Source organism: Antechinus flavipes, chromosome 4, assembly GCF_016432865.1.
Source record: "Antechinus flavipes isolate AdamAnt ecotype Samford, QLD, Australia chromosome 4, AdamAnt_v2, whole genome shotgun sequence".
Classification (NCBI taxonomy): Eukaryota; Metazoa; Chordata; class Mammalia; order Dasyuromorphia; family Dasyuridae; genus Antechinus; species Antechinus flavipes.
The window spans coordinates 115,473,763-115,545,851 of record NC_067401.1 but is presented as its reverse complement, the minus strand read 5'-3'; the positions used below and the strand labels follow the sequence as shown (position 1 = coordinate 115,545,851).

At 34.7% G+C, this 72,089-nt stretch overlaps 2 protein-coding genes across 9 annotated transcripts in view; both read right to left on the bottom strand.

Moving 5' to 3' along the window:
- The window catches only part of BCAS3 (BCAS3 microtubule associated cell migration factor), a 787,317-nt gene extending 776,186 nt beyond the window's left edge, over positions 1–11,131 (bottom strand). For 5 of the 6 annotated variants that reach the window (XM_051994105.1, XM_051994107.1, XM_051994109.1 and 2 more), the window contains exons 1-3: positions 9,729–9,762; positions 8,025–8,112; positions 4,327–4,381 (exon numbers count right to left, since the gene is read on the bottom strand). In XM_051994105.1, coding sequence (XP_051850065.1) covers positions 4,327–4,381; positions 8,025–8,112; positions 9,729–9,747 — 162 coding nt within the window. In that variant the 5' untranslated portion in view covers positions 9,748–9,762. Of the gene's footprint in view, positions 1–4,326; positions 4,382–8,024; positions 8,113–9,728; positions 9,763–11,026 lie in introns of those variants that run through there. The other variant, XM_051994106.1, reaches the window with a different exon arrangement.
- Positions 11,132–24,094: 12,963 nt separating this feature from the next.
- PPM1D (protein phosphatase, Mg2+/Mn2+ dependent 1D) lies at positions 24,095–71,759 on the bottom strand. Of its 3 annotated transcripts, none has more exons than XM_051994103.1 (6): positions 71,023–71,759; positions 66,001–66,226; positions 50,164–50,288; positions 39,288–39,478; positions 31,630–31,872; positions 24,095–25,529 (listed from the first exon to the last, which is right to left on the bottom strand). In XM_051994103.1, exons 1-6 carry the CDS (start codon positions 71,489–71,491, stop codon positions 24,963–24,965), a joined length of 1,821 nt encoding a protein of 606 aa, XP_051850063.1. In that variant the 5' UTR covers positions 71,492–71,759; the 3' UTR covers positions 24,095–24,962. The 3 variants fall into 3 exon arrangements, with proteins under 3 accessions (XP_051850063.1, XP_051850062.1, XP_051850064.1); XM_051994102.1 differs by having other exon boundaries at positions 66,001–66,229; positions 71,023–71,758; XM_051994104.1 differs by lacking the exon at positions 31,630–31,872 and having other exon boundaries at positions 66,001–66,229.
- Between the last annotated feature and the right edge of the window lie 330 nt (positions 71,760–72,089).

Below are 72,089 nucleotides of genomic sequence, written 5' to 3'. Positions count from 1 at the left end.
TTTTATAAGATCCACCAAATGTGCAATATGCTTCTTCTAGTTCTTCGAGATTTTATGAATACCAGTGCAACACCCAGATTGTCCATATGTTTTCCCTCACTGTTACTATAGCTGGCTCCCCTTTGGTTCTGGTCAGACCTGTCCTATTTGATTCATTCTACATTCCAGACATACTAATCTACTTGCTGTTTGTTCCTTCTATAAAATATTCTATCTCCTTCCTATGTGCTCAAAATGAGATTCATAATGGTCAAAGGATAGCAACACAGTTTTCAGAAGAAGAAATAAAAGCTATCTATATTTATATTAAAAACTGCTCTAAATCACTATTGATTATAGAAATGCAAGTTAACATGTCAAATCTGTCAAATTGCTTAATACGATGGAAAAGGAAAATGACAAAAACTTCAGAGAAATAGTGATACTAATGTACTGCTGGTGAAGCTGAAAACAGATTCAATCATCCTGGAGAGCAATCTGGAACTATGCCCAAAGGGCTATAAAATTGCACATACTCTTTGATCCCAAAATAGGTTTGTATCCCAAAAAGAAAAAAACAAAAAAAGGAAAAGAACTCATATGTACAAAAATATTTATAACAGCTCTTTTTCTGGTGGCAAAGAATTAGAAACTCAAGAGGATGCTTATCAGCTAGAAATGGCTGAAGAAGTTGTAACATATGAGAGTGAGGGAACACTATTGTGCCGTAAGAAATACTGAAGTGGGATGGTTTCAGAAAACCTGGGAAGACTTATAAAGACTGATACAAAGTTAAATAAACAGAACCAAGAGAACACTGTATATAGAAAAAATATATTATAACTATGATCAACTGTGAAAGACTTAGCTACTCTGATCAAGATAATAATAAAAAATAATTCTAAAGGACTCATGATGGAAAATGCTATTTACCTCCAAAGAAAGAACTGATGATTGAGTTTAAACTCAAGTATAATTTTTTTAAACTTCTTTATTTTTCTTCCCTTTTTTGGTAACATGGCTAATATGGAAATATATTTTGCTTGATTTCTTATGTATAATCAATATGATATTGCTTGCCTTCTCATTGAGTAGGGAATGGAAAGAAGAAAGGGAAAAATTAGGAACTCAAATTTTTTTTTAAAAGAATGTTAAATATAAATTTTTGAAAAAAAAATTTTTTTAAGTAATAAAAGGCTGTAATGCAACATATTCTTTCCTTTGCTCTAGGAATCTGTAGTTTCCTTAAAAGCTCGGCTCCATCAGTTCAAATGTTACTCCATTTGTTAGTGTTCTCCCCCTGAAAGTTCAAGAAATTATTCTGCATTTACTCTGTATAAAATGTGTTTACTTATCTGTATTCTTATAGTATCCTCCCAAAAGAACATATGCTTTTTGAAGGCAGAAGCTGTTTATTTTTTTATTGTGTAACCACAGTACAAAATATAGTAACTGGCACACAGAAAAAAACTAAAAATTTACTAAACGGAGATGAATTTAGTTTTGTTTACCTTTATATTTCCAACTCAAGTACATTGTATGTTACAACCTAATTACAGCCACTGTAAACTTTTCCACTGACATTTGGATTACCTCAAATTCTGATTCTCAGTTCATGATTTGTAGCCATATTCACATGCTCTTTAGAAATACCTGTGTTTAGAATATAGGTTTTCTATGTGGAAAAGAATAGATAGGAAAAACAAAAGTACTGCACAATTTCCCAAATACAACCCAGTGTCTTCTATTTTACTTCTATCTCCAGGACCTATTTAAGATATATGAACTGATAGCATAACATTTAATGAGCTGGTCATTAAACAACGTACCAACATCCAGACAATACACATTTTTCATCCACTTTTTTTTTCTCCTGAACGTATTATTACTTCTGATTGGTCAAGAATCTTGTTGAGGATACTTAGCGCATTAACTCTAAATTCCACTACCTAATACAAGTTTTTCTGGAACTTGTCCTCCCTTCAATGTCTCTTATTATATTATCTACACAATTTCTATACTCTAACCAAAGGAATCTCCCTGCTACCCCTAATATATAATTTGGTAAATTCTGCTTCTAATTTCAAGATGCTTTTTCCCCTTGTTACATACTTTTGCCCAGATTTGTATTCCATTTTTCCTTCAAAAGTCAAACTTATTTTTCCACCAGAATCTACCTCTCTTCTTTCAGTATCCCCTTTTTTGTTATTGTCACCATCACTCAGGCTCAAAATCTTGTAGTCAATTTTATCTCTTCTGTCTCCCTTACCGGCTATCATGGACAATAAAGTCCCACTAGTTCTACCTCTATAATCACTTATTCCATGACTTCCACTTTCCATTACTATGGTAATCCCTATAGTTCAAGCCAATATCACATCTTGCCTAGACTATTTTCATAACTTCTTAATACTTCTTCCTATATCCAGTCCTTCAATTAATTCCTATCTCAAATTATATAGAGTCCAATCAGAGAGAAGACTGAAACAAGACAAAGCAAAAAATAATTTTTTATTTTCTTTGTAATTTCATCAGTGTAGAGAAATCTTCATTGATAAAGTTTTAACAATCTATAATTATAAGATGCTTACTGGAGATTAATTAAAATATTATATAATTATAAACTTTCCCCCCCAAAACCATGAATTCAGCAATATGGGCTCTCTCATTTCAGAAACTCCTTCTACCAATTCAAATCAACAACTTATATATAACTTGTCTAGGAGGAAGGTTAAGTGACTTAGCCTCGATCACACAGCTAGTATATAATTTATTCTAAAACATTTTGTAATCATTCACTTAGAGCTGCTAATATTGTCCTGTTATTTTATATATTTAGTCTCCTTAACTAAACTGTTAGTTTCTTCTGTTCTAATATAGAACTAACTTTTCACATAGCAAATGTAACCCACAAATAGTATATATTTAATTAAGATTGCTAACAATGAAAAATAAATGAGAAACATTTTCTGAATATGTAAGTTCTGTCTTCATTCTTATTTTTCTTACTGTCATCTATTGCTATTTTTCCTTATATGATGACTGTGGTTTACTTGAAGCAATCATAAACCATGTTTTAGAACTATTTAGAAGTTTCTCAAAGTTTGTATGACACTAATGACCTTTTTCAACACAAGATTCATGATGGCATGGGGAAAGATAAAAAACGTCACTGTCATGAAGCCTCCTCCCTTAATTCAATAGTTCCAATAAAAAGATAATTCTGGTATATATTCTAGATCAAGGGCCCTCAAACTTTTTAAATAGGGGGCCAGTTCACTGTCGCTCAGGCTGCTGGAGGGCCAGACTATAGTAAAAACAAAAACTTTTGTTTTGTGGGCCTTTTAATAAACTTCATAGCCCTGGGTGAGGGGGATAAACGTCCTCAGCTGCCACATCTGGCCCGTGGGCTGTAGTTTGAGGACACCTGTTCTAGATTATTCCAAGGTCAGGTTAAACAATGAATAGTCAGGTCTGGAGTTCAATATGTTTCCAGACCCCTGGGCAAGTCATTTAAAGAGTGTCTGCCTCAGTTTTCCATCTGCAAAGTAGCACCTTTCAGGCTTATGGTGAGGATCAAATAAGAGATAATAATCATCAGTTCAGTTTAGTGCCTGATATATAGTTAGAACCATATAAATGTTAGCTAGGATGGCTACTTTTTTTTCTCTTTCCTCTGCATCAGAAGGACAAGACCCAGGAGTACTATCTCTCCAAGGTACTGTCAGAAATGACAAGGAGAGTAAAAACAAAGTTGAAACACAACTTATGTATCAGAAAATCCTAACCATATTCTACAAAGAAAATCCACTAGCATAATATAACTATGGGGAAGGAACATGTGATATATAAAAGCTTAACTAGGTAGGGGGGGGAAACAGTTGAGGATAACTAGGTTTTTGTATGTAAAGCTTTAAAACACTATTCAAGAAAATAGATGAAGCTTTGTGTTTAAGTCTGATTTACAGTTCACCAAATTCCTAACAAATTACCTATTACATTCTACAAACACAGAACATAAATATGGGGAAGGAAAAGTTTAAGGCAGTTAAAGTGGAAAAAAAGATCCAATGCCAAGTCCTCTCATTCCCTCAGCTCAACTAACCCCTAAAGCAGAGTTGTCCCAGGAGGCAGTAACTGGTTCTTCTAAATCAACAAAAATATAAAAACAAAACCCTCTTCTCAAGACAAGCCAAACTCTGCACAATCACCAATATAGTCTTTCAATTGAAACTCTGGAGGGGATAAGAGCAAAAGCCTACTGGGACATGGGCTCAAGTAACTGAAGTAAAATGTTTCCCATTTACACGAGGCAAAAAATATTTCCAGAGCCACAGAGTCACTTACCTGTGGCACAACATCCTGAAGGAAAGTCACAACACTCTCCATATAAGACTGCTCCCTGGAAAAAAAAAAAAAGAATAAAATGGAGAAAAATCACCATGGAAGTTTAAGGCAATAGAAAACAGTGTAAATAATGGGAAAAGATCAGTTTAAAAATTCTGAGTGAGTCTCCCCTCTGAGTGCATCAATATAATGGGAATTCAAGGGCAGCTAGGTAGCGCAGTGCTTAGAGCACCAGTCCTAAAGTCAGGAGGACCTGAGTTCAAATCTGGCCTCAGACACTTAACACTTCCTACTTGTGTGACCCTGGGCAAGTCACCTAACTTCAACTGCCTCACCCAAAAATAAATAAATGTATTATATTTATATATATATATATATACATATATATATATACATATATATATATGTAATAGGAGTTCAACTTCCGTTGCAATTTTCTTCATCTTATCCTGTTGAAGAAATCATAAGCTTTTTTGATAACATTAAAAAAAAAACTTAAGTGTAATTTAGTTTGAAACTTAAAAAATATTTTTATTAGGAATAAAATTTAACAAACAATATAATACAATACAATATTTAGAAATCTTTCCTAGAATATCTATAGCCTCTTCTTAATAAGGTCATTTTTTTCATATAAAAGCCTACAGATCCTATTTTTAAAAATTATGAAGAAGGAACTCTGTATTGATGGAAATTCTAATGATTTATCTAAGCTTTGAATTTACTTCTGAGTTAGGGCAAAACAATGTATTAATGATGCCTAAGACAAATAACAGTGATACTAAGTATTCTTCCCTCCAAATTTGAAACAATATTTTGTTTCAGGTACAGAGTGTAAAGATGTAAAACTATAGTCATTAAGGTTCCATGGCTCTATGGCAAGGTTAAAAGGTGTGAAAGATATGTCTAAAAGGACACATGTAACTTGCCAATGATGCTTAAAATGAGAATGGGAATATCAGCATTCAGATAAAAGGACAAACAGTAAAAATTTGTTTTAAAAAGATAAGTAATACTAAATCTTAAAAATAACCCAAAAATCTACAAGTGTTGGACTACTGACTGTAGACAAAAATAATCAAAGAAAATGACCAAAGCTATTATTAATTGTACATAAAGCACAATGTTGTATTTTTTCCAGGATCATAATACATATCAATTGATTTCATTAAATTCACTTGTTTCTAAGGAGAAACTGCAAAACTGAGGAGTATAAGAGTATTTCATTAAAATCTGTCACAAGCAAGAAGGAAAAAAGCATGCATGGGACTGGAAAACATAGACTCTTGAAAAAGCAAGAACAGAAAGACTAAACTAAGATAAAAATCAACAAAGATTAATATTTTCTTGAATAAGAGCAAAAGAGGATGTTATGTTTTCAAAATAAGACAATGTTTTTATTTTAAATGTTAAATGCCTAGTGTAAATTTATAAGAGCATTGATTTTTGAGCTGGAAGAGTTAATATAGATAGAGTCCAACTTCCACCCTTTTACAGAAGAAACTGAGTTCTAGAGATGGGGAACTTGCCCTCTGATGAAATAATAGAGGGAATAAAAGCTACCAATGTTTTAAAGTAGTATCAGCAGTTAACAAATTCATTCCACAAAGTATTTATTAAATGCCCTCTTTGTACCAAGCGCAGTATGAAACATGGGAATGTTTTTTTAAAGTACTGCCCTCAAGTTTACATTAAGAGAAAAGTAACATGAATAAAGACATGTAAATACAAATGTATACAATATAAATCTGAAGTGATTTTTGAGGAGAGAATATTAACAATAAAAGAAGACTCAGGATAGAACTTGTACTTCAACTGAACCTTGAAAGAAACAGGGATTCTATGGGTGAATAGGAGGAGAGAATACACTTCAGCCCATGAGAGAGAAAGGAGAAAAGAAACAATGTCATATATGGGAAGAGCAAATAGAGGAATTTGGTTGGGCTGTAGCCTAAGATAGGATAATGAGCCAGGAAAAGTAGGTTAGACCATGACTATAAAGGCTGTAAGTCACAAAATGAAGAGACAGTATTTTTTCCTGGGAATTTCTTGAATAGGGGAATGAGATTATTAGACCAGTGATAAAAGAATTATAAGATTAACAATTGGTAGCTATTTGGAAGTCAGATTGGACAGGTGTAAGACTGAAAACACAGAAACCAATAAAGATAAAACTGTAATAATCTAAAGAAGAGTTAAGGAAAATCTAAACTAAAGCGATGGCTGTGTAAGTGAAAAAAGAATATACATACATTGTGAAGGTAACATGTTGTGAAAGTAGCATCATAAAGACTTGATAACTAATGATATATGAGTAATGAGGGAAAGACAAGAATCAAGGAGAATACCCAGGTTTTGAACTGACACAAGAAACATGACACTTAATACTCATAACTGGGCCAGGGAAGTTAAGGATGATATAGGGGGAATTGAGAGAAGTAAAATGATCTGTTTTGGTTATGAACTTAAGATTCCTACAGGCCATCCAGTTGGTGATGAATATTTGGGCCTTTGGAGAAAGGCTAAGGCTAGATATATAGAATAAATAATCAATGGCATGAATGCTATTTGAACCCCTTGGGAATCATGACAGAATCTCAAAGAAAGAATATAAAGAGAAAAAAGATCCAAAAACAGAACATTGGACTATACCTAAACATAATAGTTAAGCACTGGCCAGGCATGAGAAGTAATAGAACAGGAGCATTAAAGGTTAGAGAACAGCACATACAGTGCAACTAGTAAACTGAAAAAAGTTTGAGCCAATATAACAAACAATCTGGGGATATACTAACGTACGACAGATTTTTGGGGGGTAACCTTGAGAACAAAGAAGAGATTTAGGATGATTGAAATACAGGAAAAGTTGGAAGCACAGGAAGTTTGTGGCTAGAGAACATTCAGAAATCTTGATCATAGTCTCAAGATGCTTTCTCAAGAAGTTAGGATACTGTGAGCAAGAACTAGCAAGAAGTTAGTGAGAGGAGAGAAAAGGCACCTAATAAAGATGGCTTTCTCAAGAGTTTGAAAGAGGAGTGAGGAAATATAGGATGATATCTAGCCAGCAGACAAAGTAAAAACAAGTTAGGATTTTTTAAGAATAGGGATGGCATAGGCTTATTAATTAGTAGGAAGGGAAGAGTCAAAAGATAGTAAGATATTAACAATTAGAAAAAGTGTGGATTATAATGAGATCAAGAATATATGCTGAGGGATTAGCCTTTGAACTTTATTACTGAATTGAAGAAAGACATATTGGGAATATAGTCAAGAAGGTAAAGAGGAGCTCTCAATAAATGGCCTCCGTTTTCCTCAGTAAAGTATGAAGTGAGATAACCAGCTAAAATGGTGGGGAAAGGAGTGATATAAAAGACTTGAAGAAAAAGTTCAAAATGAGATAACTGATTAGGAAAGGGGGAAAAAAGGATTGCTTTATTGCACTGTTCCTGATGAGAGAAAACATTAATTTGTATTGGGCTCAATCTATGACTAAAATAGAATAAATAGTGGTCAATACCTCTCTTTCAAGGAAGCTACTTACAAAAAAGGTCAAATTAAAACAAACCAAAAACACCTTCCAAAACTACTTAAGCAATACCTCTGAAAATGAGAAACCACTTTGATCATTAGTCATGCTAGAGGTACAAATGAATCTTAAGTTTTCTTTAGTTGATAAGATTATTCTGAAAATTTCTTACGTGACAGCCTGAGGACGAACCACAACTCCCCCTGTACATCGGCTGGGCCTTCGTGGAGATTCTGTAGCCATGGCTGTTTTCACAATACCTATTTCCAGAATAAAGGAAAAAACAAAATCACTGAGAAAATTTATGCTTACTTACTCAATTCTTGGAACTTTATAGGACTGCCTGCTTTTTTCTGATATTTCTTGTGATTATTGTCCAGAGAAAGACTAGAGAAAAGTATCTAAATTTATGCTTTCTTCACACAAAAAAAAACTTATAGTAGCTAAGTATTAAAATCACCATTTTATATATGTATAAAATGAGGAAAAGAAAAATTAAATGACTGGTCAAGGATCACTTAGCTAGTACCTACATTTAGAATCAAGCTCAAGCCCTTTTAACTCATTCAACTCTTTCCACTATCCAACACTCCCTTTCTTGTGTTTTATGTACCTTCATTTCTCAGATTCATTCATTCCCAGGAAGAAAGGGAAAAAAAAAAAAAAAAAAAGAATGCAGAGAGGCTTATCAGTAAAATGTGCGTCAATGAATTCAAACCATCACTACAAATCTGAGTTCAAAAATATTTTCATTACACCATTTCTACACTATTTTCAAATCAATCCTAAGTAGTTTTATTTTTTTTTTTATACTGGAGATCAGTTTTATAAATTGAATATGGTATTGCTATTAGTCCATAATAAGTGAATTAAGAACAGTTTTCCCACAGGTTAAATGACATGAATATATATTTCACTGCTAAGCAACTTCTCAACAACCCTACTGGTAATCTGTATGCAAAGGATTGGTCTGGATCAATTCAAAGTTAATATAGGGTCCTAGAATTAGTTGATTAGTTGTGTGATTCAGGGCAAGTCATTTAACCTCTGAGCTTCAGTTCTGTAAAATAGAAAGAACAGCACTGCCAACAGTGAGGCTTGCTGTGGGAATCAAACATGTATAGCATTTTGTAAACCTTAAAGTGCTTATAAATACTATTACAAATGGTAGTTTATAAGTATTTCAATGTAATTGGTTTACTTTGTAATTCTAAGCAATTTATTTTATGTATTTAAAAATATTAGGAAGGGATTCATAAGCTTCAAAATACAAATCCATCTATGACACCACTCCCCCAAAAAAGTCTAAGAATTCCTGTATCAAAAAGTGTCTGGGACAGTTAGGTAATACAGTAAATAGAGCTCAGGAAAACTTGAACTGCTTCCAAAAAGTTTTGTTTTGTTTTTTTAAGAGTGTTGAATTTTTGTTTAGGATTTTATCTTCCTGTGGAGAATGTGGAATATCCAGAAGTAGGAGCATACAAGTAGGAAATACACTCAGTATCTAGTAAAGCATACTCAAATACTGGAGATGATATGGTTGGTGCTACTGTGGAACTGAGCCACCCTCTCTGCTAGGCCTGTACTATAACCAGCTCACATACATACACAAGTTTTTCCAGGCCTTCCACCAAAATTCTTAAATCTTAAAGAGTTTCTGATCCTATCCATGTTGTAACTTTGCAGTCTTTCAGCTCAAGCCTTAGAGAAATGAACCATGTAACTAACAAGTAGAAGTCCCTAAACCCTACAATCCTGGTGGAGTGGGAAAAGTTCCTAGAACTAAGAATCTATTAAATGGCCGTAGGGTTGTAGAAACAGTAAGAGACTGAGGCAAAGATATGGCAAAATGAAGGATTAAAAAAAAAAAACAAACCTTTAACTTTGGCCTCCATTGGTTGTTTCTGAGACAGGTATTATACGAAAACTAAAAGAAAATCATGCAGTTGGAGACGGCTAGGTGGCGCAGTGGGTAAAGTACCGCGGCAGAGTCAAGAGGACCTGAATTCAAATTTGACCTCAGCCACTTGACATTTACTAGCTGTGTGACCCTGGATAAGTCACTTGAACCCAATAACGCCTTCAAAAAGGAAAGAAATAATAATTTTTAAAAATCATAAGGCTGGAGAACTGATAAGGAAAGGAATTAGCTCTCTTGCAAACCCAAATTAGTTTCCTTTTGAAGTACAAACAATCACATTTATAGGTCCATCAGGCTGGAGCCTTTCATTGGGTCCCATCTTCAAAGGAAGACATAGTTCCAAATAAAAGGTTGTCTCCACTTAGCTAATCATAGGACTCCTCTGATCAACCCCTCATAAAGTAAAGAATGAATTCTAAGACAAGTAAACACAACTTCATTCAGCAAACTTTTCTCTCACCTTCTCTCCACATGCTTCCAGATGACAAGTTTTTTTCTAACCTCTGATCCCTACAAATCATTTTGGGACCAAAGGGGAAATTGCGGGATACTTTAAATAAGTCTGGAGATCATGGAGATCCGAAGATCTCCCCTCCAAGCTGAGAGGAGAGGATGAACGGAATGGGGGGGGAGGGGAGATCGGGTGAAGAAAGCTACCATGGACTGACTACCCGCAGGAAAGATAGCACAGAACCTCGAAAGTCTCTACAAGGACCCTATATATGGCGCTAAAAGAGTTAGCTCCCAAGACCATGCATTCGGAGCCATGGGGGAAGGAATCTGTCAATTGAGCCTAGAAAGAACAATAAAGTGGGGTCACTCGCGAGAGAAGGGGAAGGAAGCACCCTTTCCTCTAGCAACAAAAGCGACCCTTTTTCACTTGACCCCAGTCAGAGATTATAGGCGCGGCAGGGAATCCCCACTTTCCTTCGGAGAAGGGCAGTGGTCCTCTCGGGCCCCAGAGTCCTCCCTCCCAGACCCAGTTCAGAGGTACTCCAATGCTGCCTTGGGGTGGGGTGGGTCGGGTCCTTGGCCTCGGACTCGCTAGTTCCGGGGGCCCCTTCCCAGATCAGACCTTAGCACCGGCGGCCACGACTACCCTCCCTGCCCCCGGGCATAACCTCTTACCACTAACCTGACACCCACCGCCAAGCGCGCGCCCCTCCTCCCTCCGCTTCGCGTCCCGCCCCGGAAACCCGCCCGCCTCCGGCCCTTCAGTTTCTGCAGCCCTTCGGATCCCGCTGCCCCCTCACCGGCTGCCCCGCCGGTTACCGGGCTCTCAGTCTGCCTTGCTCACTGTTTAGAGTCCCCCTTCGATGAGTGACAGGCTGCGCCTCCTACCTACGCCACGGCGGAACTCGCCGACTGGCCAATCCCAGAGGCGTTTCGGCCACAAGCGGGCACCGCCCCCGGGGGTCGGCAGAGCCAATCGACAATAAAAAGTCTTAGCCAATCGGAAGGGGTTCGGAAGAAAACAGCACTTGGGGTAAGTTCGACTCAGATTCGGTAGTGAAAACAACCAGGATAAAGACAACGACAAATAAGCTCGTTTTTCCTAAAGACCTTGGCTCAATGGCCGTGGAAAGAAACCCACTTGCTGTAAGGTCTCTTTGGCGTTCCTTTTCTGTACCCGAGTAGGTCAGGGGGACTGGTGTGTGTGTTTACATCAAATTATCGCGACAGCTGATTCGAAACTCAGAGCACGTGGACATAGCAGCTGCCAATCATAGACAGTGGCCATTCATCAGCGCCAAATCTGCTCTTATGCCCCGCCTCTTTTTGCCATGTTTACCTTCCGGCTCCTAGGTGCCAGCCACTGCAAGGAGAGATTACGGAGGTGCTGGCGGGAACCATCCTTCGTCTGCATGCACTGAGAACCTCTTGGGGAAGAGCGAAGCCTCCGGAGCTCCAAGAGGTGGGAGCGGGACCAGGATATGGGCTAGGCTGAGGGATCCCTTCAAAGCCTCGGGTTTCATCACCCCAATTTTGGGGCCGGGAGCACTCCAGCCCCATTGATGGAAAAGGGAGACGTCCTTGAACGATGAAGCCTATTTTGGTTCTTTTGCAAGAACTGCTACAAAGTAACCCTCTTGCAGCGAGAAGCCGTCACTATGAAATACCTGGAAAGCTGGAGAACCAGTCATTCATTCTTTCAATTAGCGTTTATTAAGCATCTGCTACTAGTTAGCATTTATATAGCACTTTTAAGATTTGCAAAGTGTTTTGCAAAATTTCTCATTTTGCTCTTCCCTGGGAGTTACGTGCTATTATTATCCTCATTTTACAGTTAAGGAAATTAAGTCTTGTTGACTTGCCCAGGTTACTAAATTAATAAACATTTGGGGCTGGATTTGAATTCGGGGTTTCCTGACTCCAGTTCCTGCATCTATGTGCCAGGCTTTGTGTTAGGCTGTGGGGGTACAAAAACAAAACTGGACTAATACCTCGCTCGTAGAAAGCTCATATTCCTGTATTGGGACAATGAGAAAAAGTACGTTTAGTAGAGACAAAGTTGTTCAAAAAGAACTAATGACATTAGAATAATGTAAATTTGATTTGTCAGCCTTACTCTTCTTGAGTAATTGAAGTCCAATGGCAAGACAAAAATTTAGATGCCCAGTGATAGCCCCGATGCAGTTGATGATCTTGATCTTGCAGTCTTAAGCTTGACCAAGCTCCACACCTGCTGCTTCCATGGCCATTGGAATCAATTCTTCTTATTCATTCATTTCCATTAGGAGAAGTCTTCTCATGTCTTTGGGGAGATATTCCCCTATCAATGGGTTTCAGACATATTAGTTACCTCAACCTGGTTTAAGTCCCTATGCCAACATATTTAACATATATAGGACTGCTTGCCATCTTGGGGGGGGGGGGGGAGGGAGGAGGGAGGGAGGAGAAAAAATGAAACATAAGTGATTGCAAGGGATAATGTCGTGTAAAAATTATCCTGGCATGGATTCTGTCAATACAAAGTTATTACTAAATAAAATAAAATTTAAAAAATAAATAAATAAATAAAGCCCCTATGCCAGATGATTTAACTAGAATGTGGCTATTAGGTGAGCTACATTTTCTTGGGGCCACGGGGACAAAATAAATATTAGGCAATTGGGGGGGGAGGATTCTAGCCATTGAGATTTGGTGTGGAAGATAGCATTTGAGGAGAGGAAGCATCGAGCATATAAAGTTTAAAAGAAGGTGATGAGAGCTGCATTCCAGAAATAGGTTAAAACCTGTATAAAGGCACAGAAAACAAGGTGGGGACTATTAGAGTCAGGGACAATTGCATTGTAGATGTGGATCAATCAGTGGAAATTGTGACTATGTAGGAGTTGCCTTGGGTCTTAAAATGTCTTATGTTCAATTCTACACTTCCCCTTCAAAAACCAAAAGTAACTTGGTTTCCTCAGTGAAGCCATCCATTTCATCAGATGTACAGATGGAAAGGACCTTAGAGACTCTGGCACTGTGCTAAGCACTGAAAATACAAAGACAGGAGATCAATCCCTGCTTTCAAGTTCAATTTAATGGTGGCAGCAACGGAAAAATACTGTGTACAAACACGAAATATAAAAAATAAACTGAAAACAACCAATAGAGGGACAGCACTAGGCTTAAGCTTTGCACAGTACCTGGAACATAGCAGGTACTTAATAATGTCTGTTGATTAAATGACTGGTCATTGAGGCAGTAGAGTGAACTGAACATTGGAGTTGGAGGATTGAGTCTGGATTCTTGTGGAGCTAGACTTCTCTTCCTCCCCTTTCTCTATAAAATGGAAGAGGATTAGGACAGTATTTGTTTTCAGTTTATTCTTTATATTTCTTGTTTGTACATAGTATTTTTATGTTGCCTCCACCATTAAATTGAACTTGAAAGCAGGGACTGTTCTGCCAGTCTTTGTATCCTGATGTGTAGTAGGTAACTGGCTAATTATATCCCTCCTTAAAACTAAGACAAAAATGAAACAGTCCCTACTCTTAAAATAGCTTCGTTGTTAATGGAAGAAAACAACACACACATGTGCAAATAAATACAAAGTAGTTTAGGGAAAGCCTGCACTGGAGAGGACAAGCTTGTAGAAGATATTTGACTAAGGAAGTTTAAAAAAAAAAAAAACTACAAGTTAGAAGTGTGATGGACAATTAGCCATACAGAGCAAAATTGGAGATGAAGTATCCTGTGGAGGAATGGCAGAAAAGCTACTATGGACCAAAAAAATAAGGAAAGAGTAGTAGAAAAAAAGACTGGAAATTGAGTGGATGCTTATCAGTTAAGAACTGGCTGAATAAGTTATGGTATATGAATAAAATGGAATATTGTTTTATAAGAAATGATCAGGCTGACTTCAGAAAAGCCTGGAAAACCAGATTGTCATGGGTTGAGAAGTAATCCAGAAGAAAGGAAGTTAAGTACTGAACATAGATAATTTTTTTTTGAGATAGAGAGTCAAGGATAGCTTGTTGAATAGTTAGGATCTAGGGAAGATTTTTTCTTTAAGTTGAGGAAGACTTGGGCATATTTGAAGATATTAGATGAATAAGACAACAGGCATTAATTAATAAGCACTTCCTCTGTGCCAGTGTGTTCTGGGAGGGAGAGAGGAAGATGGCATCTAGCCAATTATGGGCCAATCCCTCGACCTTAAAAGAGCTCACATTCTGTTTAGGCAGAGGGAGAAACAACATGTACTCAGATGAGTCATTACTTTGTTGTTGTTCAGTCCCAACCACGTTTGGGGGTTTGTTGGCAAAGATAGTGGAATGATTTGCCATTCCCTTCTCTAGTTCATTTTACAGATGAGGAACTGAGGCAAACAAGGTTAAAGTGACTTACCCAGAAGTCACACAAGTTAAATATCTGAGGCCAAATTTGAACTCAGGAAGATGGCTTCAGGGTAAGTAGGTGGTATGGTGGATAGAGAGCCAGTCCTGGAATCAGATAGAATCATCTTCCTGAGACACAACTGAAAAACATGATAACTAAATGACAACAGGATGACTATACAACAGCAAGATGACTTCAGGCCCACCACTCTATCCACTGCAACACCTATCTAACCCATAAAGTCAAAATAAATATAATTGGTGGGGAGGGTACTAACCACTCAAGACATAGGAGACAGAGCTTTAGGAGGAACCTTTGAGAGTCTAAAGAGGAAAAAAAGATAAGGTAGGGCTTGTATTCCAGACTGAGTACTGTTGATAGGGTGAAATTAAAGTTTTCAGAGAGATGGAGTTCTAAGTTTGTAATTGACTAAAAAAGGATAGGAGAAAATGAGATCAAGGGATGTTGGTTTGGGTAAGAAGAATAACCTCAGTAACACTGAAGAACTAAAGAAAGAGAGATGTGGGGGAAGATAACTAGGAGACTTTTCTATATAATACTGGTGTGAGAAATTTGAGTAAGAGGTGTGAAATTGTAAGGGGAGAAGAATTAGATCCCTTCCAGCTCCTGTTAACTAACATTTGGAATTGTAGTGTAGCTCTTTTAAGAGGTAGGGTGTGATAAACTTCCTTCATAGATAGAGATCTTGTTCTCTCTCCCGCCTCCATCCCATCTATCTAGACTTTAACCTCCTTCAAATATTCTTATCCTAGGATATGGGAAAGAAGTAGTTTGAAACAGACCATCAATGTTTGTAAAGGCTAGAACTTCCAAAATATGTTTTTCTTCCTAAAAAAAAAATTTTTTTAAAGACTACTTCACAAAGTCTGAAATAAAAAATCCTGGCAGCCCATAAAATAATTATTTTGTTGTCTACATTTTACAATGGAAATTACCCATGTGACATGTTCTCTGTCCTCTTCTGAGACCTGAATATTCAGTAAATATCATCCTATCACAGTATCCCAGCCCAGTTTTGAGATGCTGGTTCAAAAAAAGAATTTGTTTTTTGCATATAAGTTATTCCAGCTGGAAATCTCATTTTCAGTGGAACATGTGATTTTATGGCCATACCTCTTTGTTCTTCTAGTTACTCCCATACACCCTATTATTATATTTAATAGTGACTCAAATTACTTTTCCTATGGGAGCAGAAACAAACCTAGAAAAGTACCAGACAAAAACTCCTTTGGGATTCCTTGAGAATACATTCAGGGAATTCTTTGTATGTCCCCTAGATTTCAAGGCCAGTCAGTTCTTGGCTGTGTTTTTGTTTTGGTAGGTTTGGACTGATCATTGCATCACTTGCCCCTGGCTCTGAACACTCTAGACAATCACTACATCAGGTGACTGTAGCTCTTATGAAATAACCATAGTGTCATCACAAAAAGGAACTACTGTATTTCTTTTACAACATAGATGGTAGAGGAAAAATCAACAATTCTTTACTTTTTTGTATGTCATAGACTGCTTTGCCAGTCTGGTGAAGCCTTTGGAACCTTTCTCAGAATGTTTTTAAAAGCATAAAAATCTAATGTGTAGAATTATAAAAGAAATCAGTCATACTGAGTAATTATCAAAATTTCTTTTAAACAAGTTCATAGACTCTGTTCCTTATGTTAAATTCTCCTGGACTAGGGTCTATAAAGCCCCTCTAGCTCTAGACTTCTGCTTCATGAAATCTCAATTGACATAAAACGTCAATTAGCAAAAGGCTGCTGCAGTAGTTCAGACTAAAGTAATGAGGACCTGTACCAGGGGGTAAATAGCATCCAGATGTCAGAGTCCTGAATCCCTACAACTAGAGAGGCCTAGCTAAAGGGGAGTGAGCCTCTTCCCTACTCATTCATTCTGTGTAATCATCACTAGATGAATCTTTTCTACTGATGCAAACTGTTCAGGGTGAATTCTGAAACTCTCCTCTGACAGAGACAGTGGGCAGTTAAGTGGTTTCATTCTGTTAGAAATCTTGGTGGTGTCTAGCTTAGCCCAGGGCCACACCCAGTAGCTCGATCGGAAGTGGTCCTATTCAGTTGGAGATCTCCACCTGATATTTCTATTGAGTGGCTTGAAACTCCAAAGATTAGTACTCTCTTTTCAAATGGAAATCTAGGCCTGGGGTCATTGAATAGAAGTCCCAGCCTCAGACTTATTATAAAAAGGCAATTTTGAACTCCAAATCTCTGCAAAAGTCCAAATTATGCCTTGCCAAGGAACCTCTCTTGGCACAGCTTCCTGCACGCTGTGAAGATACCCTCTTCTCAGTGATAACCTTTTGTCATTTCTCTGACAGGACCTTGCCACTGAGGAGTCTGTCTTCCTAGCAAAACTGGCTTCTCAGTGCCGATAAACTTCATTTTTCTGCCATTCAGATTTGGGGTTTTGTGAATTCTTTCACATTGGCCCTGCCAGAGGGGATTCCCCACCTCCACCTCACATCTTTAGAGACCACTAGCACCGCATCATTACAATATAATTTGCATCCTATTGATGAACATCTAATTATTTATAGGATCATAGATTCAAATTGGAAGAACACTTAGAAATCATCTAGTCAAACTGCCTTGTTTTTAAGAAAATTAAGACCCAAAACAAGTCATTCAATGAACATTAAGCACCTACTATATGTTGAATCAAAAGAAATGACTTGCCCAGAGGAACACAGATAGTAGAGCCATAATTTGAACCCAGATCCTTATTCCAATTACAGCAGTCTTTGTCATTATACTACTCTGCCTATTCATAGTTCCTAGCCTTTTAATGTTTTCTCTAACACCTTTACTTCCTATAAGGCTAAACTAACAAACTACATGTTTTTATTGTTTCTCTTTTTACCCATCTTTTCCCACTTAAAAACTATCTAATCCAAAGGCTACTTTTTTCCATGAATTTTTTTTTAATAACTTTTTATTGACAGAACATATGCCTGGGTAATTTTTTTACAACATTATCCCTTGCACTCACTTCTGTTCCGACTTTTCCCTTCCCTCCCTCCATCCCGTCCCCTAGATGGCAAGCAGTCCTATACATGTTAAATATGTTATAGTATATCCGAGATACAATATATTTGTGCAGAATGGAATAGTTCTCTTGTTGAACAGAAAGAATTGGATTCAGAAGGTAAAAATAACCCGGGAAGAAAAACAAAAATGCAAACAGTTTATACTTATTTCCCAGTGTTCCTTTTCTGGGTGTAGCTGCTTCTGTCCATCATTTATCTAAGTTAGATCTTCTCTTTGTCAAAGATATCCACTTCCATCAGAATACATCCTCATACAATATTGTTGTTGAAGTATATAATGATCTCCTGGTTCTGCTCATTTCACTCAGCATCAGTTCATGTAAGTCTCTCCAAGCCTCTCTGTATTCATCCTGCTGGTACATTCTTACTTCTAAAGAACAATAATATTCCATTAACATTCATATACTACAATTTACCCAACCATTCTCCAATTGATGGGCATCCATTCATTTTCCAGTTTCTAGCCACTACAAACAGGGCTGCCACAAACATTTTGGCACATACAGGTCCCTTTCCCTTCTTTAAGATCTCTTTGGGATATAATCCCAATAGAAACACTGCTGGATCAAAGGGTATGCACAGTTTAATAACTTTTGGGCATAATTCCAGATTGCTCTCCAGAATGGTTGGATTCGTTCACAACTCCACCAACAATGCATCAGTGTCCCAGTTTTCCCACATCCCCTCCAACATTCATCATTATTTTTTCCTGTCATCTTAGCCAATCTGACAGGTGTGTAGTGGTATCTCAGAGCTGTATTAATTTGCATTTCTCTGATCACTAGTGATCTGGAACACTTTTTCATATGAGTGGAAATAATTTCAATTTCATCATCTGAAAATTGTCTGTTCATATTCTTTGACCATTTATCAATTGAAGAATAGATTAGAGTCAATTCTTTATTTTTTTTTCCATGAAATCTTACCCTAATAACTAAATAATCATTTCCTTATCTTCTTTCAGCACTGACAGATTTTTAGGTTACACAGAAAGTAATTTTTGGCTCATACATTTAGAGATGTAAAAGTATCTCAGAGATCAAGTCCAACCAACTCATTTCATATAAAAATAAAACGAGATCTGAAGTTAACTGTCCAATATTCCAGAGGTCCAGTGAGCCCTCTCTGTCCATCCAGTTCCACTGTATTCTCAGCTATTAGATCTCTTACTTAAAACACTAGCTTCCTTAATGAATCTGAAGAGGGGACCCCGAAACTCTGAAAATCCTTTAAGGAGAAACTCTCCTTCAACTTTGCCTCAGTGAGGGACCCCTGCCTCAAGGACAAACAGTTTCATCTTTGTTATCTGGGTGGGGTCAGCTCAGTCCTGAGACTCACTGAATTCAATTCAAATTCTAGCCTTAGCTGAAATCCAGGGAGGAGCCAACTTGGAACTCCACCCACGGGCCCCCTTTAGTGAAATCTCTCATTATAAAAAGAGCCAAACTAAAATCCCCTCTTTGCAGACATTCCAAACATGCCAGCTTGGCATCCCAAGGAGCCTCTGTCCACTGGAGTATTCTTTCCAGTGTTTTCCTCTCTTTACCCTTGTCTATTTCCCTAACCAGACTTTACTTCCAATCCCTATAATAAACCTCTTATCAATCTAGGTTTTTGAGTCTGTAAATTCCTTTACAGAGAGCCTCTGTGCTGCCAGAAGGGAGTCCCCCAAACTCCCTACCCTTGCAACGAATCATAAGGAGTTGCAGGGGAGACAAACCCCTCCATTTGATTCCCTGAACCCTGAACCTGCCACTAGACCTTGTTGAAATTGAACTCTAATTTCATTTTAGTTCCCCAAATCTAAACCTCATCCAATCCACCAAATTAAGAGGAATAAAATGTTTTTCTCTTTCTAAACAAAGTTTGGTATCTTTTTTGGCTTTTTAAAGGACTTTTCACATAAGAGGTAATTGCTGAAATCAAATTATTTTGGTTGGTAATAAAATCTGAGGATAAAAGAAAAAAAATTTTCCAAATGGGCCTAATTTTTGAATTCAAGTCACTGACATAGATTACATGCAATTTGATAAATATAAGAATTCCTTCTATCAACATAGAATAAGACATAGTTAAATATCACTTTTGTTCACCAAATGCATTTCTCAACAACAGTGGGGAGTGGAGTTGGGTAAATAAGGCAACTCTAAGCCTTTTACAAAAAAGAAAATTGAGTCTTAAAGAGGTCCTGTAAGTTCCCAGAATCGTGCATCTAAATGTCCAGTGCTGATTTCAAATTTGATTATTACTTGAATAGCTCCTTGCAAGAGAACAAAGAGGAGAAAATTCCTATTCTGATTAGGATTACTGAGAATTTGGAAAGTCTGAGATAAATGTTAACTAAAGAGATGGTGATTAGTCTTAATGTGAATAATTATCCCAGGACTTAAAAGCACTACTTATAATATGTGAAGCTACCTCCAACTAGCACATAACAAGCACCTATTTATTGTATGCCAGAAACTATCATAAGCACTGGGCAAATAAAAGGCAAAAGACAGCCCCTATTTGAAAGTAACTCACAGATTAGAGGAGACAATATGCAAACAACTATGTATAAACAAGCTGTATGGAGGATAAATTGGAGGTATCCAAAAGGGGGATGAGAAAAGGCTTCTTGCAGTTGGTGGAACTTAAACTGATACCTGAAGTGTAATGCAGAGAAACAAAGGCAAGATAGAGATTAGAGTTTGAGAGGGAGAGATTGTGCTGGGACCAAATGGATCCATGTTTTGGTCCCAGGGCTGAATGAGACTATCATCTCCAAGAATCCAGCAGCTAATGTGTGTTTCCCATTAAATGTGTATACATACACACACACAAACACACACACACACACACACACACACACACACATACATACATACATGGCTCCAAGCCACTGAGGCAGGGGTGGAGTCAAAGCACTGAGAATGGGAAGGGACTATCAATCTGTTTCTGACCCGTTGAGGGGAAATACCAGACATTCTGATAAGTAGGGAAGGATTGGGGTCATGATGTCCAAGATGGACTTTCTCCTTATCTGGATCAAACATTTACAATTTATAATTTTAGCATAGCCCACCCTAAATTATATCAATTCTAATGATTAGGAGGTAAGGGTGATGTTGCAACTAGGAAGATTGAGGCAGAACAATTAAGGGAAACTGAGGCAGGACAATTAGAAGGGAACTGTGGCACAACAGAAGGAACCCAGAGAAGCTGAGAGGTAAATGTTGCAACCTGCTCTATTTATCTTTAGTTTAATTTCATACCTTTTTCATTTGACACCATTTGTCTTTCCATTGCCCAAGTAGGGATACTTACCTTTGAATTCTTTGGAGGAAGCAGTGGATTAGTACGACAGAAAAACCAACTAGCAGTCATACTGCTGATAGGCCTGAGCTGAAAAGGTCTACACTGGTGTGGTGGGGTATTATGAAAAGAGAGAATGTCTATTTCAGAGAAGTTAGCAAAATAGAAAAGCCAAGGAGGATGGCAGTCCCTTCAGTAGTGAATAGAGGAGTTAGGAAGAAGGACCTGGAGGAGATGATTTAGTTTGGGATGTTTAGTTTAAGAGGAAATGTTCCAGATGAGTTGTCTTTCATCACTCAACTGTCTTAAAAGTCCATCCATCCTTGAACTTTTTAGTGTTATTTCAATACAATTGTTTTCCTTTATACTCAATCCTATGTATTTTATGCATTTAAAAATGTTTTCTAATTGTCTAAAGGGGTTCATGACAAAAAAAAAAAGCTAAGAAATCTAACACGTATTCTAGAACTAAATCTGGAACCATTCACAGATAAAAATTTAATTCATCAGAAAGTATATTCCAATAGAATGTAAACTCCCTGGTAAGAACTATTCATTTATCTTTATATTTACAGCCTTCAGCACAATGCCTAAAATATTTAAATTTTGTTTTACTTAACAATTGTTCAGTAATTATGTATGCTTTAAAATCCCAAGGGGGGAAAAAAAAAAACTCCCCCTTTAAGTTTCATTTTTTAAGTTCTTTCCACTAGGATTATTCGTATTATTTTCAAAAGTCTAACTACAAACAACTGTGTTCCTAAAACATACATTGATCCATTTTCCACTTAGCCCTTCTAATTTAACAACTTTAAGGTAAAAATAAATCATGACTTAATCCATTGCTTAGCAGTGCCTTGGCACACTTGAGTAGGTGGGTGCATAATAAATTTATGTTGATTGGCTTAGTGGTAGTAATATTTTCTGGAAAGAAAAATCATACTATCTGGACTCATGTGGTTTCATATAACTAGCACTAGAATTGAGAAGACTTGGATTCAAATTTTTATTTTCTGATGCTAGGCCATCAATTAAAGCTTCATATGTAAATGAGGATAATACCATCTAACCTACACTCTATAGACCTCAAAAGGGAAAAAGTTTTTTTGAATTAAAAAAAAATGCTTTTAGTAACTGCTAAAATTAGTTTGACTCAGTTTTAGCTCTGCCAAATAACTAGATTTTAGACAAACTTGACATGTTATACTTGGGTCTGTATGAAAGCATCTCCAAAACCTTTTAGTAAAACTATTATTAATATTACTGTTTTCTTTTAAAAGTCTTTGGAAAAAACCCCAAGGTACCAGTGTTAAGTTTTGGTGGAAATGATTTTTAGGGAACTGGATTAAGGTACCAACCAAATCTTTTAACCAAACACAACTCATCTTACTTACATCATCTTGATCTCCACCCAGAAGCAATTTGGTCTTTAATGTATTCTTGCAAAAAATGGAGGAGAGGAGTTGCCTACAGTTAACTCCAGTGTGGGGAGTGATTCAAGAGGAATGGCTGTTTAATTCAGGAATGTTAAAGTAGGCCACATTTTAAGGTATCTTTTCCTTGTCCAAAATTACCATAAATGTTACCAAAAATCATCTTGAGGCTACTTTGGCCAGTTCTCTCCAAGCTAGAAATAATTTGGACTTAAGATAAACTGTTTCTGGAGATATCTTCCTGACACCAGACCTCAAATTTTAATCCTTCGTGCCACATAGTTGCCCTGAAACTGGTGGTAAATATTTATATGCTGTCGTCTTGCTCTCTCTCTCCTCTTCCAAAAAATTAGGACTAAGTTAAGATCGCTGAATAAATAAGTTAATGCTCATGGGCTGAAGCTTTGCTGCCTCTTAAAAAAAAAAAGTTCTATTTCAGATACTATTTTAAATAGTAGAATACCAGGACTAAAGCACAATTCAATCTTAATTTTATAAAGGATCTTTGAATCTTCCTAAAATGATAAAAATCATACATGCTAACATCTTAACTCTTGTTGTCATAATATTCTAATATAGTGATAACATATAAACAAACACTACATTCTATATTTTGCCAGACAAATTGCCTCTTTCAGAGAAAGAATTGGCTGCTATTGCATAAATCCTCCCTTAAGAGGCTGGGTGTGACTGTAGCCATGGTAACACATAGCTAAGATCTAATTTTAGCACTTTATTGTTCTTTGACTAAAAAAGAAGCTCCAAAAATAAGATGGCTCTGATTCAAATTAAATGAAATTATATCCAGGTACCTTTTAAATCAAGAGATCATGGCTAAACATTATTAAAAAATTCTTGAGAGTGACATTACTCCCACCTCTCAAAGCCTATTTATTTTTTTTTTCCTAAAAATGAGAAAGTCAGACTCAACTTCTAGATCCCTCTTCCAGTTCTGTAAACCTAAGAACAATTATGATCTTACTTAAAACATATTTGAAAGGTATTAAAAGATCTACTGTATCAAAAGGGGCAGTCAAAGGTAGTAGTAGAGTAGTGCTGAGCCTTTAGTCTGGAAGGCCTTTCCTGAGTTCAAATCAAGCTTCCAACTCTTCCTAGCTACAAGACCCCATGCAAGTCACTCAACCTTGTTTGCCTCATTTTCCTTATCTCTAAAAGGAGCTGAAGAAGGAAATGGCAAAAGAAAGACTTCAGTATCTCTATCAACCAAACCTCAAATGACATCACCAAGTATGGGATGCAACTAAAATGACTCAAAAATTAGAAGTGTATCAAAATTTCCTATAGAGAAATATAGGTATGATAGGCAGGTGGAAGTTCTTCAAACATTGCACTTAGAGATGATAATCCTTATTTTTTTTACCTTTCATTGAAAATATGTTCTACATATACTGTTCTACAAATGGAAGACAGTTCCTAAGTGACAAATGCTACTTCAGAAATAAATTAATGAAGCACAATTGAAGAATTAACCAAAATCACACACACAGAGACACACATATATACATATATCTTAATTTTAGAATTAAGGAATATTAAAAATTCTTATTATATATATCAATATTTTGGAAGATAAAGATATGCATTTTGAAATAGTGTCCCAAAATATAATTAAATATGCAAAATAATATATTCTTGTTAAAAATAAATTAAGAAACACCAAGAACAATACACTGGTTTATTAGATGAACAGTGTCCTCATAGCCAAAAAGTATGTTTAAATTTAGCAGCAGCAAAAGTTGTTTGGGAAAAGACTTAAAATGCCTTTTTAAGGTATAATGAAAAAAAGAATAACTACTTAAAACCTGATAATCATAGTGTTGAAAATTTGGATATTGGAGAAGTTAATTTCAACCCTGTCTCTCCTCCCCTCTTCGCCCCCCCCCCCCCCCCACAGTTCTTGATGATTTGCCGACTCATATGTCAAAAAAATTCAACAATGAGAAGAGATCCTGCATAGTATTTTAATTAGGAAAAACAACCTAGCATCAAGCTATTGCATGGCTCAACTGCTTCCACTAAATTTTAATTTTCACTTGTGAAATCTAAAAATCAAAAAATAAATTTTAAAGAGGAATTCTCTAAGAGATATTGTTTGAGTGGAACTTAAGTTGCTATGAAAATACATCACTTTTCCAGTTGCTGAATAATTTAGTTAAAAAGTCATGAAACTCTCATCACAAGTTAATTTATACAAATTTAGTTCATTAATAAGCTTTTTAAAAAGATTAAACAGATTTCTAAAATCTATTTTTTATTTTTATTTTTTAGAGACATTTAGCCCTGTTGTCACAATTACTTTATTTAAGGACTAAGTTTGTATGAAGGAAACAAATTTACACACATTTTACAGCAACTTATACCCTAACATCTACAAAATTCACAATTATAATACAAGCGAGTACAAGGCTGAGATATAAAGCTGTTTGAATACCAAGAAACAAAAGGCTCTCTCTAATTTCTTTTTTAAATGTTTGTCTTCTGTACCAATGTAAAAAAAAAAAAATCTCCGATTTAAAATGGGTGGCATCTTCAACAAACACAAACAGTTTTCCGGTGCTGGTGTAACAAAGGATTTCCAAGTTTCTTCTGGCCCCTAAGACTGCGACGCATGGCAAGCTTCACTGAGTTTTTACGTTGAGGGGTTGAAGAAAGACCCTCTGATGAAGAACTACTACTGTTCCTATTTAGGCCGCTTCGTCTCGGTTTCTTCATAGCCGGTCCAGAGTTGGATTCTTCCAGTGTCCTTTTAAAGTTAGCTGGAGGGGTTCTCTCAACTTCTTGAGCTTTCATTTGGCCAGGAGTTGATTTCTTTAAGTTTTTTTGGTCCGCATTGGGGTTTGCTGAATTAGTAGAGGAAAGACCAACTGTCAGGCCATTGCTGTTATTCAAAGAGTCATGTATCCTCAAAGTTAGGCCTTTAGAGTAGTTTTCCTCTAATGCCTCCGAGTCCTTTGAAGATATTGCTACAGACTGGCCACTACCCCGAGCTCTCTCAGTTGATAACTCTAAGTATTTCTCTGAGATGGTATTACTTCGAACTAGAGCAGGGATATGGTCCTTAGAGCTCAGTCGTGGCCATGCATCCTCTTCTAAAAACTGAAAAAGAAGGAGAAACATGTCAGAAATTACTTATGGTGTAGTTTAATGAATTCCTGGTTTGTGGCAGTAGAATCCTGTAGCTACTACAATAAAAAAAATAAAGACACATAAAACTTTCAAACTCTTTTACAACAAACCAAGTTTAACTTGTCAAACAGATGCTATGGCTGGTGATTAAGTCCTCCTAGACTCTCTTTGGAGATCTTGAATGTATACATTTCTTCAGACAAGTTTAAGATAGTCTTATTGTAGGATAGTTGTCTTCCAAGTCAGGGAGTGTTTACAGTGAGCCATTTCACTGATGGAGACAGTCTAATAATGTTTCATAGAAAGGAGAACATAATTAACAATCTTTCTAAAGCATGTCAGATGGTCACAACTATTTTGTGTTATTCTATAGTAAACTACAGAAAGACTAAGTTAAAAAACAAGCCTACAAATAGAACAAATAGAAATCCTATATGGAAGCAAACTTCTATTGGCCTCAATCTTAGTCACTGTTTCTGTAAATCAAGAAAATAAAGAGGACTAAATCGCTTTAACTTTTTACTCATTCATGCTAGAAACAGAGACTGATAAGCTTCCACAGTGAATCAATTTTAATTTTAAAATCTTCAAGAGTTACGGAAGGATATACACATAACGTATTTTTGGTTATGTTATAAAATGAAATGATATAACACATTTGAAAATAATTTGAAATTATGTAAATAAAGTGACTAAAATGTTCATACCCTTTGAATTAGAAACCCCATTACTGGGCTTATACCCCAAGGAAACTGATAAGAAAAATATCACCATATTTATAGTAGCACTGTTTGTGATAGCAAGAAAATTGAAAAATCAAAAGTAAATATAACAAAATTATAAAGAACAACCAGGACTCAGAAATATGAAAAAACACAACCTAACCCATCTTCATGGGAGATGGAAGTATCAATCAGCTGTGCTGATTTTTTTCCCCTCTCTAAAAAATACCATGTCATATGGAATGGCTCTTAGGGAAGGAGAAAGGAAGGGATACTTGGGATAATTAAGATAGACATTAAGAAAGAAAAACATCAATTAAAAACTCATTTTTTAAAGTCGTCTCAAAAGACCAAAAATCATACAAAAATTATAAAAAATCTTAAGGGAGTTAAAAGTCAACAACTGAATAATTTTCTAATAGTCAAAACAGATTTGTCTGCCAATACTAAAGGTATCAAATTCTGTTACCATAGAAGATTACAGAGTTCATGGAGGCTAGCAATTATAAGTTGCTACTTATAAAAAGAACAGGAAAACTTTTAGAATTGAAAGAGAACTTAAAAGATCATCTATAGCAAGACATTTTTTGAGGAAAAAATAATGTTAAATGACTTTGGGGGATTTTTGATTTTTGACTCATAAACATTTAATGAACCTTAAGCAACTGAAGTTCACTAAGTCCCATTACCTACTTTTTACCCTATAAATTATATAAAGTATATATAGAAATGGTGGGGTATCTGAAAGTGATATTTTGGGAACATACTAGAAAACTTAGATGAACTCAACAAATTATAAATTTCTGAAAACTTGGTGGGAAGAAAAACAGTTAACATTAACCTAATGTGTTATGAGAAATAAAAAAATAAAAAAAAAAAAGTTGAACACCACTGAAATTAGAGGGTAGATATAAGAGACAATGCTACCCAAAATCATGTTTGATCTGAAAGACCTTTGTGGTACAACTCTACAGTAAAATGGACCAAGAGAGCCTAATTTAGAAATATAACCTAAACTCTTCACTGTGTCTTCCCCATCTGTATTCCAACTTATACCAAGCACAGCCCTCCTAACTTCCAAAGATACTAAAAGGCAATGAATAACCCTGTCAAATCAATGAATAACAAAGCTATCTAAAAATCTCTTTTAAATAAATGTACACATACAAAAACTTGAATATAAATATATGACATTATTTTAAGGTTAAGTTCATTTGGCAACTTTCCCAAGGACAGAGGTGTCAAAGACAAGGAGCCTACAAAAACGCCGTGAGGCCTGGACAATATTAAAATAAAATTAGAAAACATTTTAAAACAAAATAAATAAAAATACACTGCCATAAAGATGAATATTTTTGGTCTCCAAGTGAAATATGTGGCCCACAGGAACCTGTTTTTATTTTAGTTTGATAGCAGTGCTACATGGCCATAGCCTTGTTCTAACAAAGCTAAATTCTAACAAAGGCTCACTTATTACTCAAGTCAAAGTTAGATATTATCTGGAGCTCTATAATTAGCAAATAGACTAATTTACTCCCTCTTCTATGTTAGTCATTATTTACAAAGATATCAGTTATTCTGAATTGCAGGCAGGAAAAAATTTGATCATATCTTTTGTCCTTATTAACAACATAAATAAGAAATTCACTGGAAATCATGACTTTAGAGGAAAATGATCTTTACTTGAGATGCTGCCAACTCCAGTCGCAAATAAATATTCATTCCTGATACAAAATTGCATACAATACATAGTTAGCTACCAGATTCTGATAGTGCTGTCTAAAAGACTATACTTTTATCTCTAAAACTTACATTTTAGAAGCTTACCTTTTTTGAGGCTAGAGTGAAAAAGCTAGAAAATTTTTAGTTTCTAAAATAAAATCCAGTTTCACATTCATAGACATCAAAGTGCTTTAGAAAATAAAATCATTGGCTCAGGATCCTATGTACTCAAGTAAAGGAATTGAGCACAAAAGTACATTGTCCTAATCTTGGTGTTCTATCCAGAATATACAGCTTTAACACATAATTTTCCTCTCTGGATCACTGGTTCATTTATTTTATGATTGTATGCTTAACTTCAAAAATATAATATCCTTAATTTGCTTGTGATAATGAGCAGATGATTATGATATTTCTCACACCTCAAGGGGTGTTTTAGGTAAATATGTCAGACAATGAAGAGCTGTTTTTCTTTACAGGAGCTATATATGGAGTTTGTTCTTTTTCTTTATATTGAATCCAGTAGTCTTAAATTCATCTTTACCCTGTAAATGTAAATTCTACCTGGGATAGCGTAAAAATATGTACAATTTTTAAAGTATTTAGCAGAGAAACTATTTGTTGAGGGGGAAAAAGATTTTATGGTAATAGTGAGAATGGCATCTGCTACAAATAAATAACCAAATAAGATTCTACATAACAGCTATACACACTATTTGTGGCTACCCATGATGAAATCCATGGGACAATAAGCCTCAAAAGGAACGGTACTAAATTAGTATATATTAAAAACTGATGGAATCCTTTTACAAAAGAGACAGACAATGGGACAAGTTCAGAGTTAACACAATTTATTATAATTTCTGTTGTGCCATTTCTTTTTAAATTCACAGACTATTATTCTGATACTACGGGTTCGAAGGCTTCTCTTCCCCCACTTCCTCTTTGCATTTTTCCTTTTCCTTTTCTTTTTATTGGCGTTCTGTGGGAATACATTGCAACTGTTAGCACAGTCAACTGCTCTTTTAGATCCACCCCATATTATGTTATTTGAATTACACCCCCTTTTTCTAGATTCATAAAACACGTAAGACATAAAGTGCTTAAATTGCACATTTTTAAACTTCAAAAAAAATTTGTTAAGACTATCCTATCAACAGAAGTATTACATAATTTGAGTGTGAACTGAATACTTTATAAATTATTTGGGCTAAAACAGAGTTTCATATAAAGTCATACATGCTTCAATGACCGATTTCTGTTCCAGAAAAGAGATACTGAAAGACTCTTCCCTATATTAAGCAGACTATTTGGGAATAATGGGTAAAGAATGTTATAATATGCTGTCAAATGAGGTTGCTGTGTCAGTAGGTTTTTGTTTAGCTATAGCCATTTTCCAATGTTACAAAGAAAGGTTAATGTTTCCTTCATTACAAGGGAAGATAACTTTCACTTTTATTATAAAGAAAGATTTTACGAGCAGCATAATCGATTTTTAAAAAACCTCAATGTTGTAGGAATCGAGACACATCTTTTTGTACCTATCCTCCCCCCTATAAACCATATCACACAATAAATCCTCTTATTCCTAAATTGTAACTATTAAATTTTTACCTGAATAAAAGGAACCAAGACAAAGGTCAGAGTGGGAAAGTCAAGTTCCCTATCTTCATAACAACTTTAACATTTTAATAATACTTCAACATCCCACTGTAGGTTTTACTGAAATCTGATGTTTCTATTTATTGAGCTGTAATATAGCTGAGATAGTAGAAAAAATAGTTCAGCTTAAATATGAGAGAAATATTCTGATGAGGTTATTTTCAGGAAAGCCTATGTTGAATTGTTCAAATGCTATGTTTAAAGGTCACATGTCAGCCCTGTCCAAATATTTTTTAAAAGTCTTAAGTTAATCATAATAAATTGAAATACTACACATTTTTAATAGGGGCTGTTAGCTAAACAAGTGAAAAATTATCGGAGCTTGTCAAAAACACAAAATAAAGAGAATTTACAAGAGACACTTCTGAGAATCTTATTGATTACAAGTTTCATAAGCAAGAAAAAGAAAGCAAAACAGATTTCCACATAAGCCAAATTTTGTCCTTTACATGCTTATCAGAAATTAGTCAATGACTACTTCTGATTACTTTTTTCTATTTTAGCAGGGCCAACTGAACTTTTTGCATACTTGTATATGAGATGTAATATTTATAAATCAGGGATCTAAAACTATCTAAAGTCCTCAAAATAACTTTTGGAGAAAGTATTTTTAGATGGCCTATTTTATCATTTTTTTAATACTGCACTAGAACAATGAGACACATTTGCTATCTGTATTAAAATAAAGTATTCTTGTCACACCATCTTTCTTACCATACTTCCTGAATTCATTTTGTATTTTTAAAAAAATAGCAAATACCAAAAAAAAGCAAAAATACTTAGATGTATTCAAAAATATTTCAAAACTGGATAATGCTGAAAATAATTATGTATTTCCAAATAAAGAATCCTCAAAAAGGGTTTGATAGGCAAAGTTCCAGAAAATTTTGACAATAAAGGCCCTTAAAAATGTGAATAGGGACAAGTAACTTGCCAATTTATATTTGAAAATATAAATTACCTCTTATGAAAGATGAAATTACTAAATATGTGAAGGAGTAGGACCATAGCGCAACACCTATATACTGAACCTCTCATACCTAGGCTGAATATCATTATAAACTGTAGTTCTCTGACTCTTTAATGAGAGTTCTTTCATAAGTCATATCTTAGCATCTTAGGTGGTAGTGGTTGTTTTTAATACTGCATGAAGAAAAGTATTCAGTGGTTTCAACTATTTTGGTAAAATGGATAGGTGAGAAATAATGATCCTATATTGTCTTTTGCTGAAAGCAGTAATCATAGAATAATTTGTAATAAGACATATTATTAACAAGATTACAAAGGTAAACTTGATGCAGGCTGTGGTCAATCTGAAATGCCCAGTACCCCAGATAGTACTCAAATAATTAAAGGCAGTGAATTAAACTCAAAAGGGATTGATAGGAGTAAAGACTATTGGACTCATGATGTTAGTGGTTAAAGAGAACTCAAGTGAACAAACATTATCTTTAAATGCAGGTCAGTCTTTGCAATTATCTTTCAATGCACATTCTGTGCAAGTAAGAGAGCTGCCTAGAACAGTGGTGTCAAACTCAAACAGACACCAACCCTACAAGCCACATATTTACTTAGAAAACCACAGATTAACAATATCTAGGTTGTACAGTATTTTTATTTATTTTGCTAGATATTTCCCAGTTACATTTTAATCTAGGTCAGCAGAGGAGGCCTCTTGTTTGACACCTCTGACCTTAAACACTGAGAGATTAAGTGACTTGCTCTGGGTCAGAGTCAATGTTTCAATATAATTTAAATCTGGGTCTTTCTAGCTTCAAGATTAGCTCACTAGCCACTATGCCATGCTGTTTCTTAAACCATCAAAATGTTCGCCAAAATCTTTTAATTTCCTAAAACTAAAAATAGGAAAGAAAATACCAAGTGACAAAAATTCTGTAAAACCTGGAACTTAAACCTAAACCTAATGTTGAATTATTAACAATAAAGAAATAGCAAAATGTTACCTTCACTGGTGGTGTGGAACAGGTAGAAGGAGACATTGTATAAGTTTCCTGACTATTGTATGAGGGACTGTCTGCCAGATTTAGATAAAGCTCATCTTCACGTGTGAAGCTGCCTTGATTGTCCACTCCAGGTGAGATGCAGATGACTATGGCACTAGTGTTATCTGCACGGAGCATGCGTTGTCGCCAGCGACCTAGTGCTCTATTAACAAGCATTTTGGCACAAGATTGTCCATGTTCTCCCTGGAGAGAGATGGATAAAAAGATAGAGACAGTGACAGACAGACAGACAGAGGAAAGGAGGGAGAGGCAGGGGAAGAGAGAAGCAAAGAGGGAGGGAGACAGAGACAAAGAGAGAAAAATCAATGTTAAAAGTCAAGATTTTTGCTTTTTGGGGGAGGTGACAGGGGAGAGGAGCAATCAGGGTTAAGGGACTTGCCCAGGGTCACACAGCTACTAAGTGTCTGAAGCCACATTTGAACTTAAGTTCTTCTCACTCCAGGACCAGGGCTCCACCATGCCATCTAGCGGCTCCTAAGATATGCTTGAGAAGAATTTAGCATAAAAAATTGAGTCCTAACAAGAAAAGTTTATACTTTGTAAATTACAACAAAACAGTTTCAAAAAATAATCACAGAAGATAAATATTATAAAATTCAATAAATATATTTTTGAAAAATATAAACTATTTTTAAAAACCCAAAACAACAACAACAATTAGACTGTAAATGAACAGTAGAAAAATGCAAATATTCAAATAATCTTGTAGGAAATCCTTTGCCAAAGCAGATAATCATTCTTTAAATTTATTTAACACTTTTGCCCCCAGTTACATTCAAAACAAAAAAACCTTTGCCATTTGTTTCTAAAATTTTTGAGTTCTTGATTCTCTCCTTTATCCCCACTCACAGTTAAGAAACCACATGTGAAATCATGCATAACATTTCCATAAAAGTCAAATTGTAAAAGAAAACAATTATCTCATCTTAATGAAAATAAAAATCCTCAAGAAAAATTAAGGTACAAAAAGAAATAAAGTAAAAGAGAATGTTTCAATCTGTATTCAAACACAATTCCTTCTCTGAGTTTTTCATCATGAGTCCTTCAGAGTAGTCATGTACTACTGAATAGTACACTATACTACTGAGAACTGCAGTCATTTACAGCTGGTCATCCCAGAACAATGCTATTGCTTTATATGCAGTACATTTCACTTTGCTTGAGTTCAGGGAGGACTTTCCAGATTTTTTTTTTTTTTAAACTGAGAGCATCCTTGCTTATCATTTCCCATAGAACACATTCCATCACAAACACATGCCAGTTTATTGAGCCACTCCCCAATTGATAGGTATCCCCTCATTTCCAGTTTTTTGCTCTGAGAAGAGTATTGCTATGAATATTTTTTATACATAGGCCATTTTCCTTTTTTTTTTTTTTTTAAATCTCTTTTGGTATTTATGCCCAGTAGTAGTATTGTTAGGTCAAAACATACACATGAATTTATAGCCTCTGGACACAGGTCTTTTGATCATTTATCAATTGAGGCATGGCTCTTTTTTATAAACTTGACTTAGTTTCCTCTATGTGTGAGAAATGAGGTCTTAGCAGATAATTATTTTTTTTAAATTATCTGCTTTGTAATAAATTTTCACCTAAACTTATTCTTTAAAAAAGTTTGTCATTATGCCAAAAATAAAAATTACCCATGTTACACCAAAATTTCAGACAGCATATACATATATACTATATTTGCTTAAAAATCTGTTTTAGTTTTCTCTTTTTTCTTTTTAGAAAACGAAGTTACAATATGGTTATTTTTAATCTATTTTTATCTATTTGGGTGGCAAGAAATTTTATCTCTACCCTTGTAATTATGGAGAGTCAAATTACAAGTTAAGAAAAGCACATTCTAAAAATGGTAGGTTTGGAGAATTAAATATTGTAGTATAAACATGTACATGAGGAAATAACCAGTTTTTTTTTTTTTAATTTTCAAATCACCTCAAATGACGAAGATCTATTTTTAGGGAGGTTTTTATAATACAATGAATTTCCAAAGTGGCTGGCAAACTATTAAACAAGAACATTTCATTAGATTCATGGAAGCAATTCAAAATATTTTCTTAATAGTATATTCACTAATGATTCCTCTGGAAATTAGGAGATGTTGTGTACACAACTGACAAAATAGCTTTCTTCATGGAAGATATTTTTCAGCCCAGTAGTTCCGCGACTGGTTTTAAATAAATTTATAATGATATAAAATTATAACTGATTAATTTTTTATCTCAATTATCCCTCAATAGTTAAGTAATATTTATTTTTTTCTTCATTAAAAATTAAAATTGAATTACTAATTACAAATTGGGACTAAAATTCAGAATTTTCTAACTCTAAGATTTTAAGCTTCCTGCTGTAACTCTATTAACCTTAATTACCCAGAATTTTCTCACTGTGATTAGAACATATACTGCAGAGTCAAATTAGAAGAAAATAAATATGACCTGAGTATACTGCACACCATCCCTTGTGTGAGAAACATATGAGAGTTTAGTTTTCATTATGAAATTTAAATCAGAAAAATAAAATTGGAGTTTAAGAAATGGAGGCTAATGCAGAACGAGGAAATAAAAATAAATAATGGAAGTAAAATGTAATCAGAGGTGGGTACTTATTCACAAAAGGAAGAGATGTAATTAAGGATTTATACTCATGGCGGGGCAAGATGTAATGATGTAATTAGGGGTAGAGACTGAGGGGTAGAGGAGGAGGAAGAGTGAGAGGTTGGAGACTGGAGGAGGCGGGTAAGACTAGGCACTCTGGACAGTCTATAAATCTGTAGTAGTCAATGGGGAATCATATGAGACTCTAAAACAGGAATATGGAATAAAAGACTGCTTTTGCACTCCAAGTGTGCTTATTCTACAGGACACCCACTTCTGCAGTTGCATATTTAATGGACTTTTAACTTCATTCCTCCCAAATCCAATAGCTATTTCTTATACTTGTAAATGATTGTATTGATTCAAACATATAGCAATGATTCAAATGACAGGAAAATAAGCATGAACTGAGAAAATATTCAACCAATTAATTTTAAATTTTTACTAATTCAAATAAAAGCACAGTCCCCATTTTTTACCATAATACATGCTTGAAAACTATAGTAACATGACTATTACTGTACTATAAGAATAACAACTTGGAAGAGAGAAGTTTCTTTGTTCCCTAATAAGAAAACAAAATCAAATCAATTATAAGTTAAGATGAACTAATATAAAAAGCAAATCTACTATAAATATGTTTTAAAAAAGAGTAAAGTTATTCTCCAGATCATAAAAATCAGACATAATATCTTATATAATTATTCTTCTAAGGAAGAACAACATACTTATTCTTCTAAGGAAGAACAACATACCATGATGTGGACATACAATACATAAAGACTTATTCTAAGTTTAATCAAAACCTAATTTGCCATGCCAAATAGTAAGAATTATATTCCCTTCTTAGAACATGGAACAGACCTTTTTAATGGCTTTTTTTTTTTAAAAAGCACAATCCTCTTTTTCATTTTAAAGAGACTAAGAAAAAAAGATCTCTGTAAAAATCTGTTGACAGCCTCTACTAACTAGTCTAGATTGTCTTAGAATTAAGTATGAAGAACATGTCATCTATTTCTTATCATTCACTTTTGTCAAAAACTTTCTTTCACAAGAAGATCCCAGTTAAGATCCCTTAACAAAAGACAATTAGATGGATTCTCTATAATTTATATATATATATATATAATATATAATATAAGTTTCAGTCTATATATTGCTGTCCTCTTAAGACCCCATTCTCAATATCCTTGGTAATAAATCCTTTTAGAGAAACACAGAAAGATGAGATGCCTTTTTTTTTTTCTCAAATTACCCTATGAAAAAAGCATTTAATGTTCCATTATTATAGTGGGTATACATTATGCTGAAATGATGATTATAGTATTACTTCCATGAAAATATTTGTCTAAATTGAAAGAGTTGGCTCAATACTTTTTCACTTTCATCTAGTTACTTCAGCTTCCTCAATTTATTCGAAATTCCTCAGATTCAGACCAAATAAAGTTACCACAAGTAGCTTAAAGACAAAGCTTCCTATTTCATATTTCTAATACTGGAATTAGAAAGGCATTGAAACAACCAACTCATTAGCATCAACAATTTTCACAGAGTTCTAAGACAGCAATAATACATTGATTGTTCACATGTTTATGCTTTTAGAGAAACCTCTGAATGAATACAGAATAAGAGACTTAAGTATTAGTTTTAATTTGGCAGCATAAAATAAGTAAAATACTGATACTGGAAAATAAAAAAGGGGGTACCCCAGTTTGTGTTTTTAAGTATTTATCAAGACATGAAAAAAATTTAAGAATAATTCTTTAGTTTCTTAAACCTTTAGTTTAGTTCACTAAACCAAAGATGAGATACAACTGACCTTTGGACCATATTAGGCCCTAGTCATCACTAGCTAAGGCAGCTACAGGTAAAGATGAGCTGAAAGCTAGGTACAACAACTTCCCAGAGCTTGAGTTCTATAATTTGATAATTTGCATAACCTGGGAATGATGTTACAAATATCTAAATGGTCCTAGGCAGAAAAAGTTCCCTATCCATGACCTAAAGAATTAAAATTAGTCAGACCTTTGGCTAATTAGGTGGGATTTAGCAGAAAAAGCCAGAAGCAATGATAGGAATTTGCAGGCTTGAACCCATCTATCTCCTAGTCAAAGGGCAAAGTTTTATTGTAATAGTAATACCATTAACAAAGCAGACTGAATTATAAGGGAACTCAGCAGTGAAACAGAAGCAAGGAGATGCATTTAGAATTGGCATATCTATATAAGAATCTGGTCAAGAGAACCAAATTCTGGAGACCATGCCTTCCTAGTTATGAGGAAGACGTGATCTCCCAAATTTGGTTCTCTTGACCAGATTATTACTGACAAAATTACCAGTCAGCAATGAAGTGAGGAGTGGTCTTATTTACCACTGTCACAGGAATTTGATCTCTGGGAGTTTCCTGAGGCCAGAAGCTATCTGACTAAGGAGTGGTCAGAATCAGAAAGATTGGCCGTGGGAGTTTCCTGAGGCAGAAAATCTAAAACCACTGATTTATTACTAGAACAGAAGCCCCCTAAAATCAGGGGACTACAAAATCATATTATATTACTGCCATGGTCTCCTACCTCATGACATCTTTTCTCCTTGTTATACTAGATCTCTTTTAGGTTTACCCCATCAATCGATGGTGTAATCCCTTTTTCCTGCTAACCTCATTTTGGGATTATTCTACTAAATTTATCTATGGATTTAGCCTGGTAGTCAATGGCATACTTCCACTTCTTGGCTTCCCTTTAATGGCTTCTTCCTCTTGATAAATTGAGTTCTACTGGGGAACTTGTCTTTCCCCTAGTTAACTATCAAAGACCCCTTTCCTTACTAACTCTTGTGTGCTATTTACGTAATAAAATAGCAAAACCTTAATAATCTGTAATGTCATAGTTGCTCCCATGTATGAAACTTTTATATAACATTCTTTTATAATTATGCTCTCCCAAATCTATTTCACTATAAGAATTTCAATTAACTGTTGTTTTCATTAAAATGACAGAATACCATAAAGAAAATACACCAAAACAGATAAAGGGAACTTACAAAACTTAAAAGTTTGCAAAGCACTTTATATAAGCTACCTCATTTGACTTTTATAAGAAATGGGACAGTTAAAGTATTATTATCCCCCCCCCCCCTTTCTTTCTTTCTTTCTTTCTTTCTTTCTTTATTTATTTATCTTTAAATAACTTTATTGACAGAACCCATGCCTGGGTAATTTTTTACAACATTATCCCTTGCCCTCACTTCTGTTCCGATTTTTCCCCTCCCTCCCTCCATCCCCTCCCCCAGATGGCAAGCAGTCCTATACATGTTAAATATATCACGGTTACCCCCCTTTAAAAATTAAAGAATTAAGAAAAGATTAAATGATTTGACAAAATTTTTTTAAAAGAGATTTTTTTACTAAAAACCCATTGATTGAGTCAAAAAACTATTAAATTCTTCTTTAAAAAAACCACACACACAATTCTCACTCCCTAAGAGCTCTGGGACTTTGGTTTTTAACCAAATGACTTTCATGGCTGTTAAAATACAAGGGGTGTGTGCGTGGGGGGGAGGAAGGGGAGGGACTTTTCACCCCACATATCAAAATCAGTTCTAATGCCATTCTCTCCCATGTATCCCCTCCACTGAAATGGCAACCAACTTCATTCTTAGCCTATTACAATCACCCCCTTCCAGTCTCCTTGCTTCTATTCCTTCCCCAACTTCAGTTTGTCCTTCACATAATTTCTGAGGCATACTTTTATTATTCCCAGACTCAATAGCCTTCAATATTTTGGGGAAATATATGCAAATTCTACAGGATAGAAATTAAGGTCCTCCAACTTCTGGCCCTAATATATCCTTCAAATCTTCTTTCTCTTCTGACTCAATGTCCCAGCCAATCTGTAATACTAGCTATTGTCCAAAATCTCCAAAATCCAAAATTATATCTCACTGACTTACCCTTACAAATCAACCAATAAGCATTTATTAAGCACCTACTAAGGGCTAGGCACCATACCAGTTAAGGAGGATAAAAATACAATGAATAAAATAATCCTTGCTCTCAAAGAACTTACATAGAACTTAATAGGAGAAACATACTGTAGGCTGTTAAGACAGCACTACCAACTTTATAAGGATTAAGAAAAGCTTCATACAGAAGGCAATGCTTTTTTCTTCAGAAGGACTCCATGAGCCAGAGGTGAGAGGGAGAACATTCCAGACAAGGGGCAATAAGCAATACAAACATATAAAAGGGTAGATGTGTGTAAAGAGCATAGAGAAACCTACTTTTGCTGAATCATGAAGTGTGAGCAGAAGAAAGGAAACAGGGAAAAAGCATTTATTAAGTGCTAAGAAGGGACTATATAATGCCTAAAGCAGTTGGAAAAGTTGCTGCCAGGTTGAGAATGACTTTAAAAATTAGTGTTTGTTTTTTCCTAAAGGTAATTGGGAACCACTGGAGTAGATTTGAATACAGAAATGACATGGTTAGATCTGTATTTAAGGAAAGTCACTTCAGTAGCTATTTGGAGAATGAATTGGAAATGGAAAGGGGAGAGACTTGAGACCGGGAAATTAATTAGTAAGCTACTGAAAAAAATCTAGGAAAGAAGTGCTAAGTCTCTGAACTAAGGCAGAAGCTGAATGAATAAGGGAAAGGGACTGGACAAGAGACACTGAAGATTTTTTTAAAAGGATAAGGGGTGTGCATCAAGATTTGGCAATTGAAGGCACATGTAGGATGAGGGAGGAGACAGGATCTTATAAACCTAGGGGAAAAGAAAAAGGGAAGTCTGAGAGAGGGGTGAATTTATGAGAGATTATAGTGGCTTCTGGTTTTTAGATAATGGGTTTTATTAATGGATGTTATAAGGTCTTGATAAGTGTAGAACTTCTTTAAAGACTGCTACTGTACAATCTAAATTTCTATTTAAGATCTCTAACAAAAGTACTAAAGACCAAAATGAGGACAGCAACATTAAATTATAAGGTCTCTCTCCTCACCATTAAGTATTTTTTCTCCTCCTGGTCCTGGCACATCGCGATGGCATCCTGAGGAGGGATCATGTTCCATAGTCCATCACTGCCCAAGATTATATACTTGTGTTTCCGGGGATCAAGAGTATGTACACTTGTATCTGGTTCTGGGGAAACCACAAACTCTCCAGTGTAAAAATCATAACTCCACAAGTCACCTGGTTGGGAGGAAAGCAATAAGTATTGTTACAGAAGTTAATTATTTTCACTAATAACTTCTGGTTTGATGCTACTGCAATTAAAAATTCTCAATTGCAATCAAGTACATGAAGAACAAAATCTTATAGATCAAGATATCATGGCACAAAGAATTAAGCAAAGTTACCTTAAAAATTTTTATTTTAAAAATAAAAATATGATTTTGTTGGTATCACCGAGAATTGATGGGAATAATACTAATTACTAAAATACTGTTATAGGGGGATCTCATTCATAAGAAACCTAAGAGAAATGGAGAAAGAAGTGGTTCTGTATTTGTCACAACAAAAATCTGCAAACCTAAGTACAGAATATTTTGGTGAAAAAAAAAATTTGATGAATGTGGAAGAGCAATATATAATAGGAAAACACAGGTAACAGCCTCCCTGATACAGATCATAAATTAGCACAGAAATAGGGAGGGAGACAGGATTTGTAATTATCTGAGTATGTGCATCAAGCTCATTCCATTTTTTAAAAAGCAAATATATTTAAAATTCCCACTTTGCCTTTCTGACAATTTCATTTCATAAACTAAGACGAAGCAACACAAATTAACTTCTACTCTAGACTTGGGCAACTAGAAAGAATGGTTAGTGATACGGAAGTGACAGTGATAATAATAAGAGAAAGTAATATCATCTAGGAGCTTAGGACTAGCAAAAGAAGGGAATGCTGGATATGGTAGCAAAGTAAATTTCAAAAAGTTCAGAGGAAATAATTTTGTATTCCAAAGACTTGAAAAGAGAAATATACCTCTAGAAGCAAGAGACCCCCCCCAAAACCTCATATTTTGCCTATGTGGCTATACCTTTCTATGTAATATACAATATACAAATAATCCCATTTTAGAAGGGGAAATCAGTGTGACAAAACTAAGAATGATGTGTCAATCAGACTTCCAAAAGAATCATACAACAAAAAGAAAGGAACATAAAACCAGGAAAACAACATGATTCTTTAAGCCTAAACTTAAAAGTAAGCTGAAATTATGAAAAGTACCAGAACCAAAAGTTGGAACCTCTCCCCACAAAAAAAAAAAAAGAAAAAAGGGGGAAGGGGAAAGAGGACACCCCCCGCCCCAACAATTAAGTACTGTTAACAGCCTCAAAAAAAGAAAACAAAACAAAACATCTTTATTCTCGATGGAGAAATTGGAACCAAAATAATATCAAAAGTGCAAAGAACAGACCAAATCTACTATAAGAATCAATATCCAAAACAAGTGAGGAATGCACCTAGCCACTTAAGAGTTTGTCTTAAGTCCTACAAAAATTTTATTTTTCAGACTAACAAAAGAATTTATACAGACATTTCTTTGATAATACTGCTATACAAAGTATCCCAGAAGTCTTAGTGCTGCTTTAATTTTTAAAAGTTTTACACTAACACTTTTAAGAATCCATGATTTTGTCATCAACCCTAATTCTGAATAAAATGACTTCCTTAGTTGCCACATGCTTAAAATTTAGCACAAAGCAATTAACCTAGTACCTGAATTTCAAACAAAAGATAACATACAGTCTGACTAAGAACTTGTGAACAGTCTTTTGAATACAACTTTCAGGAACCCAAGGCCACCAAATCACTAAGACCAATGTCAAAAGAAGTAAAGAGTAAATAATCAAGATGCCTGAGAAATCAAGCAGAAAATAAAAAAATATATACCCCAAATACCCTGATTTTCAAAATAGGAAGGATGGACTAATTTGTAAAAACTAGACAGGTACCCTTGACATCAACTGAAAATTCCATACTATGTTACTAAACATTGGACTACAGAACACAGAAAGAATTATTTTTACCTATCAGAAACCCAAGCTTTGTTTGGTAAAGCATGAATAATATTTTACTCTTTAAGTGAGGCAAAAGTATCTAGATGTTCTTAGACAAGCTTCTTTCTGTTGGTTAAATCATTTAAAAAAAAAAAAAGCTATTTTACTTGTATTGGAAGAAATTTTTAAATTCTAGATCAGTTTTAATTTCAGTTCTATCTCAATTGGGAAACATCAAGTTTAGAATCTTAGAATGATGAAGGAGGAGAATCAAATTTCCCCATCTTCTAGTTAAATGACCATCATAATTTCTATGAACCTCAGTGCCACAAAGTGACATTTAAGAAATCCGTATTTTATAGAGATGCTCACTGTCAACTTGGAAAATGTATATATATTAAGAACTTCATAAAACCTTAATTATGATAATAGCTGACATATGTTTTAAGTTTGAAAATTACAGTGACAAGGAAATCAAGAATCATTATTATATTATTCTCTGAAATAAGACCAAAATACAAATAAGTCTTTTGTGTCCAAAAAAAGAAAAACAAAATTAAGACATTAGTTTCTACTTTTTTTTTCTGAAATTGAGAATCCAAAGACCTAAATGAATTTTAAAATAAGTGGTTTCTAGCCATGAGATTTCAAGTATAAGTAATTCTTTTTCTTTCAATAGTTCAGACCTTTTGCTAAATAATAAAAAACTTCTTTCTCTCCCCTTTCCTGAGTTTGAACTACTTCCCCATTAATTCCCAAAAGTGGTATTAGCCAATAAAAATATTCTTAGAACCCAAAGAATACTTCAAATAAATTACTCTCCTGCACTAAAGTAAAACTCACTGATGAGCCAGCTTCATTAACTAGAGAGTCAATTCACCGTCCAGGCATAAAAGAACAAAAGCCGCTGCTAAAAGCTAATTATAACCCAAGCTTGCTTACATAATTACATTTCTCCCCTTTATACCAGTACAACAAAGATTATTGACTGATGTCAAGATCAAATAAGCATGGAAGGTAGTTAAGATAAATGTTAAGACAGCAATTTGAATGCATATACTGATGCTAAAAGCTTTAAAAAAAAAAAAAGCCACATTTTGATTATTAATTGGATTCAACATTGCCATGCCCTGTAAGAATGTAATTTATGGCAGAATTGTGACCCATAAATCCAAACTCAAAATGTGAGGGAATAAGAACTAAATGTTAAGTAATATTAAAGTCCGGGTACATTATCCATCCTTTAATAAAAGAATTAAGAACTTAATATTCCATATGAACTGCTTCTCAGTTCAAACACTGACTAAGCACCCCTATGTTTTAAACATTCTAGGTTCTGCTTGGCTTTTTTTCTTTTGGGGGAGGAGAGGGGATGGAGAGAAACAACTGAAGATATGATTGTAAAGGGAATATGAGCCCAGAAGAAAAGGTCTGCTGGAATTAGATCAAGTTTAAAAAAAAAAAAAAAGTGGCCAAGCAAGAATACATCTCTACTGAGAAAAAGTGTCATCAAGAAATTGACCCACAAAATGAATAATGAAAGGGTCCCCCCATCTTGTTAAACTAAAATTTTACTAAAAATTCATAAAACCAAGTATAAAAGTAATTTCAATAAATTATATTCTTTGTCAGTTTGCATTATTTATATTTCTGAAATTATTAAAATGAAAAGCTGCACCAAGTTTTAGTTCACCCTGTATGTATGTAATTGGCCTCAAATAATGACTACAATCATTGTAACAAAATTAAGATTGTTTTATTATAGTAAATCAAAACATAATGCTGCCCACTGAACTCTTTTATATATATATGTAACTTTTTATTGACAGAACCCATGCCAGGGTAATTTTTTTACAACATTATCCCTTGCACTTGCTTCTGTTCCGATTTTCCCCCTCCCTCCCTCCACCCCTCCCCTAGATGGCAAGCAGTCCTATATATGTATATCCTAGATACAATATATGTTTGTAGAACCGAACAGTTCTCTTGTTGCACAGGGAGAACTGGATTCAGAAGGTAAAAATAACACAGGAAGAAAAACAAAAATGCAATTTTTACATTCATTTCCCAGTGTTCTTTCTTTGGGTGTAGCTGCTTTTGTCCATTGTTTATCAATTGAAACGGAGTTAGGTCTCTTTGTCAAAGAAATCCACTTCCATCAGAATACATCCTCATACAGTATCGTTGTTGAAGTGTATAATGATCTCCTGGTTCTGCTCATTTCACTTAGCATCAGTTCATGTAAGTCTCTCCAATTACATGTCTCTCTGTATTATACATGTCTCTCTGTATTCATCCTGCTGGTTATTTCTTACAGAACAATAATATTCCATAATATTCATATATCACAATTTACCCAGCCATTCTCCAATTGATGGGCATCCATTCATTTTCCAGTTTCTAGCCACTACAAACAGGGCTGCCACAAACATTTTGGCACATACAGGTCCCTTTTCCTTCTTTAATATTTCTTTGGGATATAAGCCCAGAAGTAACACTGCTGGATCAAAGGGTATGCACAGTTTGATAACTTTTTGGGCATAATTCCAGATTGCTCTCCAGAATGGTCGGATTCGTTCACAACTCCACCAATAATGCATCAGTGTCCCAGTTTTCCCGTATCCCTTCCAACATTCATCATTATTTTTTCCTGTCATCTTAGCCAATCTGACAGGTGTGTAGTGGTATCTCAGAGTTGTCTTAATTTGCATTTCTCTGATCAACAGTGATTTGGAACACTCTTTCATATGAGTATGCCCACTGAACTCTTAATCAAAACTCCTTTGGGAGATTAAGAACAGCCAAAGTCTTAAATAATAAAATTCAAATAATTAATCACCATAATAAAACATACAAAAGATGCCTCTAATATTAGTACAGAAATTCAGATGGAAATTCTTCAAATAGATCTGTCAGCCAAACATAATCTCACACACATTCATACAAAAAAACCCAAATGATTTAGCTTTTTATAAACAAATGATAAAATGCTAAAGCAACTTTTAAAACTTCCCTAAAAGTTGGCACTTTTTTTCTATCTTCTAATTTTTACCATTAAGAGAACAACGTCAATGAATAATCAAGTTTTAGTTTATTTTAGGATGGTTAGAAAGACATATACTACCTTTCCTAAAATTCATGGAAAAACCGAAATCACCTTACAAGAAAGAAGTTAAGAAAATTTAAAGCCAATTTTCCCCACCAACTAATACAAATCAATGTTCTATGTTTTAAATGATTGTATATGTATAATACATATCAAATTGCTTAAAGTCCTGGGAGGAGGGAGGAAAGAAAGGGAAGGAGAAAAAAAATGTGGAACTCCAAATCTTACAAAAGTAAATGTTGAAAACTATCTTCACATGTAAGAGGAAAAAATATAAAATACTATATTTAATATGTGACCTTGACCAAATCAAATAGCATATCTAACTTCAATGATCTCATCTGTAAAATAAGGGATTTAAATTAAATGAACCTTCTTACTTCTCGTTTGTTTCTAAGATTATATAATTCTTACATTTTACTCCATCAAGGGAACAATGTTCAAGTGGAAAAATCACTGGCCTTGGGGTCAGGATCTATATTCACATCAAGCCTCAATCCTTAATTTATTGAGGTGTTCTTGGGAAAATCAACCATTCTGAAATTTACTTTCATCACTTGTAAAACAAGAAAGTAATTGAGTAAAGATTCCAGGTAATAAATATATTAAATATATATTTTAATAGATGTAATGTGTGAATTTGTTTTGCTTAACTATACATAATTGCTAAAGTATTTTGTTTTTCTTTCTTTTCGTTTTCAAAGTGGGGGAATGTTAGGTGGAAAAGAAAGGCTAGGGATAGAATAGATTCTTCTCCCCCAATCACACAAAAAAGGGAGAGCCACTAAAGTAATTTTTAAAAACACAGAAAGCAATAAAAGGAAAACCAGAAAGAATCACAGACAAAAATAATTTATAAAATGACATGCCGAAAGAAAAGCAAACTAAAATATATATAAATAAACAAGTAATGTAAGAGATATGTTGTTTCATGTAAAATCAGCTTATTAAAATTCATAATAAAAAGTCATGTATCTCAGATGAAATTTCAAAAACAAAACAAAATGAAGAGGTTGCATTAGATGAACTCTTTCCATCTAATGATAGATTTTTTCCAGCTATAAATCTTTGACCCTTATATTCTAAAGTTGTAATGCTGAAAATTTAATTGAACTTCCATTCAGAAACCACAAGAGGGCAGCTCTGCATAATGTTATGATTTAAAATCATTAATGATCTATTCCTACAAAATTGGACCACAAGGTTTTGCAAAGGTGAATGGTGAACATTATCTTTGCATGTATTTAGAAAAATAAAAGGCTATTTTTAAAAATTAAGAAACAAAATAGCCATCTATTTATTTGGATAGTAGTAAAAAAGTCAAAGTAGATGGCATCAATGTACAACATATATTGCAGCATAAACAGCGCTGAGCTTAAAGTTAGAAAATCCAACTCCAAATCTGTTTTGTCACAGACTGCTGGTAAAGTACTTTTACCTCTGTCCAGCTCAATTCCCCCATCTGTAAAGTGGGATAAAAATACTTGTAAGATATATCTCACAAAATGGTTGTGATAATCAAATGAAATAAAAGGATGTAAAAAGTACTGTCACAACTCTAAAGCACAATATGAATTTGAGCTATTATAGAAGAATTTCATCTTTATATCAGATAATGAAGTCCTGAATTGTAAGTGTACCTTCTCCTCTTTCCCTCCCCTGAAAAAAGAATAAGCTAGAAAAGACAAGTTTTTACAGCACTTCATGTGAAAAGGTTTTGGTAATACTAGGAATTCTAAAATTAACATAAGTATGATTCAGCTCCTAAAAAACTCTAACACAACATTAGGCTACATTATTGGAAACAGACACTTTAGACATCATTACATTGGTTAAAATACATTAGCGATATTAAGCTTCATTCTGGAAACCATACTTTTAAGAAGGATGCTAAAAGACTTGAGTATATTCAGAAGAAGACAAGAAATGCTGAAGAGACTTCAAATTATCTCTAGAAAATGATGGAGGAACTGGACATGTATAACCTGAAGAGAAGGGAAAACATAGTACATTAACTTAAAATATTTAAAAGCTTAACAGCTTTTAAGGATTAGAAAGGATTAGAGTGGTTCCAAGCTACTACAAAGGACAGAAGACCAAAGTATCAGGAAATTAAGGAAGTATATATAGGGAATACAGGCAAGCTCAAATCATACTCCTTTCACCAGGTTTATATGCAATGAGGGGAAGAACTCTTTACAGAAATATCCAGAAATGAATTTATTAGAAAGTGGCTTATGAAGTGGTCTAGTCACTATCCCCAAGAGATATTCAAGCAGAATCAGATTCTAAAAGACAAGAGGTATAACTAAACCATCTCTAGCGACTTTCAAGTCTGACTTAATAGTCTTAGTGTAAATTAAACACTAGAAGTTTCAAATAAAATAATGAGAATACAACAATGACTGAGAAAATAAATTTTACCAAACTTGATTCCTAATCTAATACCTGAAAAACATGATCAGACAAACTTCTTACACTGACAGATTTCATCATGCTCCCTAGGCAATCCCTTCTCCTTGTATTCTCCCTTTCTTTTAAGAGCTTCTTTTTATATGATATCTTTCTCCAAAAGAATTCTTTAAGAGTAGGTACTGTTTTTCTTTTTGCTTCTATTTGTATTCCTAGTGCTTAGGACAGTATCTATCATACATACAGTAAACGGGACTTAATAAATGCATGTTAATTTGACAGATTACAATGCCTACCTCTGTAGGCAAAATTGTTGGAGAATAGGGAAAAAAACACTTAAAAGTCACGAAGTTCCTGGAAATACATCTCATTTTTAACTAACCTGGTATTATATATCATACTCCTTTTATCAGACCTATGTTTAACTCCTTTCCATCTGGACCTGCCAGAGTTTATACTGTAGGAACAAACAATGCTCTAATAAGAATAGAAAATGTAAGTCAATTAAACATTCTTTCTCTTTGTCATGTGATACTGAATTGTCCTTGCTCTGTAGAATACAATTCAATTCCCCTAACATGCTACAAAAATAAAGTAGTAATTTTGCATATCACACATGTACAATCTATATCAAATTGCTTACTTTCTGAAGGGGGGGAGGGAGGGAAGAGGAGAGGAAAAGGGGAAGAATTTGCAACTCAAAATTTAAAAAACTGAATGTTAAAAATTGTTATTACCTGTTATTGAGGAAAAATATAAAAATAAAAAATATATTGTAGTAAGCAATCATGAAAATTCTATGGATTTAATGAGTAGCTGTGTTCAAAAAAGACAAATCCTTTATATGATAGAATGATCTAGAATTAAGTCAATCTTTTTTTATATCTAACAATGAAATAGGCCTCTCTAGACTTATTTATCATCTTCAAAATGTGAATGAAGAGACCAACTTCATAAATTGTTAAGATCCCAGGACGAAATGGTTCCTCCCTTCCCACTCCACCTTAACACAGCATCTGCAAAAACCAGCTCAACAGCTCTCTTCAGTTAGCATATGGACACCAATATATCTTCATATACTAACCACACCCAAGCCATTTATTTGCTCTAACAATCTGTTCTATAAGCAAGCATGCCAGAATTGACATGGTATAACTAGTGTCACAGAAAATTATATGGGTTTTTTCAAGAGAAAATAGAGAACAGTCCATTATGTCTGTTGTAACATCTACTACACATAAGACTTCTCCATTAAAAAAAAATAGAAAAAGAAAAACTAATTTTTTAAGAACTTACAATGTGCTAAGCACTAGGGACACAAACAAACAGAAAAACAGCCCTTGCTCTCTTCTTCACATGTACTTGAACAGAGCTTTGGTTAGCTTAGATATATAAAGTAAAAGTCAGTCTCAAAAAAAAAAAAAAAGAAAGAAAAGAAAAGAAAAAAGACACATATCATTTCGATCTTGGCTAAAGAGAGTTTTCAAGTACATAGCCCCTCTCCAAAAACGATTTTTCTGTCAGTCTTATACAAGTTTAATTTGTTATATAAGTCATTTAAAGAAAAAGGTATTGTGAATACAAGAGCTTAAATTTGCTAACAGTGAAACCAGCTAAGAATACTGTTACTGCCAAGTAATTAGTACTCTCATTTTCTCTTTCTTGAACTTAAGCAGGCCTTAGAAATAATCTTTATATATGAAAGAAGCTATCAGGGCCATAATGAACAGACAGGAGTTTCCAAAAACCTCTTATACACAAGGAAGTAGATAAAAATTTTCATTAGTTCAGTAAGAGGAAAGTGGAACAAAAGCTAACTGAGTTTTTCAAACACTTTTTAAATCCAAGAGACAAAGGAAGAGAAGTTAAAAGTATAGAAGTCCACAAATTGTAAAGTTCTTTATACATACACAGCATTGAGGAAAAAAAATTTACAAAACAATAGAAGCAATAACTTTTTATAGGACAGTAGAACGTATTCTCACCTAGATGAGGATGAGCTAGCTACACTTCAGTTTTAACAACCTTAAAAACAGGACTACACTGGCTTGTCCAAGTAATTCCTTATAAAGCATTTAAGATCTCTGGGAAAAGAGTGTATAAACTTCAAGTTACTCAAGAAAGCATGAAAGAGACTGATTTTGTTTTAATTACCACTCTTTAGTGAAGTCAAGTAAATGTCTGGATTTCTAGAACCATGGATTAAAAAGCTACATGCCAAGGAGAGATCTTCCTTCAGTTGCTACTCTGCCAAGAAACAGAAATCAAATACAGAAACACAAATTCATAACAGAAACAAAATATCATCTCATGGGATAAGAAACAAACAGCTCTAAATCCACAGATCTCATTCTCCCTTAAATGACCTCTGCTAAGATAAAACCAGAACATAATAATCTGTACTTTTACTTCTACTCTGAAAAACAATTTTAATTCCCCCAAAAAGAAGTTTTGCTTCCGACAACTAACTTTCCTATGAAAAAATCTAGATATTATAAAAGCCATGGTGAGGACTAACAATACTCAGGATTCTCAAACTTTTTTTTTTTAAACCAAAAGACAAAGACCAAGACAAGTAAGTTTCAAGAAGTAACTTGTATCAAGTATTTCCAATGAGAAAATGCATTTAATGAATAAACACTATTTATCCATGCCACTCCTTTTTAACACATACACCCATCCCCCATGGTAGGGCAATGAGAAATACTACCAGGACAGAATTATGTATATATAGTTAGATGCATCAGATTTTTTTTTTGTTGTTGTTCAAAAAAAGAAGATTTAATCTGGAGTAAGGGAGGGGAGAAAACAACTCATAAAAAAGTAAGGTAAGACCTATAAAAAGTATTTTCTTTAAAAAGTGGAAGAAAATATATTTAACAGAGCTACAACACCCCTCTTCTCTTTAACCCAGTTAAATATTAGACAGACCTCCTTCACTACCAACAGAAACAAATTTCCATTCATTAAGATGATTAGAAAATTGCCTCATTCATCTCTTGCTGGGAAAGAACCTATCAGAGGAAATCTCTTAATTAACTGAGAAGATAAAATAAGAAATTTAAAGGCTATATGAGGTCCAAATATCTGCTAATGAGACAATGTCTTCTAAAATTGTCAACAAATTTTATGATTTAAAAAACTGAGATGCAAAGTTTTCAGAAATAACCTCTGATGAGATTACTAGAGTACCATGTTAATGCAGGGGTCTTCACTTAATAATGCATTTTTATAAAGAATTTAAAATGTCAAGTTATTCTTTCTAAAACAGGCAATTCTCCTTCATACCTATTAATTGATAGTGAAGCCTACGAGATCCCACCCCACTGGGTGTCTTCTGAGTCTTACATACCAAGTGCTCTTGCAACTGCCAGGAAGGGGATCTGGTCAATGACTGTGCTTCTTCGAACAGGACCATTATGAGTAAGTCGAGGCCGTTTCCAAACAACCCTGTTAACCCCAGATTTGTTGATCACACTAAAAAAAAAGGAAAAAGAAAAAAAGTCAAACAAAAGTACCTGAAATAATATAAATAAGCTGGTTTAACTTTTTTTTTTTTACTAGTTTCACCAGGGCAGTTAATACAAACTTAAGACTGACAATGTCTTCACCAAAATAAATTATTTGAGTACTCATTTCATGTAAAAGTCTAGCCATCATAGCAGACTGAAAAAGAATCCAATTCATATTTTCAAGAGAAATAAAGGACTTCAAGAAAAATTTTAAAATATAAAAATTAAGGTGTAATAGACAAAGACTAAGACATTCAAACTCTATTATGCAGACAGCCAGGAGCCACTGACTGATTCCATGAAAACATAAGAGTAATATGATAAAAATAATACTTTAAGATTAACCTGGGGGCAGCTAGTTGGTACAGTAGATAGAGCACCAGAGCTTTGAAGTTAGGAGGACCTGAATTCAAATCTGGCCTCATACACTTAACACTTCTTCCAAGCAGTGTAACTCTGGGCAAGTCACTTAACCCCAGTTGCCTCAGCAAAAATAAAAATAAGATTAGCCTGCTGATGATATTAAAGGGGCATAAAGGCTGAATATAATAGGAAGCTATATAAGTAGTCCGAAAATAAGGTGAAAAGAATTTGAATGAAGAGTATTGACAACAGGAAAAGAGAAAGGGAAACACTGGAGATATAAGAAATACATATGAGCAAGGGATGTGACAGGTGAGACCGATATTTTGGTCCCAAATAATGGATATTTCCATTAACAGAAAAAATTATATCTAGGGTTATTTCTAAGATAGAAAGATTTCCATTTTAATCATATTGAGTTTGAAATTTTTTTCATTTGGACATCCAAGAGGCATTCTTCATGGATGCATCAATACTGAATATGTGTGTGTGTGTGAGATAAAGAGCAAGAGAGCAGGGTGTGTGTGTGTATGTGTGTGTGTGTGTGTATGTGTGAGAGAGAGAGAGACAGAGACAGAGACAGCAGAGACAGAGAGAGACAGACACGAGACAGAGAAGTTATGTAACCTGTTCAAGAATAGGGTGAAAAAAACTTGAATGAACAGAACTGCCAGAAAAGAGTATTGAAGGCAAAGAGAAAGGGATGTATATGAACTATTATTAAGGAATATATAAAAGGAAGGGATGAAACAGATCAGATTTAGGATAACTCTAATATTTTGATCCTATGTGAGATGACAGATATAGATATATAGGAAGCCACAGACAGATGTTAAATGAAGCCAAGGGATTAAGCGAACAAGAACTCTACATAAGAAGCCAAAGCCTGAACTTAACCACTATCCAAATTTAGAAAGAAAAAAGAAAATTCAAGAAACCAAGGCATAAAGGCATAACCAAGTGAATGCAATATCATGAAAGCCAAGTAAATAGTATGTTTCAAAAAACTGCAGAACTTGAAAGAGATTGAGGACTAAGAAAAGGCAACTAAATGTAATAATTATAAGGTACCTCCACAAATATACTTCTGCAGCTGCAGTACAAAGTTAAAAGCAGCTAAATCATTATTGATTAGAGAAATGCAAATTAGGACAACTCTGAGGTACCACTTCACACCTATTAGATTGGCTGAGATGACAGGAAAAGATGATGATAAATGAGATGTGGGAAAATTGGGACATCAATGCATTGTTGGTAGAGATGTGAAATGATCTAACCATTTTAAAATGAAAGCAATTTGAAAAGCCCAAAGGGCCATCAAACTGTGCATATCCTTTCATTCAGAAGTGTCTCTACGAAGCCTGTATCCCAAAGAGAGGAGGAAAGAGGGAAAAGAGCATACGTGTGCAAAAATGTTCATAGCTGCCCTTTTTGTGCTGGCATGGAATTGGAAACTGACAACTCAATACAATTCTAATAGACCTGGGATGGAAAATACCACTCACATCCGGAAAGAGAACTATGGAGACTGAATATGGGTCGAAGTATAGTATTTTTACCTTTTTTTGTTTTTTTTCCCCTCGTTTTTTTCCCCTTTTTGGTCTGATTTTTCTTGCATAACATGACAAACATGGAAATACATTTAAAAGAAATGCACTCATTTAACCTACATCAGATTACTTTTTCTTTGGGAGGGGAGGAGGTAAGAGAAGGAGGGAGAAAAATATGGAATACAAAATCTTACAAAAGTGTATGTTGAAAACTACCTTTACATGTATATGGACTAATTAACAGCACCACCAAAAACATTAATGTACTTGTTTTTCACTCAGCCTTGTCACATTTGTTGTTTTCCTCCTTTATCTTTTAAAATCTGATGTGTAAAGTATAATATCAGTATTACTTTAATGTGTAATTCTCTAATGATTAGTCATTTGGATTTCACATAATTATTGATAGCCTAGATTTCTTCCTTTTAAAATTGCCTGTTCATCAGACAATTTTCAGATGAAGAAATTGAAATCATTAGTCATATGAAAAAGTGTTCTAAATCACTACTGATCAGAGAAATGCAAATTGAGAAAACTCTGAGATACCACTACACATCTCTCTGACTGGCTAAAATGACAGAAAAAAAAATGAGTGTTGGAAGGGATGTAAAAAAACTGGGACACTAATACATTGTTGGAATTGTGAACGAATCCAACCATTCTGGAGAGCAATTTAGAACTATACCCAAAGGGCTATAAAACTGTGCATACCCTTTGACAGCAGTGTTTTTACTGGGCTTATATCCAAAGAGATCTTAAAAGGAGGAAAAAAGACCTACATATGCAAAAATGTTTGTGACAGCTCTTTTTGTAGTGGCAAGAAATTGGAAACTGAGTGAATGCCCATCAGTTGGAGAACGGCTAAATAAGTTATGGTATATGAATGTTATGGAATATTATTCTTCTACAAGAAATGATCAAGCAGTATGATTTCAGAGAAGTCTGAAGAGACTTACACGAATTTATGCTCAGTGAAGTGAGCAGAATCAGGAGATCATTGTACAATGCAATAAGATTATAAGGATCAATTCTGATGGACTTGGCTCTTTTCAACAATAAGATGATTCAAGACAGATCCAATGATCTTGTGATGAAGAGAATTATCTATACCCAGAGGAAGGAACTGTGTGTGGATCATAACATAGCATTTTCACTTTTTGTTGTTTGCTCACATTTTCTTTTCTTTTTTTTTACCCTTTTTGTACTAATTTTTCTTGCATATTTATCTTTCTGTGCATATCTTACATACCTATCTTGCTGTGCAAGAAAATTGTATAAATACGCATATATTGGATTTAACATACATTTTTACTATGTTTAACACATATTGGATTACTTGCCATTTAGGGGAAAGGGTGAGGGGAAAAGCTGAAATGCAAAGTTTGGCAAGGGTCAATATTAAAAAATTATCCATGTATTTATTTGTTTTGAAAATAAAAAGCTTTAACAAAAGTAAAATAAAATAAAATTGCCTGCTCATGTTCTTAGATCACTTATTTTTTAGAGAATGACTCTTACCCTTATAAATTTTAATCAGTTTTTTATTTAACTTGGATGAGCTTTTCTTTGGAAAATTGACTGCAAAAATATGCCCCAGTACCAAAAGAAATTAATTTTATAAAATCAAAATTATTCATTTTGACTTCTCTGATTGTCTCTATTCTATGTTTAGTTATGAACACTAAACAAATTTTTTAAAGATATGTCCTTCTTTGCTCCTCTAAATTTATTTATGATGTGACTTTCTATAACTATATCATGTATCCATCTTGATATACGATATCATACTGATATTTATCAGATTTCTGCCAAACTGCTTTCCAGTTTTCCCAGAAGTTTTTGTTAAATAAGTCCTTACCACAGTAATTTACCAAAAGATTTGGTAATCCTAACATATGTACCAAACCTATTTCAATGATCAACCTATTTTTAAACAGTATTAAATCGTTTTGATGATTGCTATGAATTTTTTGAAGACAACACAGGAAAAAAACAAGTAATGTACCAATTTAGCTGACAAGAACAAAAGTATAACTTAAAGAGTTAATCCCGACAAGAAAAATGTCTTTTCTATTGAAGCAGGAGAAAATACACTGGTTTAGTTTAAAAACAACTTTATTTAAAAAACAAACAAACAAAACCTCATTTTGCTATATGTCATTTTTTACTTCATTTCTTTGGGGTTCAAATTTCTCATGTTTAAAATGAAAGTGGGACTAAATGATTCCTTAAAAGTCTATAAGGAGTCCAATTATGTTCCTATGGAAGGAAAAAGGGGTAAGGTAAAAGAAGAACAAAAATTTCATGTTAAATGGCTTCAACCCATTTATAAAGGTACTCTGCTAAAAATTAGGAGTAAAATTAAGATAGAGAACAGAAGTCTATGGGGGTTTTTTTTTTGAGAAATGGAAAGTTTTCTATATAGAAATACAAAACTGAGATCTCCTCCAAGTATTGCTTTAAACTTGTCTAACAATCAATTTGAACAAATGACTGTGTTTACAGGGCTAGAACCCAGAATGTCATAATTTCAAAGATAGTCATTTCTCTGCCACTGTTCCTTCCTTCCACTTCAGTTTCCTTATCAACAAAGTGGACTTTGGATCTAGAAGTAATTTAATTAAATTTAATAAAGATTTGTATTAATGTGCCAGGCATTTGGGGAAACTAAAATAAATATGAATTTTAGCACCTTTTTAACACACACACACAACTAATTATACAAGGCATGCAATTATAGGACCAAAGGAGAACTTCAGGCAAACTGCTCTGGGAGAGTCTGAAAAAGAAAAGATCACTTTCAGATTGGTGAAGCAAGAGATCAAATAAAGCTTATTATATAAGGAAGAAAAAGCATAAAAGCTGTCTTGAAAAAGAATTTTGATAGGCAGAGAAGAAATGGAAGTATGGAAGAAGATATGAAAGATTATATAAAGAACAGATGCAAGATAGATAGTAGTAGTGGAGATAAGACTGTACATTAGGATCTTCTATACATACTTGAGTTTTGTGCATATACTCCAAAACAAGTTAGATATACTCCAATGGATATTAAATTAATCCATCACTGAATCAGCAGTCATTCTTGCTTTCAAATACACCAAAACAATAATTGCAAATATTATCTTTCTCCTAGAATCCAAAAATCATAAGTCTGTTGGCTTAGAAATAGCCACTGAAATGCTTATTAAGCATATGAGCTAAGCAATATGAAAGTGCATTCCAAAAAATGCTGATGTTCTTTTTTTTTACACAGTAAATGTTACTTTTATTTTTTTTTAATACTGATGTTCTTGCACCATACTTCTTAAAAAATGCCAAAATGCCAAAGGATGACTTCAGTAAATGCAAGGGACCAAACAAATAGATGCAGGAGACTAAACAAAATTTGGGCCAGTTAACTATTCCTTATTACTTCATTTTTCTAAATTAACTGTTTAACATTGTCAGTTTCACCACACTAGTATCTTTCCTTGATTCTCTCTTCCCATTAATCAATGTAATCAATCAACTACAAAGTACTCCTTACCAACTGATCAAACAGTTGTAACTATCTCCCTAACAAATCTTCTTGCCCATACTCCATCAGAGAAGAAAGGTAAAGGGAAAGAAAAAAGCATTAACTGCCTACTATGTGTCAAGTAATTTATGAAAATTATCTCATTTGATCCTAACAGATACCCTGGGAGGCACATATATTCTCCTCATTTTAGGAAAGTAACTGAGGCAGCCAAATTAACTGATTTGCCTGGGTCACACAGCTAGTAAATGTCTAAAGCCAGATTTGTATTTCAACTCTAGTATTTCCAGACTCCAGTCCCAGCATCCTATCCATTAAGCCACATAGATCTAGGATCTGGATCTGTGATTTCAGAGAGAAGCAAGCAATTTTCCTTTCTAGTGATGCTCAGAAACTCTGCAGTTTATACTTGCCCTAAGTGTCTCAGTCATTCTGTGTCAGAGGAAGCCAGGTCTTCAGAGCCTTAGGTCAGCTATCTATTTTCTATACCAAACCTTCTTAAAGCTTTAAACCCCATATCAGATCTCCTAACTGAACATGGAGGTAGTGAAATTTTTATTTATTATCAGTAAATGTTTGATTTTTATACAATTTTATATACCTGTATCCCAGGATCACATAGAAATTTCTCAGGGGAAAAGGATCAGTCACAAGTGTGTAAGAAGTCCTGCTGCCTCTTCCCCTCAAACTAAGAAAATATTCTTCCCAATGGATAGGTTGACCATATTGTAAAATCTTCATATAAAAAAATCTTCAGCAAAAGTTGAAAATCCAATTAAAATCTTTCTGCCTGGCATTCAAGACTCCCCATAAAATGATGCCAATTCATTCTAGCTTTATATCATTATTCTTTGCAATACAATTGGCACTCCAGGTAAAATATTACTGTGTCATCTGAACACGCATTATTCCATCAGTACCTCTCTGCCTTTGCTTAGACTTGAAATATTTTTCTATTTCCTTCCACTGTTAAAGTCAGAGCCATCTTTTGAAACTAACCCAAATACCACATAAAAAACATTCCTTGATTCTGTTACTTATGGGAAATTCTTCTCTGATGTCATGAGGCACTTTTATAGCTTCCTATTGCATTTACTTTATAATAGTGTATTAAAGCTATCATGTCTTATGCTCTGCTAGACTGTAAGCTTCTAGATGACCACCCAGGACAACCTAAATTTAAATCCCTCCTTGAAGAAGCGGGATAATAACTTTGAAAGCTACAACCTGATCTTACTATACTTAAAAAAAATAAGCAAGTAGTACATTATAGTATTACCACTCAGTATTATTTACTATCTTTTATTCTATTAAATATATGTAAGTGACCATTAAAAAATTCCACCTCATGAACAGAACCCAAGGGAACATTGTACAAAGTAACAAGATTATGTGATCAACTATGATGGATCTGGCTCTTCTCAACAATGCAGTGATTCAGGCAATCCCAATAGACTTGGGAAAGAAAATGCCATCTGCATCCAGAGATAGAAAATTATAGAAAATGTGGCTCAAAGCATAGTATTTTCACCTTTTTTTGTTTTTTCTTTCTCAAGGGTTTTCCTTTTTGGCCTGATTTTTCTTGCACAACATGACAAATATGGAAATATGTTTAAAGAATTGCAGACTTAGACTACATCAGATTATTTTCTGTTTGGGAGAGATAAGGGAAAGAGAAAAATTTGGAACAGTCTTACAAAAATTAATGTTGAAAACTCTTTACAGGTATATTTATAAAATAAACTACTACTAAAATTTAAAAAATTGTTTAAAGTTCACTTCAAATATTTATCAATTATATGATTATGGGCTAGTCACTTAGCCTCTTAAAGTTATAGAACTTTTAATTTCAGTGGCATTTATTTGGGTCAATTTGTAAACTATTACCCAAAAATTTCTGTTAATTTTTTCAAGTAAATAGAAAATGAAGCCTCACTTTTTAAAGGGAAAAAAGAACAACTTTTGGTTTAAAAAGCAATTCATTAACCAAAATTGGAAGGAAAGCAGAAAGCTGGGAAACTATCTTTAAGCAAGTATCTCTTATAAGAGCCTTATTTTTCAATCTATAGAGAACTGACTGAAATATATAAGAATATACGCCATTCCCCAAATGATAAATGGGCAAAGGAGATGAAGAGGTAGTTTTCAGATGAAGAAATCTATTATATTGCACCTATCATATTGGCCAAAGGCACCAAAAAAAGAAAGTGATAAAGAGAAGATATATTGAAAAGAAATAGAAATAACCATAAGGCTTTACAAAATAAATTGGTTTTAATTTCATAAATTTTTTAAACAAAGTTTTAAAACAATCTCAAGAAACATAATTAAATACATTCCCAGGCTCTTACTTATAACTTCCTATTTCTAGCTGATCTTAGATTTCAATTTAGAAAACTAGGCTCCTAAAACTTTTGGGAGGGAAGGGTAGTGGTAGTTTTTTTTTTTTTTTAACTTAAATATAAAATGAGAAAAGAAAAAAATTGCCATGTACACAGCATCCCATAAAAGAAGATTCAATATAAAACCAGTTCTGTTTCAAGAAACTTATATAATAAATACTATACATTGTTTTCAAAGCTTTTCTTTGTTGTTTTGTAGATTTTTTTTGTTCTCTGCTTTACATGTTTTACTTTATTCCCCCCCCTTCGAATTCTATACCTGAGTACATATATACACTTATACACATATATGAAAGGTTCTACTATGTTATTTCTTTCTTTCTATCAACTGTTTTTCTGAAGATGCTATTCATCTTCATTCCAAGTCTTTCCATGTTTTTCTAAATCAACCCACTTTCTAGACTGTAGCAATTCTCCAACCCTATCATATGCTCCCTGAGAGATTATCTATGAAAGATTCCCTCCCCCAAAGCAATTTTCTGCATTCCTTCTGTTCTTGATCACATAGGTTTTATTTGTACAAGATAATTTTAATTTAAGATCATTGTAATTGTCCTTTTTATACTTTAATAATGCTGCTGAATCTATTTCCTTTATCTCTTTTTTCCATGGCTTCTTTAAAGTTCCTCAACTTTTGTTCTTCCAAATAAACTTTGTTAATTTTTTCTAACTCAGCAAATTTTTTTAGTCATTTAATTAGGATGACATTAAGTAAATAGTTTAGGCAAAGGAGTTATTTTCTATAATTATATTCACATCAAGCCATTCTCCAATTGATAAACAGTCAAAGAATATGAACAGACAATTTTCAGATGATGAAATTGAAATTATTTCTACTCATATGAAAGAGTGTTCCAAATCATTATTGATCAGAGAAATGCAAATTAAAACAACTCTGAGATACTGCTACATACCTGCTATCAGATTGGCTAAGATGACAGGAAAAGATAATGATGAATGTTGGAGGGGATGTGGGAAAACTGGGACACTGATGCATTGTTGCTGGAATTGTGAACGGATCCAGCCATTCTGGAGAGCAATCTGGAACTATGCTCAAAAAGTTATCAAACTGTGCATACCCTTTGATCCAGCAGTTTTAATGCTGGGCTTATATCTCAGAGAGATCTTAAAGGAGGGAAAAGGGACCCACATGTGCAAAAATGTTTGTGGCAGCCTTTTTTGTAGTGACAAGAAACTGGAAACTGAGTGGATGCTCATCAATTGGAATTGGCTGAGTAAATTATGGTATATGAATGTTATGGAATATTATTGTTCTGTAAGAAATGACCAGCAGGATGAATACAGAGAGCCTTGGAGAGACTTACATGTACTGATGTTGAGTGAAATGAGCAGAACCAGGAGATCATTATATACTTCAACAACAATACTATATGATGATCAATTCTGATGTAAGTGGCTATCTTCGGCAATGAGAGGATCCAAATTCAGTTCCCATTGATCAGTGATTAACAGAATCAGCTAAACCCAGCGAAAGAACACTGGAAAATGAATGTAGACTGCTTGCATTTTTGTTTTTCTTCCCAGGTTATTTTTACCTTTCTAAATCTGCTTTTTCTTGTGCAACAAGAAAACTGTATAAATATGTACACATATACTGTATTTAATATATACTTTAACATATTTAACATGTATGGGACTACCTGCCATCTAGGGGAGAGGGTGGAGGGAAGGAAAGGAAAAGTTGGAACAGTAATGTTTGCAAGGGTCAATGCTGAAAAATTTCCCATACACGTGTTGTCAATAAAAAGCTTTAATAATAAAAAAAAATAAAATTATATTCGCTTTATTTACCTATAAACTTCAATATCACTTCTATTTAGATTTAAGTATACTTGCATAAAAAGTGTTTTATGTTTATGATCATCATTCCCTATGCCTGTTTTGGCAGATATAGGTTCAAATATTTTATAACATTTAGGTATTTTAAATAGTCTAAAGCAATAATGAGTTAAATTTCTGATACATAATTTAGTTTCTACTTTTCAAAATGATGATAATTGTCCCTGCTTTTTTCCCATAATAAACACTACTCCTGCCCTTTATCTTATACTCTCATTTTTACCTTTCAGGAGAGCAATATACTATTGAATTCAAATTTTTAATCTGCTATCCAACTCTATTTTAAAGTAAATTTGTTCCATTTACATTATAAACTAAAATTACCTGTATATTTTCCTCCTTCCCAATTTTCTTCACTATCTTTCTTCTCACATTTACCCTATTTTTCTACTCATTCTTGCTTTATTGCTGGTACCTTATTCTTTTACTCCTTAATTTACCCATCCTTTTAAGAGTCCCTCTCTTATTCTCTCCTTCCACCCTATCTCCTTGATCTCATTTCTTGTTCTCTCTCCATAATCCTATTTTCAATGAGTGTAAGGTCCCAGCACTATCTGGAGCCCCCCCAGTAGTTTCTTCCGTATCAATTTTTCCTTTTATGTTTCATTTGTATGAAATAATTACTCCTTTTTCTCTCTCCCCAGATTTATATTTTTAGAATCAGCCCAACATACTCAGTTCAACCCACACCTTTCTTTCAAACTACTCAAATGACAATCATAAGAGAATTGCTGATATTTCACACACATATATTTCTTAGTAAGCAGCAAACAATTTGACCTTATTGAGTCCCTTATAATGGGTCGGTCTTTAATGTTTACTTTATATTTCTCCTGGATCTTATATGTCAAATTTTACATTAAGTTCTAGAGTTTTTGTCACAAAAAACCAAAAGTCTTCGAACTCATTAAATATCTATTTTTAAAATTCAGGATTATACTTAACTTTGCTGGGTAGGTTACCCTCAGTTTTAAGCTCAACTCTTGCTAAATGAAAAATGATATATTCCAAGACCAAAAGTCCTTCAAATGTAGTAGCTGCTGAGTCCTATGTAATCCTTATTGTAGCTTAATGATATTTAAATTGTTTTTTTCTTTTTTCTTCTAATATTTTCTCCTTAAAAATGGAGGTTGGAAACTTGGCCAAGCTATCCCTGTACATTTTCCTCCTAGAATCTTTTTCAGGTGCCGATTGGTGGATTTTTTTCTTATTAATGTTTTGCCTTCTTGTACTAGAACATCAAGGCAATTTTCCTTAATAATTTCTTAAAATATACTGTAACTTTCAGGTAATCTATTATTATATTATTTCTCCTTGATCTATTCTCCAGAACAATTGTTCTTCTGATGAAATGTTTCACTTTGTCTTTTATTTTTTTCATTCTGTTGATTTTACTTTATGATTTCTTGGTGTCTTAGAATATCATTAGCTTCCCTTTGTTCAATTCTAATTGTCTAAGTATTATTTTCTTAAGTTTTTGATTTTATTTCTAGCTAGTTGACTTTCTTTTCATAATTTTCTTTTTTTAATAACATTTTATTTTTACAATTACATGTAAAGATAGTTTTCAACATTCATTTTTCTAAGATTTTGAGTTCCAAATTTTTTCTCCCTCTCTCCTTTACCTTATCCTCCCCTCCCCTATCCAAAACAGTAAGCAATCTGATCTAGGTTATTACATATATAATCATTTTTAAAACATGACCTTTGTCGTGTTGTTTAAGAAAAATCAGAACAAAAAGGGAAAAAAAAACATGAGAGAAAAAGTTTAAAAAAAAAAAAGTGAAAATAGTATGCTTCAATCCACAAAACCATATAGGGTTGGTTACCCTCTGGATGCAGAGGGCATTTTCCTTCCGAAATCTATTGAAATAGCTTGGACAACTGTATTATCAAGGAAAGCTAAGTCTGTCAAAGTTGATGATATGATCTTGCTGTTACTATACAATATTGTCCTGGTTCTGCTCACTTCAGAAAGTTATTTTTTTCTTTTTTAAAATTAGTTCATTTTTGGATGTGGCTCTCTTCAACAATGAGATGATTCAAACCAATTCCAATTGTTCACTGATGAAGAGAGCCATCTACACTCAGAGAAAGGATTGTGGGAACGGAGTATGGATCACAACATAACATTTTCTCTCTTTCTGTTTTTGTTTGCTTGCATTTTGTTTTCTTTCTCAGATTTTTTTTCCTCTTGATCCAATTTTTCTGGTGCTGCAAGATAACAGTATAACTATGTATACATATATTGGATTTAACACATATTTTAACATATTTAACATGTATTAGAGTACTTGCCATCTAGAAGAGACAGTGGGAGAAAAGGAGGGGAAAATTTGGAGCAAAAGGTTTTGCAAGGGTCACTGTTGAAAAATTACCCATGAATATGTTTTATAAATAAAAAGCTTTAATAAAAAAAAATTAGTTCATTTTTTCATTATTTTCTTGGATTGCTCTTATTTTTTCCCCCTAATTTTCCCTCAATCTTTCATTTGATTTTTAAAGTCCTTTTTAAATTCTTCCAAGAAGTGCTTGGAACCATTTGATATTTCTCATTGAAAATGGAGTAAGTTTTTTAGCTCCATTATCTTCCTCTGAATATAAACTCAGATTTTTTCTCTCTCCATAGTAACCATCAATGGTTGTATTCTCTCTCCTTTGTTTGTTCATTTTTACTTGTTTTGTTTTGTCATTAGCAGCTATCAGTATAATCAAGTTGTAGTTCTGAGGTATAGGGAATAATGTTCCATGTCTCAAATCCTTCTATACTATTATTTTCTGAGGTCTGTCTCCCAAGGCTCTCCTCTCTACTTCTAAACCACAATTAGGACCATCAGCCACAATGTCCTAACAAATGATCTTACTCCCTTTCAGTCCCTCTGGTAGCTATAAACTACAGCTGTCCTCTCTGCCCCAGAACTGAAACCAGGGATTCTGCTCTCCTACAAGTGCCCACAACCTGCTCCTAGCTACTGAACTCAACAGGTTCAGTTGCTAGTGAAACTAGCTGTCACAGATCCCTTTGGCATTTTGGTAAAGCCGACAAAGCCTCAGTAATATTGTTTTAAAATGCATAATGGATTACAAAGGAAACCAATTATATATCATATTTATATTTGACAATATTGACATCAATATATTTTGTAAAAAAAAAAAAAAAAAAAAAAAAAAAAAAGGTTATGGAGGATCCTGGGAACATGGTAGAATAGGTCAGAAAACTTTTTTTCTCTGCTCCTTCTCCCTGCAACAATAGCCCCTAATGTGCCTGGTCAGTACAGCTGTGCTTGGCATTCCTCAAAATTGGAAGATTCTTCAGTCTTAACTTTGCACAGCCTGCCTCACTTGAACCTGATTCTCTTGCAAGTCATGATATCACCTTCCCAATAAACTACACACACACTCAGTTGTCAAATCCTTATACAATCTGCTATATGAAAATTTCTAAGTCTAGCTCTCAACCCAAATGCTCCCAGAGCTTATTGTTTGGTGATGCTACAAAGTTGAATTGCAAGTGTTTTGCACTTCACTCAGACCAAACCTCTACCCCAAGAGAGTCTTTCTTTGGGTCTTCTCAAATTGTTTTAAGAGGGTGATTGCTTTATTCTATGTTTATTTCTGCTGCTCTAAAGCAAATTTTTTAAAATATCTTTTTTGTAGAGAAAAATTGGATAACTGAAAGTTTTCTGACCTACTCCACCATGTTCCCAGGATCCTCCATAACCTTATTTTACAAAATATAATGATGTCAATATAGTCAAATATAAAAATGATATATAATTGATTTCCTTTGTAATCCATTATGCATTTTAAAACAATATTACTGAGGCTTCGTAGGCTTTACCAAAATGCCAAAGGGATCTGTGACAGCAAAATTTAAAAGCCTTTGGTTTAAACTATGAAAAAAATATCATAAAATTAATTTAAGTTTCTAGTCTCAAAAGTAACTACTACAGAAAGAGAAGAAAAGGAAAGCAATAACAGAATAATAGGCAGGAAAGAGAAAAAATATATCTGAAGATTTTGGCTCAACCCTCCTTTCAACCTCAAACTGCTTTATTCTGGAATCCCAATCTCTAAGGCTACCATGAAGCCTTTAACAAGGACTTGAGGAAGCAATTTTTGACTAAAAAACTTTCGGGTTAGTATTATTATTTACTAGTCTACTGCAATGCTAATGGTAGAAAGGAAAGGAGACATCAGTTTTTAAGGCAAATAAAAAAGGAAAATGGAAAAATAAAAGCATTATAATTTTAAGTCAAAGAGAAGTGATAAAAGTAAAAACCTGGCAAGATATCAAAGTACAAGATGTCATCCAAAGGGCATTCAAGGATAAAAATGAAGACAAAAAAATTATGAAAAGAAAAAAATATATACAAAAAAAAGTGGAACCATCATACTAGGGACTCTGATATCATACACCAGGAGGACTATACAGCAGGAAGAAGAAATGACACTTATAAGAAAAAACATATGAAAAAATAAGATGGACTAGACTAAATCTAAAAATAGAAAGAAAAAAAAAACCCCACAACACACCAGAGGCATGATAGCCAAAGTTTAAAAAAAAAAATTGTTGGATCTTAAGGAGGGGAAAAAAAAAAGACCAATGAATATCCAAAAATTATAAACTTACCTATTTTACCAAGTATATAAAATCTTTAAGAGAGTGATCCATTTATACACACACACACACACACACACACACACACACACACACACACGGGCACATTGAGTGAGGCTCTTAGTATAGAACAAGGCAAGCTTTCCATAATTTCCCTATCCTGCAACTGACTGAAATGTGTTGAAAACATTAAGGTATAATGCACATATTTTCTGCTGATTTCAAACACAGACACCTATGTTAGAACCGAATGTCACTTTATATATCCTTTTATAATAAAATGTTTCCCTTCATATATCATCTTTCAGGATGCCTTAAAAAATGTAATAGAAATAACATCATTCAGTGATCTTCATCAAGACATAAAAGTTATTCTCTATAAAGGTTTTTGACTCTAATAAAATAGAGTCCAATTTGAGGAGGGCTTCCCTATGGATGGTAAGCTCTTCCAGAAGCTGACTGTATCATATCTATAATCACTCAATTTGGCCTATTTATATAAAACAGTTTAAAGTCAAGACATAAGGCAGGTTAAGTGAATGAAAAAATCAACAGCCCAGCATTTGAATGGACACCCTAGAGAGTTTTGTACAGTGGCATATGTGAGAAAGTAAGCTCAAAGTAAAAAAAAAAAAAAAAAATGGACTGCTTTTAGGAGATTTAAGAGCATAAACTTCCCAAGAAAGCAAAAGCTCATTTTTCCAATACTACCATATTCTAAGTGATAGCAAGGTACACAACACTATGGCCTCTGAAAAACTAAATATAATTATCACAGAGGGCAATAGAGAGACACATGATGTGACTAGGATGCAATATATAAGCAGACACTGCAAAGAAAAGGAATAAAATATCTCAAGGGATTATATTAACACAAAAAGATGGACTGATCATGTGGCAAGAGGGAATCACAGACAACCAAAGAATTCCTCTGATAACAATAATAATAATTTATATCTAATATTTAAAAGGCATTTAATATATGCTTCAAACTGTGCTAATTATTTACAACTGTTATCTCATGTAATCCTCACACCAACCCTGGAAGGTTTCCTCATTTTATAGATGAGAAAACTAAAGTAAACAGTTAAATGATGTGCCCAGGGTCACACAGCTAATAAGTATCTGAAGCCAGATTTAAATACAGGTCCTCCTGCTTCCAGACCCGGCACTATATCCCACACACCACAATGTGGAGAAGACAGTGAGGAATGTTTCTAATTTGGGTAAAAGAATAATGCACCAAGGATTTTGATATACACACACACATCCTTAATACAAGCTAAAGCAATAAAAAACTCCTTATTATAAGAAAAGAAAGAAAAAGAAAAAGAAAAAGAAAAAACAAAATAATACACTACCTCCCACCAAGTCCTTCAATCCTTTCTCTTTCTTTAGGAAGTTCAGGTTTGTGGTCCTGGGTCACTTCCACAGCTCTGACAAAATCATCTTTTGGATTATCCTGAACTCCGAGGACCACCCCTGAGTCTCCCACATGAGCTACATACATCTTTGTGCCTCGGATGATAACCACACTTGCAGTTGTGCCCGATGTGCTGGGGAGGCCGGTCATAGTTTTAGGCCATTCTGCTGTAATGAGAAATGACATGTTAAGTTTTATTCTTGTATATTTCAACACAAACTTAACCAAAAATATTAGAAGAAATTACTGTAAAATTTACTACCACTAAAATATAATCACAAAAGATATTAACTTCCACAAAGCAAAGAAATTTAAGGAAACGTCAAATGTATTCAAATAATATGCTAATAACTGTTAATACTGATCATATGAGTTAAATATCAAAATTGGTTATCTGGTACAATCCTCTAATGTTTCTACCTCAAAATAAAACCTCTCAATTTTATTTCTATTCTGAAAAAATCTTTTGGTTTTATATTTTTATATTTAGAGGGTAGTATGTGTTAAAATGCTTATTTCTGATAGCTGAACAGATCATTTATTGTTTCCTATTTAATGTTTTCTTTAGAGGAAGTTGATTTATTAAACATCTAAAACATCTATGAGCCAGAAACTTAAAAACAAAGGAAAAATCATCAAAGTCAAGAAATGAACCATAAATTCAAAATGCCACAGTACAATACCAAATACAGAATCTTAACTATTTTAAAGTCCCACAGAGAATTAAAGGAACCTAAATGTTAATAATGTATTGAATGGATAAAGTTGGACCTATTAATAAAATAAGTAAAAAAAAGATTTCAACCAGTTTATAAGTTGATTACAGAATGTGAGAGAAAAAAAATGACAGTTTTTCTTTTAAAATCATATTCATACCAACTCCCTGAAAAGAGACATAAGATATTTCCTTGGAATGTTAGATCTAACAAATTAATAAAAATCCTGAGAAATACTAATAATACTACATTTTTATAAATACTGCCCAACAGAGACAAGTCTGCCTTTCATTTTTGTCTCTCTTTGTCCTACATAGAATTTATTTATCACTAAGAGCTATAGATGTTCAACTAAAATCACAACAGACACATATAACAAATAAATTTAAAGATTTAAAGCTAAGGATTCTAACATGCTCCTACAAAAAGACACTGAAAGTAGCTTCTTTGTTAGATCCAACTTATTTATATTTTTTAAAATATAATCAAATAAAAATAGTGTGAAAAAGCATTCTCACAATGCTTAAAATATCATCAAAGAAGTATAATTCAAGGGGTAAATTATAGGTTAGGCAGCAGATAAATGAATCATACATACCAGGGTATACCAAGTTCTCCTTCATACTAAAGCCTATTAAGCCTTGACAGTATGACCTTAATTTGAGTATCTGCTCTGTCACTAGCTTTGTGATCTTCAACAAATCATTTTAACTTCTTTGGGTTCTCAGTTCCCTTGCCTATAAAATGAATTAAAGGAAGTACTGAATTAGATTAACTCTTAAGATTCCTTCCAGCTTTGAGTCTGAGGTCAAAAAAATGAGATTTCTTCTCCTTATCACTTTTATTATGCTCCTACATTAGGTCTGCCAATTGGTATTATAATATTAATTATTAATAAAACTTTTCTTAACTAAAATATACTATTTGAAATAAAAGTCATAAAGACAAAGTTGGACTTTACTCTCTTCCATTTCCCACCCTACCTCATCCCTGTATTTTTTTAAAAAGTAGACTTAACAAGAGGGTGAAAAAGCACTAGATTTTTTTTTTTTTTTTTTGGAAGAGTGGGGAATTGGAATTAAATGACTAGTCTGGAGACCAGTAAGTGTCTGAAATCAAATTTGAACTCAGATCCTCCTGATTTCAGGGCTGGTGCAATATTCATTGTACCACCTAGCTGTACCTAGATCTTTCTAAATTTCAGATAAAACATACTATAAGAAAGCAGAGAATTAAGAAATCATGTTCATTTAAGCAGAGAACTAAATTAATGAAGCAATAACAGATTTCTAAGATATGGGCAAGAAATGGTTAATAAGCTTATTAGTAAGCAATCGAAAGAAAAATTATATATTTGTATTTAGTGATAATATATAATAATAAACCCCATAAAATCTATTCTATCAACCTAAAAATAAAGTCATTTTCCTTTTCTTTTGAATAAACTTATTTTTTCTTTCATCAACAGGAAGAATAAATTTTATAATTAGTTACAATAAATAAATTTTATAATTAGTTACATAAATCATGAAGGTCTCAGAAACTGGACAAATCTCTTGTCCACAAGAGAACAACGGGAACACGGGATACACTAGAAGAGTTGTACACCAAGAAAACTGTTGATAAAATTTATCTGTAACAACATTATTTGTAATTTTAAAATTGGGAACAAATTGTATGCCCAGTAACTAAAGAAATAGTCTTATGTTGTAAAAATAACAAAAGTATCACTGTACCTTGCAGAACAAATACTGATATAATCTGAAGGATCAAAATAGAAACAAACGATTACTACAATTATGTAAATAATAAATTTAAATGGCAACAAAACTCTAATCAAAAATAGTAGTAAACACTGATATTAACTCAGAAAACATACCATTCTTCTCTAACAAACAGAAGCCTAATAAGAATGCATTGTACTATTTGTCCAAATCACATACAACTACCTGCTATTTTACTTAAAACTATTCTCACAACCTTATTCTAATGAAAGATTCCATGGAATTTGTATGATAGCTAGAAACTAATTTATTAAATGTTCTCTATCAAGAAATTAACCAGAAGGATTCTTCTATTATGTGCTAAATATACCTCTTTTAGTCACAAGCCTTCCATTAAGAATTTTCAAAAACACGACCATTTACGTTAATGAGACTTACTTTATCCAAGGTTGTGCTATAAAACATATTTTGCCCTATTTGTCCTCAAAAAAATTGTCTAGAAGGGCAGCTAGATGGGGCAGGGGATAGGGTGACAGATGTGAAGTCAGGAGGACCTCAGTTCAAATCCAGCATCAGACACTTAATACTTCCTAACTGAGTGACCCTGGAGAAGTCATTTAACCCCAACTGCCTCAGCAAAAAAAAAGGAGGGGTCTAGAAACACATTTATAAACAAAGTACTGCTCCATGATTTATAAAAATAACAGCAATAGTGTTTCTAAGAAAATTAGTTGAGTCAATAATAAGGTTCTCTTTGCTAGGAGAATGTTTTTATTTAAATACTAAACTTGCCATGATTACACTTACAACAAAGTGCTTTAAAAGTATATACAGAAATACTTAATACTGTCTTGAGTCTCACCTCCTCAACCTTGTTACAACCGTTTGTAGTCATTACTATAGAGGAAAGCTACAACTCTTGTGGTATACTTCTAGAATCTACTGTCCTGCTTTCAATTCTTTTCTTCACACTCAAAAGCAAAACAAATGCATAATGGGACCTCTGGGATTGGTTGGGAAATAGTTCCAGTATTGGAACAGCTTGACTGGCTGATCCGTGCCTCAATCACACAACTCTGGGCAGAAAGCCAGGCCGATAGAAGACTGATTTTGGGAGGAGTGTCATTCACAGGCACAACTTGCTATACCAACGTTTTAAAATATATATCACTTTTGGCTAATTAAATATAATTCTAGAAATATTAAAAAGCTCTGAAAAGCACAAACTAACACATTTCTTTATAGTACATCGAGTTAAGACATGCGCACTAACTAATAAGTTAAATTCTTCTGACTTTACATTTTTAATTTGTTTGGCAACTTTCCACATATATATATGGAAAACTCCTTCCCCTCCCTCGCCACCCTCATCCTAGGTCACAGCCTATAAAAGAGATGTCAAAGGTTCACTGGGTGAGTCTATTGCAACACAGCTACTGTCAAGAGGCAAAATTTGAACGTAGGTCTCCTACACTAAGTCCAGACCTCTACTCACCAAGTCTCCTGGCCCACTTCCTCCATTACCGAACCGGCTCCACAAAGTATCCTCAACTATATGCTCCTTTTGCCTGAAGCTATCCCTTGTACTCCAAAACCAAAATTATGCAAGCATTTCCTTAAAAGACCTAATCAAATATACAGTCATTACTCAATTTATCTAGGCTGTTGTTCTTAAAACTAAAGGAATTCTGGGGAGCAACTGGTAATAGGATGTTCAAAACATTCTGTAGTCCTTTAACACAGAATGGCCTCATATTCTCCTCTTTAAGCATTGGAGATGTTTAACCTAGAAGGACTTTATAGAGAATGTTATAAAAGCATATTTTCCAGAGGCTGAAAGAATGTCACATCAAAGAAGTTAGACTCGTTCTGTCTGGGTCTCAAGGGATAGAATTAGAAGGTAAATTAAAACGAATCTAAGCTGCAAAGTGACAAAAATTCCAGGAACGGGAAAACTTCCTAACACTCGGAACTGCCATTCAAAAGCCGAGGGGACTCTTCCAAAAAGACCTGCTGGAAAGCTAGACGAGCAGCCTGCGGGGGAAATTCTTTTTCTGACATGAATTAGGTCTAGAGGGCTTCTGAGGTTCCAACTCTGTGATGAGCGAGCACCCCATTCCACGATTCTGAAGCCTACTCTTCCTATGCCCCTCCATTCCCGAATGTCAAGAACACAAACACCGTGTGGACTAGGGGCGGAAGACCGCGGCGCAAAGGGAAGGATGGGGACACATTCAAAAGGAACATGTCCCCACCAGGGGCTAGAGGAGGGAGGGGGAAGCGGGAAGAGAAGGCGGGATGATCGGGTCGCTACTTCTTTCCACCAAAACTTGGTGCCCGGTTTTAAACGCTCTGCAGCTACTTGGGGAAGCTCAGGATCGTTGGGGGATGGGACAGACGCAGTGCCCGGGAGTCCTGGAAGAGTCGCGGTACAGACAGAGAGGAAACAGGCTGCAGCAGGGAAGGCGGGAAGGCAGCCCGCGCGGGATGGCGGCCGCGATCACGGTCACGGTCACTCACCCAGTTTCTTCCACATGGCCAGATGACAGGCAAGGAAGCCCTTACGGATGGCGGCGCACACTTCGGCCGGCTCTGTCGAACCAAATCCTTTCTGCTTCTTGATGAAGCCCCACAGGTGCTCCCGGGCGAACTGGGCTGCCTCCCGCCCGCCGTGACCATCGCACACGGCGAAGAAGGCCACCGAGGAGCGGCGGCGACGCCGCAGATAGCCGCGGCCCGCGGCCGGCGATGAGGCCCCGGCGCCGCCCGCAGGCTCGCGAGGTCCTTCCCGGGCCGCCGCCGCAGCTGCCGAGTGGCCCTCGCCCCCGGGGCCCGTCTCGTCCCCGGGGAGCAGCAGCGGCGACCCCAGTGAGAGCTCGTCCTCGGCTGGCGGCTCCGGCTCCACCACGATCTGAGTCACGTCCTCCATGTACTTCCTCCCACCCTGGTCGGAGAAGACGCTCACGCCGAGCGAATAGAGTCCCGCCATGGCCGGATGGCCAGGACCCTCCCGGCCCCACACAGCCCGCCCGCCGAGCCCGGCCGCGCGAGGTCCAGGCTGCGCGCTCGCCGGCCGCCAACTATTGTTTATCTTCGACGACGGCGAGCTGGGGGAGGGGAGAGAGCGGAGAGGAGGAGGCGGGGGAGGGGGCGGGCCCGAGCAGGGCTGGGGAGGAAGAGGGGGGGGGCAGGGCACGCGGGGTCGGGACTTGTCCGCGAGAGCTGAACGTTGTGCTGAGGTAACAACGATCCCCTGGCGCGTCTCCGCGCCCGCGCCTGCGCAACGCCCTTCTGTCTACCTCGCCCCGCCCTCCCCACCCTACTTACTCATATCCGTCATTCCCCTTCGTTGTCGTCACTCTCCACTCTAGGTCTCTTCCTCGATTTTGGACCAATCCCAAACCAAGGCAGGGCCATCCGTCCCCTCCCCCAAACCTACTCCCACATTCTTCCCCTCCCCCATCGGCTTCTTCTCTTGGGTTTCCCTTGAAGTTCTCGCGAGATTGTTTGCTCTCCCTTCCCCCACCTTGCAGCTTTTCCCTGTAGTACCAGGCTCGCGTCCCTAAAGACGGTCCTGTACTTGTGTT

Excerpts from the sequence above, each read along its gene's own strand:
- PPM1D (XM_051994102.1), bottom strand. The coding sequence starts at position 71,491 with ATGGCGGGACTCTATTCGCTCGGCGTGAGCGTCTTCTCCGACCAGGGT. Across the intron at positions 50,289-66,000 it reads ATTGAAGGACTTGGTGGGAG|TGTGATCAACAAATCTGGGG; the intron begins GTAGTGTATTAT and ends CTTTTTTTTTAG. Across the intron at positions 31,873-39,287 it reads AGGAGAAAAAATACTTAATG|GGAGAACATGGACAATCTTG; the intron begins GTGAGGAGAGAG and ends ATCTCTCTCCAG.